Raw genomic sequence first — 72,089 nt, 5'->3', positions numbered from 1 at the left:
GATCTCACTAAGTTGCTGAGACTGGTCTTGACATCCTCCTGCCTCAACCTCCAGAATCATTGGGATTACAGACATGTGATGTGCCACCACACCTAGCTGAGGGAGGTTAAAGTTTTTAAGGGATGATATAAGTAACAAATATATGGAGGAAAAGAAGACTCAGCCAATTAAATGATGCACAAGATTGTATTTACTATTATAAAAAAATTAACTTTGGTGTGAAACAACTAGAATGGTTTCATATGGTTCAGATGTTGTGTTTTAATTAAAAATATGTAGAAAGAAAATACAAAATAACATTTATAATTATAGGGTTGATTTTCTCCACTTAAAATGATAATCTTCACAAGCATTATGGGTCATGGTCATTTTCCTTAACTTCATTGTTTTAAAAATATCTTACTGTTTCAATTTGCATTTTCCTCTCTTTTAGTGAGACTAAACAGAAAAACAAGTAAAGGAAATGAACAGGGAATTCCTATGAGAAGAAATGCAGATGGCTGGTGAATGTATGAGAAGATGTTCAATCCAATTTTAATAAGGGAACTACAACTCTAAAAACCATGATATGCAGTACATCAGTTTCCACCTATAACATAGGCAAGAGTTAACATGATTGACAACACCAAGTTCTGGTGAGGATTCAAGAAAATGAATTTTCTTATACTGTATTGTTAACAATGTAATTTTCCTTCTCAGAGGAAATGTGGTGATACCCTTTACATTTACAAGTGGGCATATTCTTTCATCAAACACTTAACTATCACCCTTTTCCTGATAAACAGTCACTTTTGGGCTACATACATAAATTGGCACCTAGGGAATTATTTACTGCAGCACCGTTTAATAATAGAAAAATAGGAAACATTTCAAAGATTCATCAAAATAGAGAAATGGTTAAATAAATTACAACATAATCAAATTATGGAATACTGCTCTATAATTTAAAAAACAAGTACTGATAAATTCCTTTCACATGAAAATTCAAGATGCAAGAGAATGCAGAGATGATCCTATATATGTAAAAATTAAACATGACATTCTTCTTCACAAAAGCCCCAAATCAAATTCTATAGTGTCCATTATGCAAAGGCACATAGAACATCTGAAAATAACCACACCTGAGGAAACAGCATTGACCTCAGAAGGAGAGAAAGATAAGATGAAGCTCTGGGAGTCTGGATTTCCCAAAGATTGCTATGCCAATGTATATTCTATCCTACATGCTCTCCTTACAGCATGACAGGATCCCTTTTTCTGAACCTGAGTGGATTTTGTAACTGCTTCATCCAATAGAATCCAGAGGAGTGATGCTTTGTGGCTGTCAGTGGAAGCTCATAAAAGATGATATGGCTTCCACTCTCTTTTGGACTCATCCACCATGTTGTGAGGAAGCTCATGTTACATGAAGAGGCCACAGGAAGGTGTTCTAAGCAACAGACCCAACTAAGATCTCAGTTAGCCACCAGAAAGTGACTCCAGATGATTCTGCCTCCAAGCTTTTGAGTTTAATCTAGGGCCCTGGACATTACAGAGTAAAGACAAGCCACCACCTCTATGCCCTGCCTGAATTTCCCCATCCACAGAAACTGCGCATAGTAAAAGGTGATTTTTAGGCACTAGATTTTGGGGCAATTTGCTTTGCAGCCAAAATAATTGAATGGCTGTTGATTGTTACTGTAATACTTAAATATGCCCTAGTAGGACAGCTCATTGACTAGCCTCTGTGTTCTGTGTGCCTCCCTTGTCCGGTCAGGGAAACTGAACGGCCAGTGAGCACTGCGGTTTTCCTAGGACAACTTGGACGATGGCTCCCACCACCACCATCCAAGTACCTTTCTGTTTAGTCTGGTGTGCATGTCCATCTACTTTAGCAGTACTAAGCCTGACCTTATGTGAAACTACTTTACCAAACAGACAACAAGGTTTACAAATGGTTGTCTTTGTCTTTAGCCTTATATTTTCTGGTCTCCGCACCATTTCCCCAAGTCCCTTGATTCAGTGAATTTTCCCCTAGAATCTCCATGTGATCTTTCTAATCCTCTCAATGTCAATGTCCCCCACCAGGTGGGCACTGTTAATCCTCCTTGTAGATAAGGAATTGGGTGGTCCAGAGGGGTTCGGTGAGGTGCAGGTGGGTGGTTGAGGATGGCTGGGCTGGGGCAGGTCTTCCAGCTCAAGCCTTGAAGGCAGGGCTGCTTGGCCAAGCTGCTCTCAAAGCTGTCCCCTAGGCTGCTCCCGGGATACAGCTGAGAGTGAAGCCCCTCTAGTGGCGTGCAGTCATCCTTCACCCTCATGTGGCCTCTGGGCTGCCTCTGCTCATGGAAAAGGCCTCTATCCCAGCCCCTCTGCTTGCTCCAGGCTACTCAGCTGAGACCACCCATCTAGGGTTCCCGCCCACCCCACCCCCCACCCCCCATCCCAGCGCCTGCAGTTTTCCAGCTGGTTCTCTGATCTTGCCAGGAATCTCCTTGCTTGGCTGCCCTAGCCAACAGGGGTGGTGTGCAAAACCCCAAAAGGACCAACGCAGCACTTTCTTGGAGCGCTGTCTGACTCCAGGCCAACTCCTTGCACACATCGCATGTGAGCCCTAAACTTCATCCAGAAGGCCTGGAGTCTTTTCCAGTCTTTACTTTTCCTTCAAATCCTGCCCTTCCCAGCCTCTGTTTTTCCTGAGAGGAAGGCAGCTAACAGGAAACCAACCAGCCACAGCCACTTCAGGAAGCAGAGACGCTGCATCTCACTCGCTTTCTTTTGCTTCTAACATGAGAAATGGGTTTGTGCCATCACCCAGGCTCCGGGAAGCATCAGACCATTCATCCCAACACCAGGGAGAGTCCAGAAATAGCCTGTTGTCCTGGCCAGGGAGACTGAGATGGCAGGCAGGACGCATGGGTCGTGCTTGTGGCATTTCTGTGGCTGAGCCCCTGTGTGACTGTTTCAAGAGGTGCAGGTTCTTCTCTTCACACTAAAAGTAGGGCTCCTTGAGTGGGTTGACTACCCTGCTGCCCTCCCCAAAGTACTGCTGGGATCAGACTTGGTACCCAGGGGAAGGAGGGAGGTGGGTAGCTGCCCCAGATGCTGTGGGGCCAGGTGTAGGCAGGAGGAGATGGGGGGGGGGGGTGTTGGCAGTGGAGGAATTCAGGATGACCTCATCCTTGTGTTCATTCTGCAGAGAAAATGCCAGAAGCCATCAGACAAGTTGAGGATTGAAATGGGGAAGTATTCTCTTTTGAGTTCATTTTCTGTTGTTTCTCGTAACTATTTTTAAAAGAAGTGAGTCAGGAGCCTGCATAAGAAATGGAATGGGAAGAACTCCTTTTCGGGTCCTGCAAGCAAATGGGGAAGGAAGCTCTGCTTTTGTTTTCCTTGAAACTTAATAACAGGCTGTTCCTTTTGCACGGTCTGTTTGTCACTGTCCTGGGGTTTTGACCTTCATTTCCAGGCACCCACACAAATAGCCTAGGATTTCTCAGTCATCAGAGATCAGGGAAGAGCAAGTCCCTGGATCTGAGCCCTCAGGAACATCGATGTCCCCACCCTGGGGTCCAGAGACCTCCTCTCTCCTGCTCAGCTCTGGCTCAGTGGGACTGTAATATTTAAGGAGGTTGCTGAAGGCAGAAGAATCTGCTTCTAACACATGCTTTCTGGTAAGGGTGATCCAAGCCAGGACATCCCACTGGACACACACATGACCAGAGCTCCAGCATCCCAGCAGCTAACCACACCCTTCGCATGTTCTTAGAGAGCCACACAGGAAGCTCCAGGGAAAGGGCTGGGCCTTTCCTTTCTCTATGTCCAAAATGATCTGGCCGGGGGCCACCTGGAAACAGCTCTCAGGCCGCAGTTGCTAAGTCTTACTGCATGAGCCTCCCAGCTGCATGGCCCAGGACTCTGACTTGGGGGATGAGAACCGAGGACCCCAAAGGCCAACAGTGAGTTATCTCAATTTCTAAGTATGCTGTGCATACCCTGGTGCAGACTGCAGCTCACATACAAAGCATATGAGTGTTAGTTGCTAGAAAATAGCATGTGCATTCACAGGTTATCCCTGAGCAGAACTGGAATGATTTATTTTTTTATCCTCACTATTAGAATAGTTATTTCAGAAACTGCCTTAAGATTGGCTTCTTCCCACGCCATCCTTCAGAGATGATGAGGTTGCTTAATGGATGGAAGAGTTGTCCCAAGGGAGGGCAGCAACTCTGTTCCTTCCCCAGCATACTACCCAAAACCTTGAGTGGATCCCAGACTCTCTAGTAATTAATAGGAATGGGGTGAGGGACTTCTGGGAAGGGTGGATCAGGCTACATGAAATTCCCACAAGAGAGTTCCCAAGAAAAGAATCTGAGGCCAAAGCATAGGGACCAGAACATGAATCAGTCCATTCAAGCCACACCTGTCAGCTGCCCGCTGTGTCCCCTCCAGTGCAGTGAGATTGCATAGACATTGACTGAGACACCAGCTTCTAGCTTCACCACATACATGCCCCAGGCCTGAGCCTTGCTCTAGTAGGAGGTCTGGTCCTAATATCCCTTCATTGCTCCAGGCACTCAGCATATTCACAAGAGGACCTCAAGGGAAAGAGAAATGGTTTCAGTGGGGGCAGAACTGGGCTCTTGAACATTCAAAGTGCAACAGGGAGTGAGTAGAAAGGACCATAGCAGCATGCCTCCCACCTCTTCTACCTCTGTCACCTGAAGCAGCCAGCATCACAGGGAGGAGAGAAGAACCCTGACAATGTTGGTGGGAAGGAGAAAGTCAATCTTGATTCACTTTATAAGAAAAAGACAGCTGTATTAGTCTGTTTTTTATTGCTATAACAAAATACCCAAGGTTCGGTATTTTATAAGGAAAAGAGGTTTATTTGGCTCATGATTCTGGTGACTGGAAAATCCAAACATTATGGTGCTGCCATCTGGTGAGGACCTACTGGCTGTATCACATCATGGTGGAGAAGTGGGAAGGGAAACAGCTGCCTGCAGAAGAGTCCAAGCACAGGGAATGGTGGCCTCACTTTTTTTTAACTTTTTTTTTTTTTTTAGTAGTAGGTGGACTCAATACCCCCATTATATTTTTATGTGATGCTGTGGATCGAACCCAGAGTCTCACGCATTCTAGGTCAGCTCCCTACTTGTGAGCCACAACCCCAGCCCTGCGGTCTCACTTTGTAACAATTAGTCCTCTTGAGAGTACAAAACCAGTCCTGTGAGAACTACAATGATTTCCTAGGGTGATGTTCCCGTGACCTGATCACTTTCTACTAGGCCCCTCCTTGTAGAGAGCCACCACCTTTAAACACCGTTACTTCGTCGCACCAAACTTCAGGTATGTGGACCTTTCAGGTCATATACAGCCCATAGCAAGAACTCTTCTCAGAAGTCAATCCCAGTTCACCCTGGCTGCCCGAAATTCAACAAAGATGGTAGAGATGGGAGGCCAGCGTATAGGAATCTTCTATTATGTACAAGACAAGACAGTAGGCGTCTGCCTATTACTCAAGGTTCAATTTCTAGTTTTAAAATTATTTACAATAAACCTGAAAATAATTCAGCAAATGTATTGTTCCTTTATTAGCCATTACACTTAATTGACCGTGTAGCACAATTTCACAGGTTATGGGACATTACAGTGACATATCACTGACCCATCTAGAAGATGATTTTTATACTACCTACCTGCCTTAGCACAATAGATGTAAATGGCTCGTACTTGAACCACAGTGGAGACACAAACATCAGCAATCGATAAGGAGAGTCACGGCAGCCTGCACCACCTAACCCACAGCAAATTAAAGAGATCACAGAAAAGCCAAACTAGAATAATTAAGAGGCAAGAATAGCAGCAATTGGAAACTGATCTCTCACGTCCTCGGGGATGAGATTCCAGAAACAAAGCTGCTCGCTCCACATCGCACTCTGTCCAGACTGAGATGTGTGCAGGCGGCTCTGTGGCCTGAGCATCAGAGGACGTAGCAGGACCCAGGCTCAGTCCTTGAAAGTCTCATACGGACTACTTTAAAATACAACTGCCAAAATAAAACTCACATGGCTAGGGTATAGCCCTTGGTCGAATGTTAGAAATGAAAGTTAGTGTCCCAGCTCAAACCATTCCTCCATAAGAAGGGAAAAAGTACTTGGCATTTGTAAGGTGTTCACAGCCCAAAAGAACATCTAGTGGTGTGCAGGGACCAGCTAGTGCTCGTCAGCTAGTGAGAACCAGGGGCTAAATCTTACAAGAACTTTGCAAGAACCAGTCAGCTAGTGAGAACCAGGGGCTAAATCTTACAAGAACTTTGCAAGCTAGTTGTTAAACATAGCCATTATCAAAATCAAAGTCATATAAACTATAAAATCATATAAGTCACATAAAATAAATGTTATTAAAGATAAAATTAATAAAATACTAAAAAAATCCACTTCTGCCACATGCAGTGGCATATGCCTATTATCCGAGCAACTCAGGAGATGGGGGCAGGAAGAGCACACATTCAAGGCCAGTTTCACCAATTTAGCAAAACCCTTAGCATCTTAGCAATAACCTGCCTCAAAATAAATTTAAAGAAGAAGAAGAAGAAGAAGAAGAAGAAGAAGAAGAAGAAGAAGAAGAAGAAGAAGAAGAGGAGGAGGAGGAGGAGGAGGAGGAGGAGGAGGAAGAAGAAGAAGGGCTGAAGGCGTAGCTCAGTGGTGGGTTCAATTTCCAGTTAAGGAAAAAAAAAGTTGCTCCAGGTGAGTGGTTCTGGTGCTGTGTGTCTGCTAGGGTTGGGTTGGTAGGGTTGGAGAATTCCTAGGTTTAATGGGTTAAAGAAAAACTGAAACAATGGAATTCCACATAGTTAATAAAGAAATGGAAAATATGTTCACAATGTCATGAGTAAAAAATGTACTATATAATCCCAGTTATGTAAAACCTAGTGCATGTGCACATATGTACACACCGACACACAGGTACAGTCTGGGATTAGACATACCTGAACCTTAATGGTGTGTATGGAAAGGGGTTTCCTCATTCTTTAGTTTATTTTCTAATTTTTCTATAATAATCATGTGTCAAGGGACAAAATTACAATAGTTTAGTTTAGATTTTTTTAATATATATATTTTTTAGTTTCTTTAGGTGGACACAATGTCTTTATTTTATTTTTATGTGGTGCTGAGAATCGAACCCAGTGCCTTACGCATGCTAGGTGAGTGCTCTACCACTTGAGCCACATCCCCAGCTCCAGTTTAGTTTAAATTTTTAATTGGCTTTATTTTTTATTCTACAATCAAGCAACAATTCATTCTATAAAATAGAATGAGTATTTAAATGGGCTGAGAAAAAGAGTTTGGTTTTAGGGACAGAAAAGGGCTGAAAAAGCAGAAAAAAAAAGTAAAATGTATGTCATTAACATACATTTTCAAAGTTAAATAACATTTTCAAAGTTATTTTTCCCTGTAAAACAGGGTCAGGCAGATAGAACAAGAGAGAAAATAACCAATTGGTTAACATTCAGCTTACATTTTTGTTTAAGGATTAAGGCAGAAAAAAAAGAAAAAACTTCATTATCATGCCAATTGAAATCTCCCTGTTTGGGAACTTTATTTGTTACCTCTGCTCCTAATTTCCTAGGCGTGGAACTTTAGCATCAATGATTCCATTTTGATTTTTCAGTCTTTTTCTGTTGGGGCCCAGGGCAGGAGCCCAGTCTCAAACAATGATTCCTGTAACTTTTATTTAATACATGTAAGAAAATAAGCAACGAATTGTTTCTAATTGTCTTTGAATGCTAATGGTACTGAGGTGGGGGGGCACATAGTCCCACAAGCAAGATACTGCAAACCCGCATGCATGCTTCGTGGCCACTTCATCCCCAGGAAAATACACCAGCCCTCAGGCAGGTCCTTTAGCCCAAAGACCCCGAATGGGCACCAGTCTCTGGGGTTGAGACCAGCACGTGGCTCGCTGCATAGAGGAAACTGGGTTAAAACCAAACAGGCGAGAAGGAGGCTCGTGGGAAAGACATGACATTTGTTTGCAAGGAAGCATAAACAAGGACAAATGAAGACAGGGAAATGTGGCTCAGGGAGGGCCTGATCAAAGCCAGCTGGGCTGCAGGGAGAGATGCCCAGGGGCGGACTTGGCAGCACGGGCCTGTGGAGGCCAGAGCAGCTTCTCTAGCCCTGGGGACTGCCAGGGAGTGTGACCTAGAACATGAACATCATTTCTGGAGATTGAGCACAATGGGCTGCAGACACCTAAGACTTGAGTAAGTTGTTCCCACTGCTGGGAGGAAGACCCACCCAGGTCTATGTTCTCGGCCCCACGGTAATGGAACAGAAGAGCATTGGTATGTACCACCAAGCACATGCCAAATAGAGCTGGGAATTTCCTTACATCAATGAGTCCCTGTGGTATTCCTGGAGGACATGAATATGACCCCCTACACCCCACCAGTTTTCCAAGGTCAAATGGCTGCTGAGTTGTGAAGCAGGCGTCAAGCTCAGGGCCCATGTCCACCTACACAGCACACGTTTTCCCCGTCCAAGCAAGCCAGATTGTCACCAGGGTCCCACCAGAGCCTTCTCAGTGCCTTCCAGTGCCCTTTTCTCCTTTGAACCTGGACCCCAATCCACAGATCTCCACTGGCCTCCATTCATCACTCTTTCTAAGCATGGGAGATCCTGAAAGAGCTAGTGTGAGGTCCAGGCTTGGGCCTTACAAACACCTCAACTTAAGATGGTTTGACTCACAATATTTTGACTTTATGCTGGGATAAAAGCAAGAGTCGTTCAGTAGAAACCATTGAAAGTTGATTTTTTTTTTTAATTTCTTATGGTGCTGGGTATCCAGCTCAGGGCCTCAAGCATCCTAGGCAAGCTACATCCCCAACCCTGGAATGTCTACCTTTTCCTGGGATCGTGATATGCATTATGGTCCTCTTGCAATGCTGAGCAGCGGAAGCAAGCCACAGCTCCCAGTCAGCCACACAATGACAAGGTGAGACACTCTCCCACAGTGTTGCTGACCTGTGACATTCAGTATATCAGGTGTAGTAAATGCAATTTTGACTTGCCGATATTTTTAATTTACAATGGGATTATTGAGACGTAACCCTGTGCAAGTCAAGAATCCCGTTTTTCCATCCCGGAAAAACTAGAGCAGCTTCACAATGTTTATTTAAAATCGTGCCAGGCAAAAGCAAAGCACAAATTGCAAATTATCATGTGATAGTTCACTGATTCAATGGACAATAGCTGATGCTTAAAAGTCACAAAACCTTTAAGATTTTCTCAACTGGTTGGACCCAAGTAGGATTTTTTGCTGTTTTTCCTCAACGCTTTTAGAGAACCGACACGGGCTCCCTGCTCAGAATGAGGAGGTGATGGAGGTGTTCCCTTCAGTCCCAGGTGCTGTCTAAGGATATGATCAGCCCTCACCTGTAGTTGCCAAGCATCTGAGTCAACTCCTGTCACTGTCCTCTGAGCAGGTCCCCTTGATCCTTCCCCTTTGATTGTCTCTTATCTTGGGTGAGGCATCACCACCCCCATTTTTTTAAATAATTATTTTTTAGTTGTCGTTGGACACAATACCTTTATTTCACTTATTTATTTTTATGTGGTGCTGAGGATCGAACCCAGGGTCTCACACATGTGAGGCGAGCGCTGTACCGCTGAGCCACAACCCCAGCCCACCACCCCCATTTTTAAAGTCCTTGAAAAATCGTAGAAGTCATGGAATGATTTTCACCTGCCTGAGGTCACATCATGGATATTTTTTTTTCCTTAATTTTTTAAAGTTGTGGAGGGACACAATACCTTTATTTTGTTTATTTATTTATTTTTATGTGTGAGGATCGAACCCAGTGCCTTACAGGTGCAAGGCAAGCACTCTACTGCTGAGCCTCACATCCATCTTTCCTTGAAGTGATCTCAAAGATTTTACATGGTAAAACTTTCCAAAAGTCCTCCGTAGGCATTATTTCCTCTCGACAAAGTGTCCCTCCTGTGGAACTTGTAAAAGACTCTTTCTGTGAAGGCAGGTTCCCTTCCTGCCATCTGGCTCTTCTACCTACCCTCTTCTCTGGGGACAGAGCCCGCCCTATGAGCCTGGGCTGTGTGGTCAGGGGAGGAGCCCCTGCAATTCACAGGCATAAAAGCCTCTGTGTGGTTCTCTACAACTTTGATCATTCTGGAAGGTCGAGCTGTTATAGATCCACAGCCACCAGGAAGAGCAGAGACTTTCTAGACCCAGAGCTTCCATGGTGCCTAGAAGTTCCCATTCTGATTGGAGGCCATTTCCTTATCTGTTCACCTAACTAGTGGGAATAAAAGACATCTGCTCCCCAGAAAGAGAAGACAAATGAATGTACTCTTGTCATCCTGTGGAGCCGAACCTGGGCTGCAAACTCGAGGAGGCCAGAGAGGAACACACGTTCTGTCCCAATGTCAGGGTACAGAAACTTTGGAGACCAGATTCCCCATGAATGCTGTTACCCAGGTCCTTCCTCACTGGCCGCGCCCCATGCAAACTGTGGTTTTAGGGGGGGAAAAAATCTACCTATCCCCAGAGAAATTTTCACATCTGCACCAAAAGAATATATGCAAGATTTTTCATTGCATGTGGTTTATATTAACAAAAAATTAGAAATGGTACATATTTAAAAAAAAACAAGTGAAACATGAGAAATTATATCAATCAGTGAAAAAAGTAGCAAAATGTTTAAGAAGCAAAAAGCATTTGTGAGTATGTGGGAAAGAGTACTGGTTGTATATTGGTAGAAACACAGTGATGAAGATTTAAGCAGTAACTACTAGAGCTTTTATTTTCAATTTTCTCCCATGATAATTAGTTTGTTTAGTTCCCCATTTCTTTTTTGAGATAAGTGTAGTCATTTAAATTTTCTGAGAAAACCATTTATTCTATCTAGATTTTCAAATTGGTTTCTCTAAAAGTATTCCTTATGTTCGCCGGTACTATTTGAAAATAGTCTGTAGTTCCTAGTAATAAACGTTTATTAAGCATCTACTTTCAGCCCAGCACTGTCCTGGGTTCTGAGGTTACAAGAAAACAAGACACACGATCTTTGTCCTGGAGAAGTTGCCATTCCTGTGAAAGACAGAAATTGATGGATAAAGACATTTGTATGTGACCTAATGTCAGTGGTGATAGATGCTCTCGTGAACATAGTAGCCTGCTGAGTGTATAAACATCTGTGGGAGCGCTTGCAGCGGGGGCCTTTCTATGATATGGGGCAGAGCACTGTGGAGAGGGAGCAATCAGCCCTTTGAGAACTGGGGAACGACTTTTCTCAGTTCCAGATGTTCTACGTGACTCTCACGTAGAGTTTCCCGTTCGTTGCCCTCTATTGTAGTTTAGATGAGCAATGTCCCCCAAAGGCTCACGTGTGGAAAACTTGGGCTCCAAATGCAGCTATGTTCAGAGGTGGGGCTTTGGGGAAGAAATTGGATCATGAGGGCTCTGATTTCATCAATCCATTAATCCATTAATAGGTTCATAATGAGAAGACTGTTGGGAGGGGATGGAAATCATAGGAGATAGGGCTCGTAAGAGGAAATAGGTCACAGGAGGCATGTCTGGAGAGATCTTGTCCCTGACCCCTTACTCACATTATCTCTGTGCTTCCCAGCTTTTCTTCACCCCACCTTTCTGCCATGATACAGTACCTCTCCACAGGTCTAGAAACAATGGTACTAGCTGACCATGCACCAAAATCTCTGAACCCAGGAGCCAAAATAAATCTTCCTCCTCTAAGTTGATTTTCTCAGGTATTTTGTCACAGTAACTGAGAGTTGACTAACATACCTACCAAGTGTTCCTCTCTGTTCACTTTTCTGTTCCAATTATAATTAGAACAGAATTATTCTAATATTCTTCTGATAATAATTTCTGTTATAGTAATTATTTCAAAGTCCTTGACTGCTAATTTCAATATATGGATTATCATAAATCCATTCTAGCATCCACTAGGTCTCATTATGAGTCACAATTTCCTGTTTCTTTGAGTGTCTTTTATTGTTCTATTGAATACAGAACATTGTGGATAGTACATTATAGAAACTCTGGACTCAGTTATCTTCCTTCAAAGAATGTTGACTTTTAGTTTTGTGTTTTCATAAATTCAGAATTTGTCCATTTTGCATCCATTCGTTACAGGGCCAAACTAAAGCTACAGTTGTTTATATCTCCCCGTCAACCAGCTGTCATAGGTTCCAGGAAAATCTTATCACAAGCCTTCTAAGCAATCCCAAGTCCATGCCCCCAAGCACCTCCCTTTATCTGACTTACACACCGAGTCAATGTTATTCTGATGAGCAAGTTCTAAACCGCTTTGCCTGTCTGGCCCTGCCTTTCACAGAAGACACAATAAAGACTTTGGGTCATGTTTTACCCCCATTCCTTCTGCCTCTTGACTAAACATGGTACTTCCACCCTGTGGGCTGGGTAACATGATGTGTCCCTTTCTCCTGGGAAATGTAAGTAATAATTTCTCTATGTTGTCACTCATACATCTTTATAAATTAAGACCCGGGCACAAATCTTTAGTCTGGCAAGTTAAATTATTTTCAATTACTTGGATTCTATAGAATCCTGGTTTTAGACTGTGTTGGTCTATATAAGTTTTTATCTCTAGTCCTAGGGCATAACCCCTAGTCTTAGTTTCAATACAAGTACACTTATGCTTGCCAAGAGTGTTTGTGTTCTTTAAAATAACAGAACAAACAGGACTTATTTATATAAAAAGATTTATTTTAAGGAATCAGCTTACCCAATTACAGAGGCTTGAAGTACTAACTCTGCCTGGTGGGTGGCAGGCTAAAGATCCAGAAAGAGCTCATATTGCAGTTCAGGTTCTACTGCATAATTTCTTCTTCATCAGGGGAGATCAGTCTTATTCTATCTGGATCTTCAACTGATTAGACCAAGCCCAGGGACATTATGGAGGGCAATGTGCTTTACTTTCAAAGTCCACTAATTTAAATAAAAATCTCATCCACAAACACTCTCATGGAAACATCCAAAATAATGCACACCAGGCACTGTGGCACAGCCATATTGACATAAAATTAATAAAATTAACTGGCATTCCAAATCCCTAATTTGGTAGAATTGGAACTCCAAGCTGTCCCTCAATTTCAGGACAATTGCTGAATTCGCTGCTCAACATTTTTTTAGCCTTCCAGCTATTTCTTCTCAATGAGTCTCTGGGAGACTTGCCCACATTAGAGAATCAGTCAAGGATGGAAGGGCGATTTTAAAGCAGATTTTGGTTTTGTTTCTAAAGATGCTTCCTTTTTTGAGATAGTTCCCCTAAATTTTTAGAATTTTATTAAATTTATTAAACTGTGATTGCTTCAAACCCCAATGTGTGTCTTCCCAGCCCAGTAAGATTGACATTTGCTGCTTAAACTCTCTCCCCCAGTGTAAACTGGCACCTGCCCTCAGGAACAAAGCTGGGTCAGTATGGAACTCACCACTTCTCCTCTTTCAATGACCAATTTCCCTCTAGCTTCTGCCAGTTTTTGGTGACTCTTCAGTGACTCTAAACAGTTGTACTGAGCTTATCCTTGTGATTGGTAGAAAGGTTAGAATTAGAACACTACTCTGTTATTACTCTAGAATTTAGAATTTCACAAATTATTTTTAAACATATTTTAGGTTTCCAAACAAAGAATGCCTTTGTATTAGCAATTGGGGGGGGGAGGGGGATTTGAACTCAGCCACATCCCCAGCCCTATTTTGTATTTTATTTAGAGACAGGGTCTCACAAAACTGCCACAGCCTTGCTGTTGCTGAGGCTGGCTTTAAACTGGCAATCCTCCTGTCTCAGCCTCCCAAGCTGCTGGGATTATAGGCATGCACACTGAGACCAGCTGTACTAGCAATTTATTAAATGTGTGTGTGTGTGTTGCTGGGGACTGAACTGGGTCTTGTGGGTCCACCAATGCTCTACCAATGAGTTACATTTTAAATTTTTAAAAAATGTTTTATTTCATTGTGGTCAGCCAATGTAGAGTACATAATTTCAATTCTTTGCCATTCATTGAGATTAATTTTTTTTGTTTCTTTTGGCCTACTTAAAGGAAATTCCACACCCAGTATGTTGATACTTTGAGAGAAATGGTTTTAAACCTCTGACAATTTCTCCCCATGTGAATGTCACATTTCATTCTATTTCTGAGCTACGCCCTTAGGTACAGAGAGCTTCATGTGCTTCTATGATGTTGGTGGGTAATCAATGTCAAACATCTTCCTCTGAACCTTGCCAAGCTTTTCACTTGAATTCAGTTTTTCTGATATTACAACTTCTACATTTGTTTTATTTTTCTGTAAGCATTTGCATATTTTTTTTCAATATTTATTTTTTAGTTGTAGTTGGACCAATATCTTTATTTTATTTATTTATTTTTATGTGGTGTTGAGGATCAAACTCAGGGCCTCACACATGCTAGGCAAGCGCTCTACCACTGAGCCACAATCCCAGACCAAGCATATGTTTTTATTTATTATTTTTAGATATATATGACAGTAGAGTATATTTTGACATATTATGTATACATGAAGTATAACTTATTCTAATGAGTTCCCCGTTCCTGTGGTTGTACATGATATGAAGTTCTATTGGTACATATTCATATATGTACATGGGAAAGTTCTGTCAGATTTTAAATTTTTAATCTATTTTCAATCACACTACAATTTTCATTTTAGTTGTGTCCTTTATAAACAGCATCTGATTGGATTTTTAAATCAAAATAAATGTTTTTTTAAAAGGTAAATTTCATTTATTTAATCAATTCCCATTTAATGTTCTGTATTAACACTTGTTTTTGCTACCCAGATTTGCTATTTATTTATGATGTTCTCTTATTTATTCCTCCTCTTCTTCCCTCTCTTCCTACTCCTTCTTCATTTCCTCCACCCTCCCCTTCTTTGGGCTACAATTATTTAAAAGTTTTCCATGCTATTTTTTAAAAAATTCTGAGTCCTCTCATGAATTTGCACTAAGCAAATTAAATACTATATTTTTCTACCAAGATGGAGAATTAATCATACCTCCACATTTTGTCACAAAAAGGTCTGCATGAGGTCCCCAACAGAATGCTTTCATTTCTCCTCCTTTTCTTTCATACAACTGCCCGTGTTGAGATCAGGTGGGATTTTAATGTATAATATTAGTGTCACTTTTTTAAAAACAATCATCACTTTCTGAAATATAAATTTTTCATACCTTTATTTTGTTTATTTTAGTTTTATGTGGTACTGGGGATCCAACCCAGGGCCTCATACATGCTAGGCAAGCACTCTTCCCCTGAGCTACAATCCCAGCCCCATGGAATATAAATTTTATGTGCATCCTTGTTTACTACCAATTACTTGATCCTAAATTTAGGATCCTCTAAATTCATTTTTCATTTTCTGAAGTTCATCTGTTAATCTCTCTGTCAGAATGGATTACCTGGACATCATTTGCATATCGTAAGGATTTTAGTGTTTGTTTTCTTTTTGTTTTCTCATTTTCTGCCTTCTAATTTGAGTGATAGTTTGGGCATGGGATATTGTGGAATGGAATCATTGCCCTGGAAAGTTTTGAAAACGTTGCTCTTTTATCATCTTTCATTCAGTTCTGCCAACAAGAAATCTAATTTCAGTAACAGTCTCATATTTTTCCAGGTAATTTTATGTTCTTTGTTCTTGGTACTCTCAAATTTTGCTTGGATTTTTCTGGATGTAGTTAGCTTTGCCCTTATCTCACTAGATCCTTCCTTTTCTGCTAAGGTCTACTGTCTCTCTCTATATACATCCTTTTTGTTTGTTTGTTTGTTTTGTTTTGTTCTATCTGCTCTCTTCTTCTAGAACATTTATTAAATGAATGTTAGAACTTCTGGATCTTTCCTCTGCATCTCTGAACTTCCATTTTATATAGTCACTCACTGTTTTTTTTTTCTGCAGTGACTTTGTGAAAGATAAAACCAATTTCACAAAGTACAAATGGCCAAGTGGCCCAACACACAGGACCTTGTCTGACCCTCGTCTTCCTGACCCTCCTTCCATGCAGCCTTACTGGGCACAGTGATTCCTTGACCTTCCTGAGCTTTGCTGTGCTGTCTTATGTTTCTGGATAATGGCACACCAGAAACCAGACGCTCTGCCCCTCCTCCCTGCCTGGAAAACTCCTTAAAACCAGAAGAGGTCACTCTGCTGGTGGTCAAGATTTTCTCCCCCCCACCCCATGCTGCAAAAGCACCCTGTTCACATCAATGCTTACTCACCTGCTTGCCTGAGATTTCCTCTGATCAGGGCCACGTCTCTGTCTTCTGTGGTTATTTTTTCCAGTGTCTCGTACTATATATCACAATAAGGAACATTTATGTAGAGTACTTACAAGTTTGAACACTATTCAAACTCGTAATTTCTTGGAAGACCCTAGCAACCCTTGTGGTCATCAACCTCATCTTACAGATTAAGAAATGGAAGATAAAGTTGAGTCACTGTGGAGGGTAACATACAGATAGTAAGAGGTAGAAACAGGAAGAAGTAGACTTCAGCCAGCGAGGTTACAGTTCAGATCCTTATCATGCCAAACGAACAGATCCTTTCTTGAAGGAGCACACTGGTAGCTATGGCAGTCTGGTATCGTAGTGAAACTCCAGTCATCTCCACGTGTCCACAGGGAGCTGTTCTAGGACCCCCTATAGTTACCCAGATCAGAATATGCTGATTATGGTTTAGACATGTGGTGTCCCCCAAGCTCATGTATGAGACAATGCAAGAACCTTCAGAGGTGAAATGATCAGATGATGAGAGTTGTGACCTAATCAGTAGATTAATCCATCTGAGTGGATTAACTGGGTGGTAAGCCAGAAGGGTGTGGCTAGAGGAGATAGATCCCTGGTGATGTGCCTTTGGGGTATATATTTTGTCCCTGGTGAGCAGAGCTCTCTTCTTCCTGATGTCCTGTCCTGAGCTGCTTTCCTCTGCCATGATGGTCTGCTTTGCCTTGGGCCCAGAACTATGGAGTCAGCCATCTATGGACTGAGACCCCTGAAACCAAGAACCAAATAAATTTTTCTTCCTCTAAGTCATTCATGTCAGGTCATAATGCTGAAAAGATGACCAAAACAATGCTCAAATCCATACAAAGGACATGATGTTTGCCTATAAACCATACTCATCCTCTCATACACTTTAAATCACCTCTCGATTACTTACAATACCAAATGTAATGTGAAGGCTATGTAAATAGTTGCTATGCTAGATTGTTTAGGGAGCATATCTATTCAACACAGGTGAAATTTTTTTCTGAATATTTTGGAACTATGATTGGTTGAATCATGGATGCACAAGTAGGGATGACTGATTGTACATTTAAAAAGTCTAGGCTTAGAGGAGCAGATGTAATTTAATTAAATGAAATATCCGCAGAGCACAATAAAAGTAGCAGGTACCTGCCACCACCCTCTGAGAAAGCTTCCTCCTTTTCTGTTGTGTATTATTTTCCTTCTGAAACCAGTTGTTTCTTTATGAATATATTTCTGTCACTATAACAAACACCTGAGATAAAGCAACTTATGAAAAGAAAAGAATATTTTGGCTTATAACTAAAGATGAAAGGTACAGTTTTTGATCAATGGGCTTGGTTGTTTGGGACCTATGGTGGTACATCACAGCAAGAGCACATGGTAAAGCAAAATCATTTTCCTCATGACTGAGATGAAGGGAAAATAAAAGAGGAAGAGAAGGGGTTCCCCATATCCTCTTCAGGGGATGCCCCTAATGACCAGAAGACTGGACCTTATAACGTTTTCCATCACCTCCCCAAAGCACCAACCTGGGGACCAAGCCTTCAACACATGGAAATTTGGGGTCCTTCTGGATCCACACCAGAGCACCATCAGTCCCACTTACACCCAGACTGGATGAACTCAGGTCAAGGTGTGATGGGGAGGTTTCAGAAGGCTGGTGAAGGCAGGACGTTCATCTTCTGCAAAGGCAGTGGTGGAGCCACCAGAATGGCGTGAGCAAGAGTCACGGAGTCTCCTCTTGGAGCGAGACCACTAGAGACAGGAGCAGAACCTTGCAGCTGCTGCCGCTGCTGACACCCTCAGAACAGGTTTGGGGTGATTCTTGGACATGGTCAGCAATTGTGTCATCTTCTGATTTAAACTCAGGGGAGGAAATAAAAAGCAGAACCACATGGTAAAGGATTCCCAAGGGGTCTTTTTTTGCTGAGAAAAATAATGGGCAACTCTGACTCCTTTCCCAGGTGAATCAACCACACCACCAAGACCTGTCCACAGAATGAAAAGAAAAAATAAAAAAAGTGGCTCAGCATCTCATCTGGCTGAGGGAGGACAGCAATGTCAAATCTACCCTGAGTGTTCCCTTGGTCCCTTCTGCTCCCTAAAGCACACGGTGGCTGTATGATGCTAAGCAGAGCAGCCTCTCCCTCATTAGAAAGACCTGTTTTACTTTATTTTATTTATTTGTTAGTTTTGATGCTGGGGATTATAACCAGGACTTCATGCTTTCTAAGTCCATACTTTAGAACTGAGCTATACCCCCAGTCCAATTTTGCTTTATTTAAACGATAAATGTTTTCCTTTTTACTTAACCTACCCAGCTCAAATGTAAGTGGGACTTGTCAGCTATCTGGTTAATTTTGTTTGTATGAGTAATAATAAAATTAGTGAAAAATTGGTTTTTGTACAGTTCCAATCAATTTTCCATGCAACTTAGCTTTAAGGAAATTTATCTTCATGAGAAATATGTCAGCCAAATCCCAGTTGAGGGACAGTATACAAAATGTCTGAACAGTGCTCCTTGAAACTATCAAGGTCATCTAAAACAAGGAAAGTGTGTGAAACCACCACAATCAAAAGGAGCCATAATCTCTAAGAAGACTTGAGGACTTAATGTCAAGTGGCAGCCTAGTTGGGGTTCTTGGCCAGAATAAAAGATATTAGATTAAAAAAACTAAGAAAAGCCAAATAATGTGTAGATCTCAAAGATTAGTAATGTATCAATTTTGGTTCATTAATTGTGACAAATGTACTGTATCAATGCACAGTGTTTCCAATAGGGAGGCTGGGGGTGGGGCATATGGGAACGTCAAATCATCCTCCCACCTGTCTGGTAAATCTGTCTAAAATAAAATTTTAAATAAATCTAAAGCTGTATAAAATAAAATTTTATTAAAAACATATAAATAAATTAGTGTCTATGAGAAACTTCCTTAATCTTATCTTCTCATCATCTCGAGTAAAAGTTGACCAAAACCAATGGTAAGTGTACTTAACGACACTCATGTTTACTGAGGGCGGACGACAGTCACTGTGCTAAGAGCTTTACATGCATTACCTTATTCAGTTCTCAGAAAGACCCCGCAGGGTAGGAACAACTATAAGCCCACTGTCCAGGTGATAAAACGGAGGAACTGCTCAGTTCTTCAGCCCTGTTCACAAAGCAGCTTTTGGTTGCAGAACCCACATATTATGACACTATTCTGCACTTCATAGAGAGTGGCCACAGATGCAAAAATTACAAGTCAGTTGAAATTAAGGACCGTGAATCTTCAGACTTAAAATATGCTGAAAATCGAGGCTGGGCTGATGGGGCTTGAGTGACAACCCCACACTCTGCACGTGCAGCCTGGGAGACGTGCCATTCGTTTGTCATCTAATGGTAACATGCTTGTGAAAATTCATATTCTTTGAAGGATGATTAATTAATCTGACAAGTCTAGATTATGACAAATGACCCAGAAGGGAAAGAATCAGTCAGCAGGCTATGCCCTGAACACAGCCCAGACCTGCACCATTTAGGCTTCCTGTCACAACCACTGCCCTCTCTGTGTGCATCTTGGGGCTTTGCTTCCTCTGCCTAAGCAACCCTGTATGCACACTCCATCCCAGGGACAAGGAGTCAGGCTGGTTCTCCCCAGAGATCTCTCATGGATCTCCAAGATGTGTTAGAGCAATCTTGAACACTGTTTTTAACCCCAATTCTCGGGCTTGAACACCTATAGAAATGTGAAGTCCATGCTCTCCAAATGCAGCCCATTTGGGTTCCCTAAGTATCAACATTAGAGACAAAAGACCCAGACGCAGACTTTTCCCCAGGCCAGCACTCCTCTGGTCCTTCCCAGTGGCTTCCAAACCTGGGGGTGAGACTCATGAGCCTCCTTCTTCTTTTCTCTCCTACCAAGACCCAACCCTCAGTGAGTCCTGGTATCTCCTCCTTGAAAGTCCACTCCAAAGCAGTCTGTCCTTTATGTCCTTGCAGACGCCCTCCAGCCCCAGCCACACTCCCCTCTTGCTTGGACTGGCCAAGGATACTGAGAGATATTGGCATGCCATGACGCATCTGAAAAGTAGAATCACCTGATATTTCCATTTCCACCTGCCTAACTTGTCGTGTCTCAGCTGTTTAAAACCTTGGATGATGAAAAAGGCTCTATATTAACTCCTCTGAACTCCGTATAATTCTTAGAATTGCATGATACATATACTTTGGGGAAGAAGAGGGTACTGGGGATTGAACTCAGGGGCACTCAACCACTGAGCCACATCACCAACCCTATCTTGTATTTAATTTAGAGACAAGGTCTCACTGAGTTGCTTAGTGCCTCACTTTTGCTGAGGCTGGCTTTGAACTCAGGATCCTCCTGTCTCAGCCTCCCAAGCCACTGGGATTACAGGTGTGTGCCACCGTGCCTGGCCCATGATACATAGACTTTTGTATTTTTATTTTTTAGTTATAGGTAGACACCATATCTCTATTATATTTTTATGTGGTGCTAAGGATCAAACCCAGCACCTCAAGCATGCTAGGCACGAACTCAATTTCTGAGCCACAACCCCAGCCCATCATGATACATATACTTTTAACACACAAAGTGGAGGACACACATATACAGACATGTTTAATTTTTATGAATTCATTTTAATTTAGAGATGTAGCATAAACATTTTTAATTTCTAGATATAAAAATCTATAAATCGATAGATGATTTTTAATTTATTGATCCTGGTCAGATAACCCTCTCCCAATTCACCTTTTCCCCAATTCACCTTTTCCCTAGGTACGAGGCCAAGAGACCCTAAACCAAAGTTACATCCTCAGACTCTGGTTGGCTGCTGCCATCTGCAGCCTGCTTCATCCACGTCTCTTTCCTCTTAATGTTTCAGAGTCATCTGTCCTTTCCTTTGAGCATGGTGTTCTCCAGACTGTGGTGAGCTGACAGGGGGACTGCATGTGCTTTGGGGGCCCCAAGGCATTCAGGGCCAGAAGGGCAAGGCTTATCCCAGCCCAGGGCTCTGCTAATATACTCAAAATCACAGGATGAAGCAACCCTGTCAGAATGTCCCTAACTGAAGACATTGCATGTACCACAGGTACAGGGACTTCCTGTGGTTGCTTCCAAATCCTTCCAAGAGCTACTACAAATTGGACACCATCTCTAGGAACTTCTCCCAGGATGAGGGGATGCCAAGAAGGGCTTCAGAGAGTTTCCAAGAGGACTGGAAGGACTTCCACAATGAAGCCATTGAGCTTGGTTTGGAGTATAAGCCAGGGAGACTTCATTGCCAAAGACTCCCACTCCATTCTGCTTCCTAGGTGACGATAGTATTTACCCCCCAAGGAAAGGACGCTGGCCTTCACATCCTGTCATGTATAGCATAATGGCCTGCAGTCAACAATGGACTGCATGTCTGACAAAGATCCTGTAATAATGTATCACCTAGTGAGGCTATAGCCAATTTAGTTCATGTCAGTGGGCTCCATGATATTCACAAAATGATGAAATTGACCAACGGTACATTCCTTGGAATGCCATTCCCATCATTAAGCAATATATGACTCTCCCTGACTTCACACAGGGACCCTTATGAGGGGCTAAAACAAAATCAGATTCCAGGTATGATTCCAGGAAATTATGTCACAAGTTGTGGCAGTGGATTGGATCCCATGGTGTTTTGTATGTGTGGAACATAAAACGGTGACTGAGAAACCAGAGGTTTTCGCCTTCAGCTCATGAGTGTTTCTGCCATTCACAAACCAGTTGTCTTAATTAAAATGCTGCTAAAAGAAGCAAATCAATTAACAGATCCCTTACAAGATGGTTTATTCTATCTTACACACAGAAAATTGCTTATGAGTACCACGTTACCACTTTAGGTTATCAGTTAACAAAGGCTGCTAATGAACAACATTGTTATCAAGTTAGATAAAAGATGCCCTGGGAATCCAGGCAAATTATTATAACACAGCACTTTTTTTTTTTAAATATAGCTCATCTTTCATCACACACAAGGAGAGTTAACCCAATTTAAGGAGAACCAGTCCACAAAGGCACCCAGATTTTTGAAGAATGGAAAGGCAAAGAGACTTCCATAAGGCATTCCTAGAAATATGGGGTTAATGATACTGGCAAGGGGAATGTTCATGGAGCCCATGCCACAGGATATTAGGCTGATGACAGTAAGAGAATGACGTGGGTTTCCTGAGCCTCTGCCAGTCTTGTCTTCCATGTGTGCACCATACAAACTATAAAATTCACCACAAAATAATTATCTGAGGGATAACAATGATAACTTATGTTTGTGTTGCTCTTCACAAGGCACACCATCTGCTTTCTCCTTTAATCCTTTGTTGGCTCCTTCATTTGGAGATCTGCACAGCCACAGGCCCAGTCCATGGCTGTCCAGGGCTCTTTCTTTCACTCCAGGCCAAGCTACCATTTCTCCCTTAGAAGGTCAGTCATGGATAGCATTGGAGACTGGCTCATGGTCTCCATGTTTCCTGGCAGCTAAGAAGTTGAGGCCAATGGTTCTGCAAGTGCCATTTAATTGTTGATAAGAGGATAGTGCTGAGGAAGCTGCGTCTTGTGTTTGGTTCCCATTTCCATGAGTCACTGCTGTGGGTAGGTTCCATTGATGTGGACATGATGACCTTGTAGAAGCATGAACAGCTCCAACAGGGTGGACCAAGCTAGATGATGTGCATTCATTGGCTTCTACCTTTTTCTGACTGTTGGATAATGTACTCACCCTGAGTAGTTAACTTCTGGTAGAAAAGGAGTAATACTTTCTCTCAGAGCAGAGACACTCTTGATGATAGTCCTCCTATTATTTTCCTTGTATATTGAGTCCACCTGAAGTTTCATAACCAGCCTTCAGTGCTCAAATTCAAAACACAATGGGATTCTATTGTCTAGACAGTTGAGTCTCTCCCAATGTAGCCACTTGTTTACAACTCAATCACCTGAGCGTCTCTGGAAAGAAAGAGAAAGATCTGGAAGATATTTAGACAAAGAGACTTGGCTTTGACTAATCACTGTGAGCTTATGCACCACATTAAGCAGCTGTGGAGGAGTTCATCAGCAATGGCAGCAAGCTGGGGCATGTGTGTGTGTGTGTGTGTGTGTGTGTGTGTGTGTGTGTGTGTAGCTCACAAAGAGGCCTGAAGGCCAGTGGCTGCCAGGTAAAGGAGAATTTTCCAGATAAAGCTCAACCTTGAGGTGGTTTTGTGCCTGCACAGCTGAAGACCACAAAACCTCATCTGCTTTGGTGAAAAGGGAAGAAGTCATCCCTAAGGTCAGAAGATATATTTGGGGACAAGTGTCACTTTTTAAAGTTGAAGAGTTTATACAGATCTGGGCAGATGCTATGAAGAACAAAGTAGATAGACCTATGTGAAGATAGGTAGAAAGTTTTGCCTTTAAGTCTGAACCATAAGCTGTTAAATGGATGAGACTTTCTCTATTTAGTCTAGCAGCCTAGACAGGAGAGAAGGGAAGCATAGATGTGCTTTAAAAAAAGAGGAAGACAGAAGAAAAGGTCAGAGCACCAAACCAGACCCTGATAAGAGTTATATAATTATATAATAATGAAAGCATGTATTTATGTTTACTTCAAATGCTGCATAATTGTATATGGTATTCATTATGGATATTCAGTCACCATCTCTTGACATCTTGACATCTCCCCAGGGGAGAGGGAAAAGCAACAGCAGAAAGAGGAGAGAGAAACATTAACCAACAAGCCAGGCAGGGGCCACAAAATGCATACCACAGGTCTGTCTAGGCTGCATGTGAGGACCAAGGAGGTCAAGGTCAAAGATACAGAGTTTTTGGCAGATGAGGCAACACTGAAGACAAGTGAGTTGCAAACAAGCCAGTCATGGTGAGGGAGAATGGAGAGAGAAATGGAGGAAGGTATTCTAAGAGAGGGCATCCAATGCTGTTTGAGGATCTACCTTAAAGAAGAGTTGATCCAGAAGAACACAGAGCTCCAATCTGCTGAGCTGGACACCCACCAGCTGAGCAGAGAGTTCATTTCTCCTATTGATTTAATAAGCCCTGAGTTAAAAGGCCCCTGCAAGTGTTGTTAAGGAGGGGATATTTAGTGTCTGGATGTCCCAGAATTTGCATTTGAAATACTGATGCCCAGAGTGGGTGAGTAACACAGAAGGGCAGGCCACTCTTGTTCCTGGCAGCTCTGAGATGAGGGAAGTGGCACCTGCTGAGCTATTTCGTGGAGGAAGTTGACCTCTGACAGGCAGGGATGATTCTGGATGGGTGTATCCTAAGTCACAACGGAGCCAGGGACAACCTGCAGTAAAAGGCAAGCTGAGCAGAAGCTAGGATGGCATCTGCTGGCTGGATGAGTCAGTGAATTAGGCCACATGACACCTTGGACTGGCACAGGGAAAGGGAAGAAGTCTGGGGATATTATGCAGTTGTAGTGGCTATTAAAGCCAATGTTTCACCACATCCTCCAAAGATCATAGAAGCCAATACGAAGAGAAGGAAAACTAAATAAACTAATATGTACCTCTATGTTCTGGCTAATGGGAATATCAGGTTATATCATTTGAGGATGAGTTAATGATTGCTAATGCTAAAAAGATTTGTTAAAAAAAAATCCAGTGGCCATTTCAGGGTAGGAAGGATAGTAGAATGAATTAGATATTATTACCCTATGTGCATATATGACTATATAACCGGTATAATTCCATATCCTATACAACCAGAAGAAGGAGAAGTTATATCCCATTTAAGTAGGATGTGTCAAAATGCATTCTGCTGTCATATATAACTAATTCGAAAAATTTTTTTAAAAACTCATTAACATAGAGTCTGATGGAAGCTTCCCTTACATCATAAAATATATGCACTTCAGCCACAGAAAATATATGCACTTTAACCAACATCTTATTTAATGGACACCACTGTTGTATTTCTCACCAAGATCAGGTGCAAGGCAAGTCTGTGCACTGTGTCCACTGTTATTTAACATGGATAGTTTTCCCCCAATACAGTCAGAAAGGAGAGAACCATTAGAGGCATAAGAATTGAGAAGGAAGATATGCAAACTAAAGGGGATAGAGGGAAAAACAAACACAATAAAAGCATTCAATAAGGAAACCACTGTGATGTTAACATACAAAAGAGGGGGTCAATATACAGTCAACAACCAGGTAGGAGACTTAATGGGAAATTATCTTTTAAAAACAACAAAAACAAAATAATGAACTTATCAAGAAACATAAGAACCTCATCAGAGTAAAATCTGAGAGCTCCTTGAAACACATGAAAATAGTCTTATACAAGAAGTATACAACAAAATGTAGCATCTATACACAGTGAAATATTATTCAGCCACAAAGAAGAAAAAAGTCCTGTAATTGGCAGCAAAATGGATGGAGCTGGAAGGCATTATGTAAGTGAAATAAACTGGATACCCAAAGACATGATTGCATGTTCTGTCTCACAGGTGAATGTTAAAAAAAAAAGTCAACCTTAATGTGGAATAGTGATAACTAGAGACTGGGACGTAGGGAAGGTGGATATGGCAGGTAAAGAGGCTGGGTTTAATCAGTGAACACTGATTATTCATGCATTAAATGTATTCATTCATTAAAATATTGCACTGACCCCCCATTAGTGTACACAATTAATGAGTGTTAATCAAAAATAAAGTAAAATAAAATATCTTTTTCATGGAAGACTACATAAAAATTTCAATAAACTTACATGTTCAAAAATGAAATTGTTAAACAATAAAAATGAAAATATTAAAATAGAATATAGTCTCAAACCAGTGTTTCTAATGCTATATCAGAAATCAATAGTATTAACCACACTGAGAAAACAATTGGATTTGAGCACAGTACTCTGCATACACAGAGAGGGCTAAATGCTAAAAGCAGAAAGTACCATAAATAAAATTTCAAGTTTATGAAGCAGTTTGTAGCTGTACGATGCTGGAATTCTGGAAGTATTTTGTGTATATTATTGGGATAGAACAAATAAGTCATATTTTTGGTTTTTTTATTTTTAATTTTTTTTAAAGAGAGAGAATTTTTAATATTTTTTTTTCTTTTAGTTTTCGGCGGACACAACATCTTTGTTTTTTTGTTTTTTTGTATGTGGTGCTGAGGATTGAACCCAGGCTGCACGCATGCCAGGTGATCATGCTACCGCTTGAGCCACATCCCCAGCCCTAAGTCATATTTTTACATGGTTGAGAACCAGGGTTTTCACTTTAAGAAGAGAGAAAATAGAAATATGGACTGGGGAACACTTCAGATGAAATCTAGGACACTGAATTATTGACTTGAATATATATTTCTTGACTGTCCATTGAAAAAAACCTAGAAACAATGACACCTTAGTGGCGATGAGAACACAATGAGTCCAGACCTTGATTTCTAAAAATCACTCTCCAGTTAAAAAAAAAAGAAAAAGAAAAATCAGGAGTCCCAGGAGAAACAGTTGACTCCAGGTGGGAGAAGTACAGGGTGAGCCTGGAGTAACTTGTAGTGTCACAAGTCTAGGAAACGCTCCAGGAAGAAGGGGTCCTGTCAAAAAGGCACCATTGCCAAGAAATACCATGTACTAGCCATTTGGGGACAATCTGAACATCAAAAAAGACTCATAATACTAATGAATTAAAATGGACTGTACTGAAGTCCATAGTGACATTACTTAGCAAGTAGGAAGAGAAGAAAAGAGGAGACAGGAAAAAGCCTTTTGGTCCCCAAAGGTAGAAAGAATATGCTCAAATGGGAAAGAGTATTTTGTAACCATAAGCTGCAATGCCTGATTCAGGCATAGATCATGAATGGATGTAAAATCAGTGGGTAAAGAAATGATGAGGGTCAGGGAATTCACATGCTCTCCAAGTAGCAGCCCTCGGATTATTTACTAATCACAGAGGGGAACATTCTAATCTCTGTAATGCAGAGAGCCAACGTTGCTTCCGTAGCCAAGCCATCAAACGAAGCCTCACCAACAGTGAGCTGGCCTGGCGTTTCGTGCCTGCAGACACAACACAATAAAAGATAAGCAATGTCACCTCCGTAGTATTCTTGACAAAAAAAAAATCAGTTTGAATCTACTCAGGAGGAAACAATCATACAAATCCAGAACATGGGACATTATACAAGATGACTGCCTTAGATATTTCAAAGTGTGCAATGCCCCCCCCCCCGGGGGGGGGGGAAGAAGAGAGAGAGAGATCCTTCAACACTGAACGACACTAAAAAGAGACAAAATCAAATACAAAGGTTTTTCTTGGGTTGGACAATAGAGGAATAAAAGATGACTTTTGAAATAATCAGAGAAGTTTGAATGTGGACTGGATAAAACATGATATTATCTTGTTAGGAGTGGTCATTGTATTGGGATTAAGTGGGAGATAAAATGGTGATGTATTTAGGGGTGAAATCTCATGATATCTACACTGATATTCAAGTGGATCCGTTAACAAGGGGAGGTTCTATATACAGAGATAAAACAAAAGCTGCAAAATGTTAGTGGATCTGGGTGCAAGAGGTATACGTTTTTAAGGTACTGTTCTTTCACTCCTTCTGTATACTTGAAGATTTTTTAAATAGACAAAGGGCAAGAGAGAAGACAGGAAAGCCCTCTGGCCTTGGATGACCACCCTGTGCACATCATACAGAGCCTGTCATATAAGCTACAGCGCATGAGCCATTCCTTAAGTGAGGAGAAGTAGGGTGGGGATTGTGGATTGTGAAAGCATCATTCAGATAAGCCAGTGGAGTGTTCTCTGTCCTAAGAGTAGGGCTTGTTCAATCAGGAGACCAAGATCCTGTCCCCCTTCCTGCTGCCCCTGTGTGGCACAAGCAGCCTTTGTTCACTCTGAGACCCCAAAGCAGTACTGAGAAGCCCGCATTCAGCCAATCAGACAGCTTGATAACAAAGAGAAATGTTTGGAATCTGTTGTTCATCAATTGAACTAAATTGACTAATGATTCGCTTGGCCACTGTCAAAGAAAAGGTCTTGATAAGTGGAGGAGAAAAAAAACTATCTTCCTGTTAAGACCCAGTTTCCTGGGCTCTGGTTCAGCAAATGGCCCACCGCTTCACTCTAAGTCTTGCCAAAGTCCCACCCCGTGAGAATGTTCCACAGCATCCAAAAAGATGCTGATTCCTGCTCTCTCAGCTGTCTTGGTGTAAGGCTTCTGGCCAGTGGCTAGCAATCCCTGCCTAGACATGCAGAAGAGCCACCATCACCATGGGGCAGTGACCACCTCCTCTCTTTGAGTAAAAATGATCATTTTTAAAACTCACCTCTTGGAGAAATTGAGGTTTAGCCTCTGTGTGTGTGTGTGTGTGTGTGTGTGTGTGTGTGTGAGAGAGAGAGAGAGAGAGAGAGAGAGAGAGAGAGAGAGAGAATATGTTCATTTACCAAGTCCTAAAGACAGAAAGCACACATGAAGCCCGACTGCAGGAGAATGGCTTCCTTGTGATTAACTGCTTTAACTGCTTCTTTGGGGCCTACTGCCTTCCTGAATCCAGCCTGACTCCATCTAGTGTTAGTTTTGGAAACTTGAACTGTGCCTCCCTTCTCTTCCAAAGTCCCTCTATTCCTTCCCTTCCTTTGCCCACCCATCTTCCTCTAGTACCTCTTCACATTCACATTCTTTTATTTGGAACTTTGCTTCAAAAGGTTTATTATTGAAACAAGGACTGTAATCTTCCCATCTGGATTACGGGAATGGCCTCCTCTAGGCTAATGCCTCATAATACTCCAGAACTTGCCCCTCCCTCATCTCCTCTGTTGCCTCCGGCCAGCTTGCTCCTCCAGCAGGGCTTTGCAGCAGGTCGTGATCTCTCCTGGGACTTCCAACATGGCTCCCTATCTCCACCTGAGCCCCCTCCCATAATGAAAAACATCCCATCTCCCCCCCGTCTTAGAATCCATCAGTGGTTGACCAGAAGTTTCAGGATAGGATTCAGACTCCTTCACCTAACACAAGACCATCGGATCCTCCAGGAGTAGAAATTTCTTCTCTCCCCAACCCCTTCTCTCTGCACCTCCATATGAAGCATTTGCTTCTGCCCTAACGTTTGCTTTTTGGCCAAATGTTTTCCATGGTACCCAAGGGAGCCTGCATGTGCCAAAGTTCCTTCTGTCTGTTTGACTTGCTCCTTCCACAGGCCAACTGAGGCTCGCCTATTCCCCCTACCTACTGCTTCCCCACCAGCTGTGCACCCCTCTGCACCTCATGCCACATGTGTGTAGCTCTGTCTCAGTTAGGTCACCTCTAACTGCCTGTGTCCTCTGTCGGGTGAGGGAGCTTGTTTTCTCTCTTCTCATGCTCATTCATTTTATTTGTTCAATTCATGCACGACTATCCACTATCCTAAGGCACTATCCTTAGTGGCAGGGCCACAGATATGAAAAGGAAAACCCCCACCCTCAAGTAGCTTGCATTTTAAGGACAACAAGCATCAGAAAGAGACAAGCTCATATTCCTATAATGTCAATTAGTAGAAAAGTTATAAAGAAAAATAAAGCCAGGTAGAACTGTGGAGGGGAGGTTTCTATTTAAAATGGGCCATCTGAAATGAAACAGTAACACTGAAGCATAGATGTGAAGGAAATGAGGGATGAGGCATATGGCTATCTGGGGAAAAGAGTATTCCCATGTTAGAAAACAGTACGTGCAAAGGCCCCAAGGTAGGACTGTCCATGGATTAAAGCAGAGTGACAAGATACCAGCAAATAAGCTAAGAAATTTGGGGCAGACTCTATATCCTCCCTACCAGGTCAGGGCAGGGGCTGCCTACCTCATTCTGAGCATGGGAGATGCACTGGAGGGCTCTGAGCACAGGGTGGGGCAGAATCTAATCCAGGGAGTTCAAAAGCAAGCCCCAGCCCCTTTGCTACTGTATCATGTGTCCCCTATTCTCATGATAACTGCCCACTGATCCAAAGCAGAGAGCAGGAGGAGGGAGGTATGGGGTGCATTCTAGTCCCCTAGAGAAGCTGGTGGATAGCAGAGAGGTAGTGGCTAAGAGAGAAGGGAAAGTGACCCCCTCACTGACCGCCTCAGCATCGACCTTACCTTGAGGGTCTCTTCTTTCGCATGATGGTGTCTAAACAGAGAAAGCAGGGCATTAGGAAGGAGGTCGGGTGGCCCCTGGGGCAGCTCTCAGCCCCATAGTGCAGATGTGAAGAGCCAGAGCCAGACAACTTGGGCAGCGCTGAGAAGCCGGCTCCTGGGCTGGGTCACTGGCTGGGAAGTATGGGACAGAGTGTTTCCTGACCTCTTCCCGCTAGGGATACGACCTCAGGGATAAGCTGGTGACCAACGGCGTCCTCGTGCACCTGGAAGCCCACGGCGCTGCACATGGCCCCGACCACCCCTTTCCACATATTTTCACAGATCATAATTGAAGTTTCTAGAAACACAGTGAGGGTCCGTCCTCCTCATCCTCAGAAATACCTCATGGAAAACTGCATCACCATCGTGTTAAGAGACTAACACGGCAGACAATATTTTGTGGGTGACACCTTGAGAGGAAGGGCTTGCACATCAAAGTTGCATTCCTCTACCGAAAGTCAGAAGCTGACTCTGTGCCGCATCAGCTTAGGAGGCCCTTTCCTGAAGGTGCCACAGGACAGGGGCAGCAACACCACGAGCCCAGCTCTGTGGGGACCATGAGGGACTTGCCCAATTGGGTCCACCTAACAATGACCACAGCACCTTCGACCACCCACTCATGCTTAGGACCACCTGATTTCCTGGGATCAATCTTATCTGACCACGTCATTTGCATAAGAGGATAGAAATCTCTTTTTGAAGCCAATTGCCCGTCTTCTTTCCACCTTTCTCCTGGAAAACTGGTTCTCAGGAAGACCAAGAGCCACTGAAAAAAGAAAAGTACAGAGAGAGAGAGATACCGAAGAGACAGAGAGACTGAGACACAAGAAGAAAGAGATAGAGACAGAAACAGAGAGGCCACTGCGCTTTTTTGCCTGAAGCCTATGGGGCTCTGGGCCTGGGGTTTTGTAGTTTCTCGGGCTGTGGTTATGGAATTGGCCTCACCATAGCCATGCTTCACGGTGGGTGGCCTCCCAGAACACTGTCAGCTACTTTTTGGATCGGGAATGTTTCCCCAGTGCCCAGGTGTTAACGGCGTCCCCAGTTCACGGTGCTGCTGGGAGAAGGTGAACCTTTAAAACCTGGGGCTTTATGGGAGGCCTTAGGTCTTGGAGGCCTCTCCAAGGAGATCATTAGATGGGGGCCTCTTCCCTCTCTTTCTCATCCTGGCCCTGAGATATAGGCACTTCTACCACCATGCACTACTGCTGTGACATACTGTGCCTCCACAGGCCCCAAAGCAAGAGGGCCCATCAATCATGGACTGAAACCTCCAAAACTGTGAGCCAGAATACACCTTTCCTCTTTTTAAGCTGATGTGCTGAAGTATTTTGTCACAGTAATGAAAAGCTGACTAATGCACTGTCCCTCCTCAGGCAGGGAAGAGCAGGGTCTGAGTGTCGCAGGCCCCTTACCATTGCAGGCCGGGTGTACACTCTTCAGGTCTGAGGAGTCGTCGTCTGTCAGGTGCTTCCTGATCAGGCAGATCTTCAGAGCCAGGAAGCTGGCGGATATGGCAAAGCCCAGAGCAGTCCCAATGATGGCGTATTTAAAATCTACAGCACAGGTAGGAATTGAACACAGGATTACTCATCACCCTGCAAAGCTCTTCCACAGCTCTGGTGAAGTCCAAAGTCATGCATCTGGACCTTCACATTCCACACTCAGACCTGCTGTGGCAGCCTCTTTTCCCCTCTCCTGAGAGCACATTAATTCTCTTCATTTCCCATCTCACTGGAAAACTTCAGCTATGGGAACAATTCTGACATTTCTAAGGTCATTCAAAGTCAGCCCTTGAGGTGACCAGTTCACCCCAGCCCAGCCCTAGGTGGTGGGCAGCTAACCTTTGTGGTCTCCTATAGCCCTTCCTCACTTATCCCTTCATTAATTGATTGATTAATTTATTGAGTGTGTTAGTCTGATGCTATATGAGAAGGCTGAAGGCAAATAAATCAGGTCCTGTCTTGTCTTTGAGGGACGTGGAATCAGCTGGAGCTCACCCTAATGCCACATGACAAAAGTGGGCTGGGCTGGCCTGGGAGTCCTAAGAGTCAGACAGATGTGGTTTTCTGGGGGATCCCAGCTACCACGTGGGGCATTGTGGGTGCTGGAGCCGAACATCAGACACAGAGAGGAGACAAAGGTGCCTTTGATGTCTCATATCTCCTTTGAGGACAGGCTTGCAGGACCTGGCCCCAGGATAAAGCTGTTGGCCACTCAGGCTGGCCTGCACGTAAACCCAGCCCAGTCCTATGTGCTGACTAGCAGGAAACGGACACCAGCAGCCCCCCACCATCGTGTGCTTTTTGGAGGGTCTCTTTCTTGACTCTCATCTGCACCCAGAATAACTTAGGAGACCACCTACCAATTTCTTCCCCAGCAGACTTGTCCGTTGCCAGCACTTGAGCTCCTCCAACATCTGCAAAGAAAGAAAACCCAGATCCTGGTTGGAAAGCCAGAGGTCGACAGGAACAGAGCTGCTGAGATCAGCCACGGGTCACAGGCCAAAACCACGTCCCCAACCACGCTCAGGAGCTCAGTGGACTTCTGATTGCCACAGAATCTTGGGGTGTTTTAGGGATGCTAGCAACCCCTCCTCAAAACCCAGACCAGGGACAAGGTTCTGCAGAGCTCAGGCAAAACAGCAGCTTAACAGTTTATAAGACCCACATGCCAACCTTAGCCTGCCTCGAGGCTAGGAAATCCGGTCACTTTCACAGGCCCCTAGTCCAGGGGATGGCAGCACTTTCAGTTCCCTAGTGCATGGATTGAGCATCTCCTGCCCTGGCCCACTCCTTCTGCTTGGCCCCATCTGTTCCCCTCTACTCCCTTGCCTGCTGTTAGTTCTGTGTCACTTTCCTGATGCTTCTTTGGGGCCCCATAGCCACCATGCATACCACCTCACTGACAATGCTCATATTTATTTAGGAACATTTACATAGCAGTACCCTGTGCCAGGCACCATCCTAAGAGTTTCTCAGCTATTAACCCCATTGAATGCCTCTTTTTCTGGTCTTCCCCTTGGGCTGCATAGTACATAGCCAGCATTTGACCCAGCATCTGACACATCAGAGGTATCAATATATGACTGCTGAATGAGTTAATGAGTGAAAGTGATAGAACATGTTATGGGGTTCTATCACTTTCTTACTTCTAGCCAGGACTTGAAACCTTAAGACAGGAAGTCCTGCTCAAACAGGTCTGGTGGTGTCACAGACAGGCTGAGCAAGACTGTGAAACGTGGAGAGGAAGTTGTGTGTTCGTTGGCCGCTTACTTTGAGACAGATATGGGGTTGCAGAACAGGCACACACAAATTTAATACAGCAATGGTTCTGTGAGATGGACACTGACTATTACCATTGAATGAATGAGGAGCCAAAGACTATAAGGACTTAATGGTGCCCAACAGCTAATACAAAAAAGTAGCAGAGCCCTTTATTGTATCAGAGGAGGAGAGTAATGATAAAATACAGTACCCCCCCATCCATAGGAATACCCTCCAAGATCCCCAGTGGATGCCTGAAACCACAGAGTGCCAAACCCTACAAACCTATGATAAAGTTTACAAATTACACACAGTAAGAGATTAGCTATAATAACTAATAATAAAGTAGAATAATTATAACAGGATACTATAAAAAGTTATTTAACATTTAAGAACTGCTTATTTTTGCCATTAATATTTTCAGGTGGCTTTTATCTATAGGTAAATAAAACCTCAGAAAGCAAAAATATAGATAAGAAGGACGGTAGCATCCAAACCATCAAAAGTCCATGGCAAAATGGGCTTGGGCTGGGGACAAATGGTTAGGTCCCAGCCTCATTCAAGTTTCCAGGCACAGGCAGAGGAGAAAGTGCCACAAGCCATTTCCCATGAAAGGAAAGAGGTGACTTGGGTGGGAAAGACCAGTTCTTCCCAGCTTAGCTTCAAGAGGTTTCGCCTTACGACCCACGTGGCAAAGACCTTCTTCACCCCCAATGACGCCCAGCATTATGTGTAAGGTTGGACCTCCACAGAGCACAATCTTGTTCTGCATGTAATTGGTGGGAAAGGAATTGTTATGGCTTGGATGTGAGGTATCCCCCAAAAGCTCACGTGTGAAACAATGCAAGAAGGTTCAGAGGAGAAATGATTGAGTTGTAAGAGTCTTAACCCAATCAGTGATTTAATCCCCTAATAGAGATTAACTGAGGGGAAACTGACATGGTAGGGTGTGGCTGGAGGAGGTGAGAATTGAGGTGTGGCTTTGGGTATATACTTGTTGCTGACAAGTGGAGACTCTCTCTGCTTTGTGATCATCACGTGAGCCACTTCCTGCCCCCACACTCTCCTGCTCAGCCTCACCTGAGACCTGAGAAATGAAGCTGGCCTTCTATGGACTAAGACTTCTGAACCCCTGAGTCCTCAAATAAACATTTTTTTTCCTGTACAATTGTGCTGGTCAGGTCCTTTAGTCACTGCAGCAAAAAAAGCTGAGTAAAACAGAAGTCATAGTAACGGGCTTCAGGATTTTCTAGAGGCTCAACTTGGTGAGTGAATAAAGCTTGGGAATTCTGAAAGAAAAGTTCCCAGCCTTGTTCTACTCACAGGCCCCTCTGGAAATCGACCAATTTCTCTCTTCAATAGAAGACAAGCATGCTCGAACCCCCACACAGCTGCACACAATGACCTTGATTTTGTCAGGCCTCTAAAGACCCTAATGAGCTTCATTATACTGTCTCTTTTTATGTCTTTAAGTGAACCCTGGGGCTCCAGCCAGCTTGAGAACTGTTCTGGAGCTGGGGCGAAACCCTGTGTTGGACAGAACGGCTGGGATGGGCGTGGGGTTTCTGGGCTGACACCCTAAACTAGGAGCTTCGCAGGCTATGACCTTACCCTGGACCAGACACCACCTGATGCCTCTGCTTCTCTCTGGCTTTTCAGGGCAGAAGGTCCCTATGGGACAGCCGCCCCTGTCCCTTCACATGTTAACATCTTGCCTGGTTCCCTCCTCTAGGACCTTCCCCTTGGTGACTGTGGCTGTCAGTAGGGAGCATCCAGTCTGAAAACTTTATTCCAGCCTGAGATGAAATTTTGACAGAAAAAGAATTAAGGGCACAGATTAGAAAGCGTGTGAGAGCCACAGAGAGAAGTGTGCACAGAGAAACACAAGTCGACACACAGGGGATCCACACAGAGGCTTTGCCTGGGCAGCTCTGACCACTGATGGAAGAGAGGAGAAAGCACTGTCCTGAACACGCGGCTCTCACTGCTCTTCCCCGCGTTCATGGCTGGCAGTCAGCTCAGCCCCGGACAGGGGCAGGCCCCTTTGACACCACCCTCAGGCTCCATCCTGTGTCCCCTCTAAGCCCTGAGGCTTGCCCTCTCCCTGGCCCTTTGGCCCTCTGGACTTCAGGCCCTCCTTGTGGTGTGGGCCTTAGGGGCTGAGTGAATGTCCTCTGTGGAGTTCGTTGCAGGAGACACCTGGATGGTGGAGCTGTGCCCTCCAGCATCCCTGTGATTCCTCCTAGCCAGCCCAACCACCACTCGCCACTCGGCGGCAGCCTTTCCCCTCCTCAGGGAGGGAGATCCCTCAATGCAGCCCTCTGTCTGCACGTGGAGCTCTGACCTGCATTCGTGAGGAGCTTGAGCGTACCTGCTTTGCCAGATAACCTCTGCTTCCTGCCAGGGTCATGAGTGGGGGCAGGGCCTCCTGGGCCACAGACCCCCCCGCAAGCCCCAAAGCTGATGTCCCCTGGCTCTACAAAGGAGCATGGATGATCCTAGCAGGGCTTGTCAGCACAGCCAGAGGATTCCAGAATATTCTGCACCTTGTTCAGACCCTAGGGAAAGCCCACACGTAGAGAACCAGCAAGACCCTCACTGCATGTTCTCTGAGGGAATTCTATAGGCTCTCACACCAAAAGGAGGAGGGAGGGAGCTTAGTACCCAGAGGATGGGCTCTCAGACCCAGGGAGAGTCTAAGAAGGGCTGGTTGCATTAGGCTAGTGTCCCTGCTATGGGAGAGGGTGTGATCAAGGACCTCCTAACCAGTAGACTTACTGGCCACATGTGGCTTGAACCCATCCACTTGCTGTCACCAGCCCTAGGAGATTAGCTGACACATCTCCTCGACTGTCCATACTAAACCAAGTGCCGGATTGGATTATGGCCCCTGCAGTTGCCTCTAGATGGGCCTGTTAAGATTCTGGAACTTTCAGGAGCCTTCCTTAGTCTATACCCATACAACCTCGATGTGTGGTCAGCTGGGGTCCTGAATACAGGTGCTCTTTTTCCCACTTGTACAAAAACACGCCATGGACTCTTGATTCTGGAGTCTCTGCCTTCTGGCTGATGCCCCATTTGGACTTGACACTCTGCCCCTTCCTGCCAAGGTGGCAGGTTCCAGTCCCCTCTCTGCAGCCCCTCCAACTTCTGGCTTACTCTGCAAAGAGCTTCCAGGAAACAAGGAGCCTCCCGCAAAAGTAAATTTTCCCAAAGCCTTTTGGCCTCCGGGAACACACTACTGCCTCCAGAGGAAGACAGCAGGGCTCTTCAAGAAAGTGGAGGCGAGCTGTTATGGAGGGAGCAGAAGGCATGGTGTGGCCTTGCCCAACTCCGTTGGAATCTGACCCACGAAGGGCCCATCCCTGGCATCCAGACCTCTGTGTGCTGTCCACCTGTTGGGTCCACCCTGACTGGGGGACTGACAGTTTTTGCCACCCTTATTTGGGCAGAATCAGGCTGTGTGACTCCCAGTTGCAGGCCAGTGGGCGTTTGAGCCCTCGGATGTCATTCTATAAGTATCTGAACTAAAAATAGAAAGAGGCTGCCCTGAGTGTTTGTCAATTGTTGCCTGCCTGTATTCATCTTGGGACTTAAATATTGCAGAATGGCTCCTAACTTTAGATCCCATGAATTCCAACCTCCTCGGCTAGAGGAAGGGGTTTCAAATGTCTAGACCAGACATCCGTTCTCTCTTCACGGAGTCTACACAAATAAACAAGGGAGCTAGAGGGTGCTGAGGGGAGATCCACGAGCAATCACAGACCCACATCCCCCATGAAGGAGCTCAAGTGTAGTGAAGGAAACAGGAGTCACACTCAAGAAAGATCCAGTGTGTCACAGTACATGCTCAGCACCTTCTTGCAAACCTTGATCTCCACCAGTGGAGGGAGTCTGAACAGGGTTTGGGGTGGTCCCTCCTCCCCTGATTCTTTACCTGCTAGTGGCACCTTGGTTTCTCTCTAGGGAATGACCTCCAGGTGATTCTCACAGGAAAGGCTCCTAGATGGACATGTGACCCATACTGGTCAATTAGCATATTTCTTACTCCTGTCAACAGGGATTGGTCAAGGGCTGGGGCAAGTGGCCCGATTCAGGCCAGTAAGATTGAACTCTGGAATTTAGGGAGAAAATATTGAAACCCAGGAGTATTTTCTGGAATCGTTTATTCTGAGGCTAAAGGAAGCCTGAGGCTGCAGAGGGTAAAGCAGAGACAAAGTCCAAATGACAATTTTTGAGCTCCTGAATCTAGGTGTGCATGAACGACCTCTCTCTCTCTGAACTTTTCAGTTGCCTCAGTAAGGAAATGCCTTCCTTTTCTTAATTTTATCTGAGCTAACTAGCTGTCATCTGCAATCTGAAGAATCCTAATGAATGAAGTGATGCAGCCCTGATGCAGCATCATTAAAAATCAGGCTGGTGAGGCAGGGAAAGGAGTGGAGAATGCTGACCACAAATGAGGAGCCACATGGGGCAGCCTCAAATATACGTGATGAGATTGTATAAACAAAGCAACACAACCCTATGTGCCTCTGGGCCTTTGTACAAGTTGTCCCCATCAATGCAATACCTTCTTCTCCTTGTCCCTGTAGAAAGTTCTCATTTAACTTTCAAGATTTTGCACAAAAACCGCCTTCTCTAAAAATCCTCCGTTGGCCTCTGTTAGTACAGGATCACCCCTGACACCTTGTCATGCCTCTCTACACTGTTTGCTGGCCTAAGGTTGTTCTGAGGTATGGAGGACACCAACAACTCAGGGTGATCTGTTTCTCCCCAGGACCAGGATGACACAGGGGACCCTTTGGAACCTGGATTCTTTTCCTTGGGAAATGGGAAAAAGGTGAAAGGAAGAATCCTAAACTGACGGAGCAGTTACCCCAAAGCTACTGAACATTAAACCAGAAGTGGTTTGAAGTGATAAGATCAAGTATCTAGCACTGAGCAATACGGGGCCTCCGGATCCAAGCCAAGTTCAACCACAGAGAAACAGACCAAGACCTAGCATGCCCGTGTGACTCTGGGACCACGAGAGCCCCCTGTGAACACCTCCATCTTTCCCAGCAAGCTATGAGTCTGCAGGGTCCAGGGTCTGGTGACACACAGCTGGCACTCAGAGCAGATGAGAAAGGTTCAGAAAGGGACTTCAACTTGCAGAGTCAAAGGGGACAGTTCAGCTAGGCTTCATGCCACTGGGCCTCACTCTCCCAACACCCTAGTGTATAAAAAGGGTCCTACTGGGATAGTTCTTTCCTCTCTGTCATTTGTCCTGTGTCTCTCTCCCTGCAAGGTCACCTTAGAGGTCAGAGCAGAACATGAAGCACAACTTTCTAATACAGCTGGTTTGGGTGGTGTGGGTTCCGGCAACCCCTTCCCTCCCTCAGAGCTCAGCAACACATGCACTGCTTAGAAAAATAGGGCCAGCTGCTGGTCTTGCCAGCTCTCCATGAGTCTGTCTGACAGCGAAGCACACCTACACTGGATTCTGTGTCACTTCAGCCCTCTCCCCAGAAAAATGCCAGGGGACAGGTGAGCAGGCTGGTTCTGAGGGTCTCCCACTCCCACCGTCTGTGTGGCTTCCAGGGTCTAGAGCCTTATTTGATACCACCATGACTTGCAGAAACTTCAGACGCCCTGTCCTAAACCCAGAAACCACCTGAACTTGCTCCTCCCGGGTCACCTTCTTCCTGTCTCATCAGAGCTTGTCTCCAGCAGCCAAACTTCAAGTAAACAGGACGTTTACACCCCCACCCCCACCCCATGGCTCTGTGTGCCCCATCCTTTCTCTGAAAGGACCTAGACTTGGGGCAGGAACCAGACCTGCCAGGCAGAGAGCTCCGTGGGTTGGAGCCAAAGGAAAACATAGGAGAGAGGGCCATGCAGAGAGGGCTGCAGGGCCTCGTGGTGGCCTGTGAATGACCCCTGGTTCCCACACACAAGCAGTCAGAGCAACCTCCTGCCTCACAAACCTAGCTGAAGACGTGCAACCCCCGGGAAGACAGGACTGAGTGAGTAATACCACACCAAGGGTGTCCTTGCTAGCACGTGTAAGTCCACACACAGCAAATAGCCATCTGGGAGGGCCAAGGGGGACACTCCATGGTGTCAGAGAAGTTCCCAGGAGTATTACTGTTTAAATTACAGCCAAGTGGACCAGTCGGAGCTAATGAAGATAAGGCAGTGGAAAGGGTGGGTGATGGGATAGGGTTAGGTGTCTAGCAAAGGAGGAGGATAGGAATAAAAAACACGAGGCTGGAGAGGGTGCCGAGGCCTTGCGAACTCAAGGAGGGGGCTCAGCAGGGTGGAGGCAGCCAGCTTTGTGGGTGAATGAGGGTCCTTGAACAAGCAGAGGAGAGAGACCCATGGCCAGCCTCCAGGGCCCACACCCAAGCTGGCCACACCATGGGGCTAGAGCATTGGCCCTCCCTCATGTTATGACTACCTCAAAGCCTCTATGTTCTTGTCCTTGAGCCACACTGCCCTGGGCATGGGTCAGCTGAGGCTGCCGGGGCTTTCCAGCATCAATGCTGGTGCAACCAGCCAGGACATGGCAGCCCTCGGCAGAAACAGGAAGCAGGAGGCCACAGAAGGCCACTGGGAAGATAGAGAGGCCGACGGGGGCCGTGAAGCATGAGTGAGTGCCGGCTTCCAGAAATAGCACCGTAATTAAGAGGAGAACAATAATGGTGGGTGACCAGACAGTATCAAAACTTGTGCCCACTTTGTTTTTCCTGAGCAATCTTTGCTAATTAATTCTTAAAGATTCACACACTGGGATTAAAACACTCAGCTCACAGAAGCCAAACTGATCAATACCTCTTCAGGCTAATGGAGAGGCGGGAGGCCGGAGCCAGCTTGGGTCCAAGGTAGAACTAGGGGTACTTCAGGGGCCAGAGCTCTTGCAAAAGGGAGTCTCCTAGGGACCCCCTCGCCAGGTCCATTCTGACCAGGAGGTGGTGACAAGTTAGCATGGGGACACTTGCCACCCTTGGCAAGGGAGCTGTGGAAATCTCAAGAAGTGCTGGGAGAAAGGGGACTGGGAAGCGCTGTTCAGGGAAGGCCAGAGCAGAGGACCACAGCCAGAACACTCCCCGTTTCCATTCTCACTGTGGAATGGGTTTGCTCCATGAGGGCTTGAAAACCTCCCTACAGCCCAGGGGAGGGGAGAGAGAGGGACATTGAAATCAAGAGATATATTCCAGGGAACTCTATTGGAAACAAGAGTCCCCATTCTGCCAGCTATTGCTTAGCCAATGGCCTTGGGCCAGACATGATATGGCTCCAAACTCAGTGACCCCCACAGAGTGTGGCTGGGTGGACTCCCTGGAGGTGTATGTGTGTGAGAGAGAGACCAAAGTGAGGCACAGGTGTTAGCCATCCTTCCATTAGCAAGCTCGCCATTCACTTGAGACAGCGTCCTCTGCTTTTCTGGGGATCATGGGAGAAGAGGGGAACAGAGTGCTTTGGGAGGTGGCTCTGGAGTTAGTGATCAGATCAGGAAAGAGTGGCCCTTGCAGCCAGAGCACAGGTCTCCACCATTCTGAGAGGTGGCTAAGCTGAACACTTCTAAAGCCAGCATAATGCTAGCAAGATGCTGGGGTTTCAGATCCGCGCAGGCCTATTTTCAAGAGTGAATCTCAGGGCCTGCCTTTGCAGAGAGAGCAAGGGAGGCTGGAAGCCATGCGGAATAACTAATTAATGATGGTAAAGTATTGTGGAAGAGGAAAGCGTTGTATAACCGCTAAGTGGTGGGGTTATTATTATTCATGCAATATTCATACGGTGCTCTTCAGCCTCTGGGAAGCTTTGCTCTGAGTCCTGAGGGACCTGGCTGAGGGGAGTGTGTGCCCAGGGAGTGGGGCTGTGGGATGACAGCTGGCCTGGTGCACAGGAAGGAGCTATGACACTGCAGAGAGAACAGCAGCATGCAGAACTCCTTGGCAATACTGGAACCCCTCGGCAAAGCCAGGAAGGCCAAGCAGAGACATCTGCCTCCATTGACCAGGAGAGCCTCTTCAATAAGCCCTGCTATGCACTGGGCACCTCCACTTTAATGTCCTTTTAAAGGACACTCTTGACATTTGCAGAGCCCAGGGCATGCCACCCAACGAGATATTTAAGCTATAAATCAAGTCCCTTAAACATCCCAGCACAGAATGCCCCACTCAGGGCCCTTCCGTCTACTCCCCTGGGGGTCTTCTTCTGGAGTGGGAGGTTCAGCTCTGCCAAATGCTTCAACTTGTGCCAGGGTCTTATAGGTAGAGCAGGAAGAAACCAGGCTTGGCCCCTGTCACCTGGAACTCCCGTGACCTCCAGAACTGGGGATGAGGCCTGCCCCAATTGGACTCCCTGTGGAGTTCAATGCAACCACTGGATTTCCCCCAACCTCTGAGTCATGTCAAGTTTGCCCCACCAAAGAAGACCTCCAAGTGCAGGGAGGAAGGAAGCACGGCTACCTGAGTGTCTGGTCTACTGGTGACTTCAATAAAAGCATTTCCTCTCTCCCTCTCTAGTCCCCAGAGCCACTACTAGCCTGGGGTTTCCCCTGCCCCAACATGTGGCCTCCTGCTCCACTGGCCCTTGCTCACCTCTGAGTCTCATCCCTCACATGTCCCCAGCCTCAGCAGGAGCTGTCCTCTCAACTTTATGTCTCAGGAGTGAATTCCAATCAGATTCATTCCTGCACACAGTTCCTACAGATCAGCCTTCTGAAGCTGACATCGCACTTCATGGACTAATTAGCTCACAAACAAGTGCCAGTTAATGGACAGGTGCTGGAGCAGCAGCTCAGTAAGAACAGATCCCTGCCCTAACCCAGGGGACAGTACAGCAGGAAACAGGAGCATCTCCATGGCTCTGCAGAGGGAGCAGGTCTGTGAGGAGGGCTTGAGGTTGAACGGGAGCAGGATGGGTGTTCTGTGTGGCAGAGCCTGGGCTGGGGCTGGGAACCCTGTGGACGCAGCAAACACTTTGGTCACTGCTAACAACAGAGAGAAGCTACTAGAGGACTTCAGCTAGGAGGAGCGTAAGCAGTTCACACTCAATAGGATTCATCCTCAGGAAGCCCTCCTGGACACATCAGTTTGGATCAGTTGCTTTTCCTCCATTTCCTGTGAGCCTCCCTCATCTCAGCAGTTAACACACTGCATTGCAACTGTCCTTCCCACAAACTGTCAACTCCTCACTATTTTTACGTCCCAGTCAAGTCTGGTGCAAACCAGTGTTTGCTTTCTCAAAGAGAAAGCTCTGGATGTGTAAGTGTCCCAGTCTTCTGGGATAGCCTGTGGGCCCCGTCCCAAGCCCTTCACCTCTTCCCCTGGACAGCAACTTCTTGATAGCGTGGAAGTTCACAAGGGTTTGACCAGGTCTGTGAGGTGGGCACAGCTGGGCTCCAGGCAGGAATTCCCTAGCTGCTCATCTGTTTTGTGCAGACAAGCAGGAGAGAGCCAGCCCAGTTTGTCGTACTGAGAACCATTAGCCTGTTACTTAATGGAATCAAGTTTAATAAAAGGAATGGTTCAGGTAGTGCTGGTGGATAAATGAGGGTCTGGGTGTGACACAGATGCTTATAGTGACTTTAAAGAAAAAAACACAGATGATTTAATTTGGGAGCTAGTGGAAAAGTCTGTTGATAGTGTATCAGGCAGTCTGGCTCAGCCTTTTGGGCTCAGCCATTTGGGCTTAGCTGTCACTCTCTTAGGGGGCTGAGAACCCGGGGCTTTCCTAGCAGCCACTCTGCCTGTGTGGCTCCTCACTCTCTTACCTCATGGAATATTTCCTCCCCTTGAGGAGCCTCTAGGATCAGAAATGTGTATCTACGAGATGTGTCATTGTTTAGGCCCCCTCCCCAAAGAGCATGACTCCAAATCATCCACCCTCCAAGGGCTTAGAAACTCATTTCAGACTTCCATTTCTGGGAAGATGAAATAGGCTTACTCTCCCCTATTCCTCTCACTAAATATAGCTAAAAACCCTCCATACTATATTTATAAACAGATATAAGTAGAACCTAAAAGGTAGAAGAAGGCAGACTGGCTAGGGACCTTGGGATCCCAGAAATAACAGGAAAGTGAATTTATTTGAATTTGTTTTTGTATATATCCCAGATGGGGTACAGGAAAGAGCTGCCAACCCAGATATGCAAAGGGTCATAGATAGAGACACACACACACCCCTCAAAAAAAAAAAAAAAAAAAAAAGAAAGGTCAGTCCTCACTAACCAGGACCAGGTGAGGGATGGCCTAGAAGGCCAAGAGAACACACCACGGCCCCACCCCCAACCCCACCTTCACTGATAAAGCCCAGGAGTGACCTAGATTTCCATCCTCACTAGATGTAACAAGGAGCCACAATTGCCCCACAAGGGTGCTCCCACAGAGTCAAGGACTTTTGTCCCTAACAGATAAAAAAAAAAGTTCCTACCCCCAGGTATGTCAGCGGAGACCACATAGAGAACCTGGACGCCTGTCCCCAGCTGGCTGTGACTCACTCTCTTTGTAGAAGAAGACTACCAGTGGAGACTCAGGATACCCGCCACTTCCCAGCAGTCGGGGGTCGCCCCACCCCACTGTCAGAGAAGAACATCTGGTAAGGAGTAGTGGGTCGCCCCTGTGCCTCCCAGCAAGGGCCTAGGGAGGAGCCTGGACTCCCACCTGACCCAACTGGGTCAGGAGCCTCACTGCCATCAGGTCCCAACAAAGGCGAGGAGAGGAGTCTGTACTTCTAACCATCTAACAGCAATGAGGAAATATTCCTTTTCTTCAATTAAAATGATGTCTGAGGATGGCTGTTACAACAGAAAATCTAAATTGGATTTAGTTTCCTAACATAATACCCCAAATGAAAACCAACTGTCAAAGAAAGAATCAGGAAACTATCTATTTGAAAGAAAAAAGATCACCAAAAGATACTAATGACAAAGTGACACAGATATCAAAGTTATCTGACAAAGATGTACCGTAGCTATTATAAAGATGTTTCCAAGAGCAATTATGAAAATGCTTGAAATAGGAAAACAGAAAGTCTCAGCAAAGAAATTTATGAAAAAGCTTGAAATAGGAAAACAGAAAGTCTCAGCAAAGAAATAGAAAACCTAATCAAACAAACAAAAAAAGATTAGAAGATATAGAGAACTGAATGAAATCTTAGAACTGAAATATAATAACTGAAATAAAAACTCAATCAATGGATGCTATAGCGGAATAAAGAGAACAAAAGAAAGAATCTGGGAACTTGAAGACTATATATGTGTATCTCCAACCTGAGCAACTAAGAGAAATAGGATTTTAAAATACACAGAGCTTCAAGAACTTTGGGATTATAACAACCTAACATACTGCCATTAGAGTCCTAGGACCAAAGAAAGAGAGTGGAATGGAAAGGATTTGAAGAAATAATGGCTGAAAACTTTCCAAACCTGGCAGAAGACACATAGAAATTTTAGAAACTGACCAAACTCTAACAGGATAAACTCAAATAAAACCACGCTAAGATATTTCACAGTCAAACTTATTAAAATGACAAACAAAATAAAATTCTTGAAAACAGTTTTAAAAACTACCTTATATATAGAAGGAGAAGAACTTGATTTAAAGATGGATTTCTCACTAGAAAATACAGAGACCAAGAGGAAGTGAAGGAAAAAAGGATGACCTTCCAAATCCCATGTCCAGTGAAAATGTCCTTCAGGAAAGAAGGAGAGAGCAAGACCTCCTCAGATAAAGAACACCCAGAAAGTTGGCCATCAGCAAACCTAACCTGCAAGGATGACTAAAGGGAGTTCTCCAAACAGAAATGAAAAGATACAACAAGGAATTCTAGAAGTGAGAAAAAAACACAGGAAAGTGTAAAAATACGAGGAAATAAAATAGACTCTCATTCTCCTTTTAATGTTGTTGAATCATGCTTCATGCTTGAAGCTTAAAAAATGATAATGCTATCTAACACAGTTCTCAAAGGTAAAGAAAATATTTAAGACAACTAAAAATGAGAGAAGGCAAAGGAACAAAGTGGCACAGTTTCTACATTTCACTGAACCGTCAAAATGACAGCAGTAGACTGTGGTGTTATGTGTACATAGTGTAAAACCTAGAGTGACCACTAGAAAATCAATATACAGTTAAACACACACACACACACACACACACACACACACACACACACACACACAAGATCAAGACAACAAGTGCCCTGGGCCAAGCCTCAACAAATTTAAAAGAACTGAAATCATACAGATTTGAATTCTTTGATCACAATGGAATCAACTTGAAATCAATAAAAGAAAGACGACGGCAAACTTGAAAGCTAATAATACCTACAAATAATCCACCATCAAAGAGGAAGTCCTGAGGAAATCCTGAGGACCCTTTTATTTATTAAGCAAATGAAAAGAAAACACATCAATTTTTGTGGAACATCACTAAAGCAGTCCTGAGAGGGAAATTTATGGCACTAAATGCTCTCATCTGAAAAGACTTAAATCACCCAACTAAGATGCCACTTTAAGAAATTAGGGAAAGAACAGCAATATAAACCCAAAACAAGCAGAAAAAAGTAAATAATAAAGAAAGAGCAAAATCAATAAAATCCAGCAGAGAAAACCAGTGAAACAATTATTTTGTCCGAAAAGATAATCAAATTGAAAAACTTCTGATAAGACTGACCAAAAAAAAAAAAAAGATGTCAGTTATCAATATCAGGAATGAAATGAGACTGATGTTCCAGATCCTGCGGACAGCAAAATAGTAACAATGATGACGATGACCATGACTATCGATGATGGAAGAATGCTGTCGACAAACTATTCACAAAACCTCAACGACTTAGAAAAATGGACCAATTTTTCAGAAAGTACTAATTACCAAGAGTGACTCAATATGAAACAGATACTTTAGGTAGCCCTATAATTATAAAGGAAATTGAATTCATAATTTAATAATTCCCCCAAAAAACAGTTTGCAGGCCCAGACCATTTCAAGAGAGAATTCTAGAGAGAGCTTAAAGAATTATTAACAATTCTACACAATTCTTTCCAGAAAGGAGAACAGAGGGAAACACTTCCTAATTCATTTTTGAAACTAGCATTACCCTGCTATTCAGTCCATACAAAGACAATACAAAAAAGAAAAACACTAGACAGTCGACTTCATGAATATAGTTACAAAAACCCTTAACAAATTATCCGCAAGCAGAATTCAGCAATATAGGAAGCTGTGCACAGTGGCATGTGCCTGTAGTCCCAGCATTTGGGAGGTTGAGGTGGAAAGATGACTTGAGTCCTTGAGTTTGAGAATTCAGCAATATATTGAAAGAATTAAACATCATGACCAACTGGAGTTTTTCAGGATACCAAGCTGGTTGGATGTTTGAAAATCAATCTCCATTGTCTACCACACAAACAGGTGAAAGAAGAAAAGTCACATCATCAGACAACACAGGAAACACATTTGACAAGATTCTACATTCATGATAAAAAAAACTCTCCAAAAAAAAAATAGAGGAAAACTTCTTCACATTTATGAAGACCATTTACCCTCCCCCCCCCAAAAAAAAATATCTGCACCTAATTTAATGTGAGAAACAAAGTACTTTTCCAGTAAGATCAGGAACAAGGTGAGGGTATCTGCTGTCGGAGAATTCTTGCTCTGTTGAGAAATTTCCTCTGCTTACCTGAGGTCCCAGCCTCTTCCCTTACCTTCTGCTGATTTGCTAAGAGACCCCAGTGTATTCTCTTTCTTTTGTTATATTTGTGATGATTTATTATGCAGCAAAGGAAAACGAATGCACCAAGAATTCTTTTTCACTAACATCCTTGCACCACACAATTCTAAACCATCGTCTTGGCAGGAAATTGGAACAGGGGAAAAGCTGTCAGGAAAGATTTTTACAAAGATCTCAGGGACTAAGAGCCAAGGAATAAAGTGATGACTTTGACTTGTAAGATAAAAACGAATTTAATTCTCTTTACCCCGGCCTCTGCCATCTTTTCATTATAAATTAAGGCAGAAGAAAAAAACCTCTGCTCACTTCAATAACTCTGGCTCCTTCCATGAAGAATGTTTTAGGCCCTGGAACATAATTAAAGTGATATTGTACTTCTTTTATTATCATGATTATAATAATACATACATTTCAATGGATGCTTTCCAACAACATTGAAACAAAGACAGATGGCTGACATTCAGGTTGGAATTAGAGTCCAAAGGAATATTTTATATGGCAGCTTTTTTAGAAGGGAGCTATAGACCTCTAATAAAATGCCTAGAAATTTTACTAGATATTTTCAATAACTATTCTTAGGTCCATATTTTGGCAAAACTGAAAAATACTAATGGGTTAGTAACAAACCATTTATTTAGAACTAGAACAACCATAATCTGAAACCTATTATTATGTCCAGAGGACATCAGTCTTTGTCACACACCCTTTTCCTCCAGACTTGAACCCTGAGAATGACAGAATGAGCTATAGAATCTTCTACATGAGCTGTGGATCTTCTGCTAGGAATGTATAAACTGGATTTAATCATTAGAGAATATCAGGCAAACCCCCAATGAAGACAGTTCTCTGGAGGAGAAGAGGTTGACAGGAAACTATGTGTTTCAGAAAATATCACTGTCATGAAAGACACACACACAGGCTAAAGAGATGTTCCAGACTACAGAAGGCTCAAGCAGCATGGTTACCCTGGGCAACACAGTCCCTGTGTCTGTCCTGGAGGCATACCATTGAAAATATTGAAATTTGATCAGTACAAAAGTGTCTTGTCAATGTTAATTTCCTAAAGTGGGTGACTGCACTATGGTTATATAAGATAATTTCTCTATTATTTTTTTCTAATTTACACATAATATTTGTGCATCTTTGTGGTATATGTATAATAATTTGATACATATATAGATGTATAATAATCAAATCAGGATAGTTAACATTCTATCTCGTCAAACACTTATTGTTTCCCTGTGTTGGGAAACTTGGGGGCTCTGTAATTATAAAATAGGTCATAAATTGTTGCAGACTGCAGTTACCCTACTGTGCTATAGAACACCAGAGTTCATTCCTCTCACCCGAATGTATTCTAGGAACTGTTGTCTAACTTCTCTCCATCCTCTCCGCCCCCCTCACTCTTCTCAGTTCCCATTGGCCACTTTTCTACTCTCTTCTATAAGATTTTAGCTTGGTTGATTTTTTTTTTAGCTCCCCAAAATGAGTGAAAACCTGCAGCATTTGTCTTTTTTCACCCAGCTTATTTCACTTAACACGAGGTCCTCCAGTTCCTTCCAGGTTGCCACGCTCTTAAGAAATACACACAGAGAAAGAGAAACACAGGATAAAGCAAATAAGGTAAATTATTTTCAATAGACAAATCATACGAGTATCTTTGTACATCTCTTATTCTTGCAACTTTTCTTATGGTTGAAATTAAAATTTGGGGGAAAAACAGTTCAAAAAGTCATGTAAGTTTTTCATAATGGCACCTCTTTCCCTTCTCAACAGAGAGGCAGTTTGGTGTTTCAATTAAAAATGTAGCTTTGGGCATCAAAATACCTCATTTTGAAGCCAAGCTCTTCATACCTCAGTTTCCTCATCTGTCAAAATAGTCATGATTATAATAAGAACATTTCCTTTTGTTCATGATAAATGAGTGAGTCCCACATGGAAGTTCTGGGAGGAGAAACAGAGCTGGGGTCAGCTGGGGTCAGCTCTCAGGAAGTGGGATTTTACCATGTTTTAAAGGAAAGAGCTCCACCATGGAGAGTAAGGTAAATTCAGAGCAGAGGCGATTCTAACAATGACAGATTGACTGCACATGATGGTGCACACCTGTAATCCCAGCAACTGAGCAGCCTGAGACAGGAGCATCGAAAGTGCGAGGCCATTCTTGTCAACCTAGCAAGACCCTATCTCAAAACAAAAAATACAAAAGGCTGGGATGTTGCTCAGTAGTAAAGCACCATGGATTCAATCCCCAAATCTATTTTTAAAAAGCCCAAAGGAGGTAAACTTTTCTAGAAGTTAGCAAGATTAATAAACTATCATAAATAAAATGGCATGACCTTATTCAAATTTAGACAGGTATAAAAAGTGTCACAGAATGCAAAGCCCACAAACAGTTCAAACTTCTGTTAATTGGATAGAATAGAGGAAACATCCCAAAGCAGGAGAGAAAGGACAGATTATTAAACAAGTGATATTAGGACAAAAATCAATCATGTACAAAAATCAATCTTAGATCTTTAAGCCATTTACAAAAATACATTTCAAATAAATGAAAGACCTAATCATAAAGAAAGCAATCATTTTAAGGTAAAAAAATATGTTTAAAAATGTTTTTAGACAAGATAGAAAAGGTAAACACACAAAAAAGAAAAGAACATTATCAGAGGACTATGACTCCATTTCTAATGTTCTGTTTCTTCCATGGTTGATTTAGCTACTTACCTTTAAATACATATGTCTTTTAAAACCCACAAAATTTTAATATTTATTAATTCAGGGTGTTGGCTTTATAAATGTTTGCTACATTAAGCTCTGTATTTTTTTTAAAAAAAATTGTTTTAGAATATTAAACAAATTGTTTCAAAAACTCTAGCTACCCTGGGAGGAAAAAATAGTGTGCCTGAGTCCTCAAGCCCAGCTTACACCTGTAACCTTGGTATCTCAGGGTAACTGGATAGAGATTGCCCCCATGTACCCTCAAGCCTCCCAGGTACAGTTCACATCTACTTGAGTGACTTTGCAGTTCTTACTAGATACTCCACTAGGTATCTAGTAAGATTAAGGTAAAACCCAAATTTTTCTTAACTTGCTTTCAACAGACTTTTATTTTTTCTCTTTGTCAATATAAATTTATTTATTGGAAATTTGGAATACATAGATCATTATGAAAAATTTCAACACAGGGAAATTAAAATATGCCCCTTAATCTTACTTCCCAAAGAGAGTAAAGACTACTGATAAACCACATGCTGTGTTTTCTCTAGGTAAGCAAACCCGTAAAACTACACCCACATAACTCTAGCTCTGTGATTACCACTTTGTCGCTCTTCACTGTTCATGTTGGTCTATAGAAAGTCATGTCTTTCATCTAATCACATTGGACACTGCAACATTAGAGGACTATTGATTTAGCCAGATTCCCACTGATGGCCAGTCATTTTTGGTTTTCACTATGGTTTCAGTCTACAACTACAGTCTACAAGTCCTAAATAACACCCAATAGAATATTTGGGGAACTTTTATCTTTTTCATTACAAAAAAAAAAAATTCTTCAAATGGAATTCCTAGGTAAAAGGTTGTGATCGGCTTCCTTTTTGCAACATATGGTCAAAATGCCTTCCGTAAAGACCAGCTCAAATTAGTCGCCTAATATCCAGTAGTGTCACCACATGCAAGGCACTGTGCTGAGTGCTTTGAATGTGGTAACGAATTTAATTCTCTCAACAGCCCTATAAGAGAATAGGTAGGATCATTATCCCCAATTTTCAGATGAGAAAACTGAGCAGAGAGAGGATGAAAAACTTGCCTGATTTCTCTGAAGCCTGTCATATAGCAAGCAGAGCAAGTCTTGAGACTTGGGAAGTTCAGAACTAGCCTGTACTCCTGACCACTATCTATGTCTACTCTGAAGGACCAGCAAGCAGAGATGCCTTGGACAAGACGTTCAAACCCCATCCCTGAAACACAAGTAACAGTGGTACCTTCACAGAGAGGTGTCATGGGGACCAGATGATAAAATATAAATTTAGCAGTGTACTAGGCACATCAGAAACACTAGAAAATCTTAGATGTTGTGCTATTATTTTTTTTTAATTTGAGCATTTTAAAAGTTTATTGCCTGTAGTTCTTCAAGGAATTGCCTGTTTATAAAATTTGCATAGTTTTGAGTTTCTTAAATTCAAATTCCCTTCCTCCCCACACGACAGACTGGTTTGTCTATCTTCCTAGGTCAAAGAGCACTTAAAACTTCTGTTACCTTCTGTCACTTCACCGGAGCAGCCAGGCTCTGAGTCTGCTCCTCTGCACACCTTTAATTTCTGCTTTCTGGTTCCTGTCATCCTGCCGTTGCCGCTGTCAGGGACCTGATAGATGTCTGTCTGACATTCTAACTCCCAGAAGCCAATGTCTTTGTTATCCCTGCTTAGTTCAGGCTTCCGATGGAGTCCCCTGCCCTGGGAATAATTTTGTCCATGTCCAGGATGCATGCTACTGCCAGCAGATGGAAGTTTATATCTGGAGACAGCTTGCTTGCCTTTGAATGTTGTTCAATCCAAGTTCTGGGAAAGTTGATCTTTGTGCATGTCTGCTGCCTTTTAAAGAAAGGGGATTTTGCAAAGTAGCGTGTATCTCTGTGTCTCTGTTTATCTCCATCTATAAATATTTTGAACCATCTCACTGAAATGCTGTCTCCACATCTCTGTGTCTCTTCCTTTCTGTCTACTTCTTTGATTTTATCTCTCTCACTTTCTATCTCACCCTACTTTTCTGTTAGCCTCTGCCTCTCCCCCTTCTTCCTTCTTTCAATGCACTGCATTGCAGGTGATTTTTAAAGACAAAGATAGTTCTGAATAACAGGTCCACTCTACTGCCTAATAATGATAGGGAATAGACAGATGCTAGTGGTGGGAACATGAGGTGAAGGGAATAATTCTACAAAATGGACCCACTGTGCTGAACCCCACATGCCTCCTTATCTAAGAAACAACTGACCAGCAGCCCTACCTAGCTTAAGTGGACAGGATATGTCACATTCCTCAGCAAACTACCTATTATCTGCAGAAGAAATGAAGATCCAAAATAATGTTGATAAAAAAATCCCAAGTAACCATATAGGCAGAGACTTTTGTGACCCTTTTCACAGACCAGATCCCAAGATTCGGAGAGATAAAGCTAATTCCTCCTAGTCATAAAATATGTAAGGATTTAGGATTAAGAATCCAGTTAAAACTGGTCAGCAGAACCTGGGCCAAAGTGACCTGGAGTTGCGATGGCAGTGGAGACTTGAAAGTCTGATGTCATCCTGCTGCTAGTCAAAAGCCAAGAGGTGAACCTGGGTGGAACTCTCGGGAGACTTCTCTGGGATTCCCAATAAAACTGGTGTGCAGAAGAGCACTGTCCCACTCACCATCTCCCTTGAGAGTATCTCCCTTTTCTCCTTTCCCATCCCCTCTAATAAGTTCACTGCCTATGACTCTAAGCGACATGTCTGAAATATTTCTGACTTCATCTCAAGAACAGGGGTTTGAAGGGTGGCCTTTGTGCTACCTCCGTTTCCAAAAGGCCCAGACACAGGACCATAACACGGATTCCCCCGCCAACCTACAGCAGCGCCCCCCTCTGTATGTCTTCTCTTTCTATGAAATCATCTTGACTGGACTCATTCAGATTTAACATGATTGTCTGACCATCCCGAAAAGTAAACATTATTATTTCCCATTTCATTAGTGCAGAGACGAGTAGTAGCAGAGTCTCAGAAGTCTCTTCTAGTTGGTCAGCAGTGGAGTCACAGTTGAAACTGATTTTTCTAGATCCCAAGCCTGAAGCTCCTTCTGCCACATGACCTTTCCTTCTCCCTTAGCCCAGGAACATTTGTAAGTCACAACTGAAACGAAATAACCCAGGGGACTGCTCCCTGCCGGGTCCGTCAGAAAACCCCTCTGTCCAGAAGGACACAGCCCTGTGTTAGGGATGGAGTCCTGATGGGCCGAGGGTCCCAGTTTCCTGTTCACTCGCCACCTGCCCCCCAGCCAGAGAAGAATAATATCTGCTCCCTTTAACGCTCTCCACTTACCCAGGAGGAAAAGGAAGGCTGTCAGCATGCTGACCCCCGAACTCATGCTGGCTCTTTGCTCCAGGCTCCTAGCAGGTCAGGCACAGTGAGCTGTGTGACCTGAGGCTCCAGGGGCAGGAGCCACGTCCCACGTGACTGACAAGGAAGGAAGCCACAGCCACAGCCGGGAGGCGGGTCAGTTCCTCTCAGCCTTCTCTGAAGGCAGTGGTTAGGGAAGCCCCTATCATCAGCCTCTGCCAAGCAGTGGAAGGGAGTGGGCATGTGATGGGAACTGCATTCGACAGTCTGCGGGGTCCTGCAGCCTCTGTGATCCACTGCCCACAGAGCAAGGGAACTGCACCGTGGTTGAGGGCAGTTTCTCACCCAGAGACACAGGCCAGTCAGTCTCCGAGGAGAAGGTAGGCAAAGCTGGTCTGCCCTGGAGCCCAGCCCTTGAGGGTACCACCCCTGCCCCCAGTCCACCACTAAATGCTGGGATGGCGCAGCAGTGTTTGTGTGCCACGATCTCTCTGAATCTGGGGGGGGGGGAGGGGGCAACTGCTCTCTTCTCAGAGTAACTGTTGTAGATGCCCAAACTAAAGTAAACTGGCATTCTGAAAGACGTCAGAAGCACTGAAATACAGTCATGAAAAAATATCCAGGGGTATGCTTCCACTGAACTAATCCTCAGCCCCCAACTTCTTAAAACTTTTTAGACATGTTCTCCCGAAATTACCAAGGTGAGCCTCAAACTTGTGATCCTCTTGCCTCAGCCTCCTGAGTCACTGGGATTGCAGGTGTGTGCTATCATGCCCAGCTGAAGACATTCTTAAAAAATAAACTTGTGATGTAGAGGTACATATGCTTCTTCATCCACATAGCAAATAGCAAGACCTAGTAGCCGATGAAATGACAGCCACCACCTCAATATAGTGATACATGTGAATATTTAGAGATAGCTGTAAAAGCTGGAATGTGGAGGAAAATACTCGTGATTCTACTCTTAATAAAGTCACCCTTGTGGTCATGTCATTGAGCTGCAATCAGACCAGGCCCAGGGCCTCCAGATGCACCAAGTGATTCCATTCTTTTGTAAAACCACTCACTTTTCAATGTCTACAACTAATTTTCAAATGTTTTCTCCTGGGTGCGTGAACACAAACAGCATGAACTTATGCACACCCTTCAAAACTTCCTCTTCTAAGGGTTCAACCTGTTGTCTGTATAACCAGGAAAGGAAGAGCCTGCAGCAACTTCTGCTTTATAACCTGCCACAACCTTCTAAGTCCAGAAAATACATTTTGTTGCCTGCTTAAATGGAGCAGAGGGAATACAGAGACTTAAGATACCCGCTAAGGTAGACTCTCACAAGATGACCTGGTACCTGGCAGTCACATGTGAGAGTGATTTGTCTTCATGGTGTGGCATGATAATCCCAGCACCAATGGGTACCTACCGCATGCTTCTGTAAGGAATGCTGACTTCTGACCTTTAGGATGCCTCTGTCACAGGAATTGAAATGACTCCCACTGGATAGGGATCCTGAGGGCCAGGGCCAGAGCACCTTTACCAGAGCCTGACTCAATCCAGGTCCCAGAAGTATTTGTTAAATGAAGGAGTGTATTCACTTCCTGAGGTCATACCCACACCCAGCCAGCCCAGCCTGCCACCCACAGGCAGGAATGCCATGGGGCTGACCTGTGACTGAGGAGATCATCTGTACTGCCAATCAGCAGAGAACGAGCCCTGCTCCAGCAGCTCTGATACTCTGCTCTGCCAGCAGGACACTGTGCCCAGCTCTAGCACTGTCCTCTTGGGGAGTCCTCTCTCTTCCCTCAGCACCAAGCACAGAACCTCTGGATTGATACCTCATGTAGAAGCCATTAGTGCAAGGCAAGAGGAGCCATTAAACCACAACCATTACGGGAGATTAAATTAAAGAGAGAGAAGATTTGACACACAATTGATTTATTGTACTTACAAAAAACTCTGCACATAGCAATTAAAAATTAGCCATTCTTCTGAAGCATGCATGCAACACTTACTCCCCATCTCAAAAAACAAAAATGCCAAAGATTGGGCTTTGATATAAATCAAAATTTCAAAGAATGTGTGACATACAGAACACATTTTCTTACCACAATGCAACTGTATCAGATGACAGTGAAAAAAGGCATGGCTAAATTTCCATAGATTTGGAAATTTACAAACATTTCTAAGTAATTCCTAGGTCAAAAAAAAACTTACGATGAAAATTAAAAATAACCAGAATTGAATCATAATGAAAATGTTATATATGTTGTAGAATACCAGAAAAGTAATTATTAGAAGGAAATGGGCAGGTGTAAATACTCTAAAGAAAGACTAAAAAGGAAACAAGCTAAGCAGCCAGTTTCAAAAGTTTGAAATAGAATAAACCCACACACGAAAAGGGTAAAAAAAAAGAAAAAGAAATAAAGTAGAAAAAATATGAGAACAAAAATGAATGAAACAGAAAACAAATATACAATAAGAAGGATCAATGAACCTTCAAAATTTCTCTTTAAAAACAACCTATAATATGACAAACTTCTTACAAAATGGGTTAAGAAAAAGAGAAGACAAAAATATGTAGTATCAAGAATAAAGAGTGTGTCTGGGGAAATAGCTCAGTGGAGCTCTCGTCTAGTATGTGCAAGGATCTGGGTTCAATGACTAGCATCAAAAAAAAAACAGAAAGAAATAAAAACAGCACACTACAGGAACACAGCCACATCAATGTTTATAGCAGCACAATTCACAGTAGCTAAATTGTGGATCCAACCTAAATACCCTCCAGTAGATGAATGGATAAAGAAAATGTGGTACATATACAGAATGGAATATTCTGTTATTGTTATTGAATATTCTTAATATTCAATATTAAAAGGAAATAAAATCATGACATTTGCGGTAAGTGAAAAAAGTTAGAGAATACAATGCTAAGTGAAATAAGCCAATCCCCCCCAAAACCAAATGACAAATGTCTTCTCTGATCTAAGAATGCTGATTCATAATGGGGATGGGGGTGAAGCATAGGAGGAATAGACAAACTTTAGACAGGGCAAAGGAGAGGGAGGAGAAGTGAGGGGCATGGGAGTAGGAAAGATGGTGGAATGAGATGGACATCATTACCCTAAGTGCCTATACGAAGACATGAATGGTGTGACTCTACTTTGTGTTCAACCAGAGACTTGAAAAATTGTGCTCTATTTGTGTGCTATAAATTGAATTGCATTCTGCTGTCATATAGAACTCATTAGAATAAATAAAATTTAAAACTTTAAGAAAAAAACAGAAAGAAAGGAAGGAAGGAAGGAAGGAAGGAAGGAAAAGGGGAACCTGAGTAGAGAAAAGGTTAATAATGCAATAATAACTACATTAAAAACCTTGGGCCATACTATCATTTATAACTAAAATGAACAAATAAAAAAAACTTGGGCCAATAAATTAGAAAACTTTGAGGAAGTTCACACAATCTCAGGAAAATAGAGCTTCCTGAAACAGACTTAAGAAAAACAGAAAGCTGGAAGAGTCCTAACACCTTTCGAAATCTGAATCGAAGAGTTAAAAATCTTGTCACAAAGAGCACACCAGACCAAGCCGCTTTACAACATTTTATGAAAATATTAGAATTTTTAAGAAGAAAATTCTAAAATTAACAAACTAGTTTGCATCACGGGAAAATAAAAATAAAAATAATTATTTCCTGACTTATACTATGAGGCTAGCCTAAACTTGTTACCAAAATCAGACCAAAAAAAGAAAAAAGAGAAGTACAGCTCAACCTCACTTAGGAACTAGAAGACAGAAAATCTAAAAAACTTAGCAAGTCAATTCAATGTGGTGTGTGTGTGTGTGTGTGTGTGTGTACATATATATTCTTTAGAAAAAATGTAGAAAATATTTATAATACTTACATTCTTGAGACTATACATAGAATATATATTATATATGTTCTTTACATGTATATATAAAGAATAAATTTTCATAGTAATATCAGTTACCACCTTAATTAAAATAGAAAAACATTATCTCAAAAGATAATAAAAGCATCTGATAAATTCATCACCCATTTAGAACATGAACTCCTAATAAATTAGGAAGGGTTCAAAACTTCTCAAATCTGATATAAAGGCTTTTTATCAAAAATATTGACAGCAAAGATCATTATTATGGTGAACTACATAGATACAATCTCTTTAAAATTAAGAAAAAGCAAGGTGTTTTATCTCATTATTTCTATTCAATATTGTCTAGAGTCCTAGCTAGTGTATATTTTTTCTTTAAAAAAAAAGGAAAATATTTACCATACATATATCAGATAGAGCACTAATCTCCAGGATGTATAAAAAACTCAAAACCCAACACCAAAAACAAATAATCCAATCAAAAAATGAGCTAAGAAAGTGAATATACACTTCACAGAAGAAGAAATATAACTGATCAACAAACATATGAAAAAATGTTCATCATCTCTACAATTAGAGAAATGCAAATCAAAACTACTCTAAAATTTCATCTCACTACAGTCAGAATGGCAATTGTCAATAATACAAGCAATAATAATCCTTCTTGGTAAGGATGTCGGGGAAAAGGTACACTTGTACATCCCTGGTAGGACTGCAAATTTGTGCAACCACTCTGAAAAGCAGTATGGAGATTCCTCAGAAAATCTGGAATGGAACCACCATTTGAGCCAGCTATCCCACTCCTCAGTGTATATTCAAAGGATTTAAAATCAGTATCCTACAGTGACACAGCCACATCAATGTTTACAGCAGTTCAATTCACAATAGCTAACCTATGGAACCAACCTAGATGCCCTTTAACAGATGAATGGATAAAGAAAATGTGATACACATACACAATGGAATATTACTCAGCCTCAAAGAAGAATAAAATTATGGCATTTGCAGGTCAATGGAAGGAACTAAAGACTATCATCCTAGTGAAAAAGGCCAATCCCCCAAAACCAAAGGCCAAATGTTTTCTCTGATAAGTGGATGCTGATCTATAATGGTGATGGGGGGTAGGAAAGAATGAAGGAACTTTGGACTGTGCAGAGGGAGTAAGGTAAAGGGTCGGGCTGTGGGGACGGAAAGGATGGTAGAATAAAACAGACATTATTACCCTATATACATGTATGATTATGCTACTGGTGATAATCTGCACTATGTAGAGTCAGAAGAATGAGAAGTTGTGCTCCATTTGTGTACAATGTATCAAAATGCATTCAACTGTCATGTATAACTAATTAGAACAAATTAAAAAAATTAACAAGGAATATATAAAAAATCGAGAAGGAAGAAAAAAGAGGGGAAACACTAGATTCTCAGTTGATATGTGTGTCTATATAGAAAGCCTCTAATTCTCAAAGACTAATTGTAAAAAATAATAATATCACTGAATATAGGGTCAATAGTTTTTAAATTTTTTATTGGGACATCATACTTTATGCAATAATGGGATTCATTGTGACATATTCATACATGCGTATAACATAATTTTATCATTTTCATTCCCCAGTACTTCCCCTTTCCTTTCCCTACTCTCTCCACAGTCAATATTTTTAAAAAATCAGTTGAATTGCTATATACCTGTAACAAACAGGTATATAGAAAACATGTTTTTTAAAAGATTGTGATTATACAACTACAATTCCACAACCGTTCTTTATTAATGTTGAGGATTAGCATATTCTGTGATCCAACAGCTCTCCTCCTGGAAATATACCCAAGGACCCCCTTAGCCATGTCATTCAGAGATTTAGGAAGGAATATAGAGCATGATATGTAACAGCAAAGGGCCTTGAAAGAATGATTGAAAACCATCAGTGGGAAAATGGATAGATCATTTATGATAAATGTTTAACATAGAATAATATACACTATAATAAATGAATAAATAATAACAACAAAGAACAGTTAGACAAAGCTACATAAATTGTGTGAGAATTCAAACTGTGAAATATGACAAACAGAAGAATCCCATTTCACAGCAGAGAAAATGACAGAGAAAGAGTTCAGGAAATACATGGTTAAAATGTTCTGTGAACTCAAGGAAGATATAAGAGAGCAAATACAAGCAGTGAAAGATCACTTCCACAAGGAGCTACATAAAACAAATACAGGAAATAAAAGATGACCTCAACAGGGAGATAGAGTTCTAAAAAAAAAAAAAACAACAGAAATCCTTAAAATGAAATAGACAATAAACCAAATTAAAAACTCAAATGAAAACATCACCAACAGAATAGACCACTTGGAAGATAGGATATCAGACAATTAAGATAAAATATATCATCTTGAAAAGAACATAGACCACACAGTGATAATGGTAAGAAACCACGAGCAGAACATTCAAGAAACATGGGATAGCATAAAAAGATCAAATTTAAGAGTTACTGGAATAGAGGAAGGCATAGAGATCCAAACTAAAGGAATGAACACTCTATTCAATGAAATAATATCCATACATGAAGAATGAATTGGAAATCCAAATTCAAGAAGCCTACAGGACACCGAATGTACAAAATCACAAGCGATCCACATATTATAATAAAAATGCCCACCATATAGAATAAGGAAAGAATTTTAAAAGCCACAAGGGAAAGAAATCAGATTATATATAGGGGAAAACCAATTAGGATAACAGCAGATTTTTCAACACACACCCTGAAAGCTAGAAGATCTGGAACAACATATATCAAGTTCTGAAAGAAAACAAGTGCCAACCAAGAATCTGGTATCCAGCAAAATTAAGCTTTAGATTTGAAGATGAAATAAAAACCTTCCACAATAAACAGAAGTTAAAAGAATTTATAGCTGGAAAACCGGTACTATAAAACATCCTTGGCAAAATATTCCATGAAGAGGAAACAGTAAACAACAATGAAAATCAGCAGAGGGAATTAGTGCCCTAAAGGAAAAACTAATCAAAGAAGAAAATCAAGTCAAGTTAAACAACAAAAATAAATAAATATGGCTGGGAATACAAACCATGTCTCAATAATAACCTTGAATGTTAATGGCTTAAACTCACCAATCAAAAAACATAGGCTAGCACACTGGATTTAAAAAAAAAAGACCCAATAATATGCTGCCTCTAGGAGACTCATCTGATAAGAAAAGACATACATAGACTGAAGGTGAAAGGCTGGGAAAAATCATACCACTCACATGGACTGCGGAAGCAAGCATGGGTTTCCATCCTCATAGCAAATATACTTCAAGCCAAAGTTAATCAAAAGGGATAAAGATGGACACTACATACTGCTCAAGGGAACCATATACCAATAAGACATAACAATCATAAATATATATGCCCCAAACAATGGTGCAGCTATGTTCATCAAACAAACCTTTCTCAAGTTCAAGAGTCAAATTGACCACAACACAATAATCTTGGGTGACTTTAACACACCTCTTTCACCACTGGATAGATCTTCCAAACAAAAGTTGAATAAAGAAACTATATAACTCAATAATACAATCAATAACCTAGACTTAACTGACATATGTAGAATATTTCAATCAGCATCAAGAGGATACACTTTCTTCTCAGCAGCACATGGATCATTTTCTAAAATAGACCATATAATATGCCACAAAGCAACTCTTAGCAAATACAGAAAAAGTAGAGATACTATCATGCATTTTATCAGATCATAATGGAATGAAATTGGAAATCAACAACAAAATAAAATATAAAAATTTCTCATCTCTAGCAATTAGAGAAATGCAAATCAAAACTACTCTAACATATTATCTCATTTCAGTCAAAATGGCAGCTATTATGAAGATAAACAACAATAAGTGTTGGCGAGGATGTGGGGAAAAAGGTACACTCATACATTGCTGGTGGGACTGAAAATTGGTGCAGCCAATATGGAAAGCAGGATGAAGATTCCTTGGAAATCTGGGAATGGAACCATCATTTGACCCAGCTATCTCTCTCCTTGGTCTATACCCAAAGGACTTAAAAACAGCATACTACAGGGACACAGCCACATCAATGTTTATAGCAGCACAATTCACAATAGTTAAACTGTGGAGCCAACCTAGATGCCCTTCAGTGGATGAATGGATTAAAAAATATGACTTTTATACACAAAGGACTTTTACTCAGCAATAAAAGAAAATAAAATCATGGCATTTGCAGGTAAATAGATGGTGTTGGAGAAGATAATGCTAAGTGAAGTTAGCCAATCCCCAAAATACAAATGCCGCATGTTTTCTCTGATATAAGGAGGCTGATTCATAGTTGAGTAGAGAAGGGGAACATGGGAGGAATAGACAAACTCTAGATAGGGCAAAGGGGTAAAAGGGAAAGGAGGGGGCAGGGGGTTAGCAAGGATGGTGGAATGTGATAGACATCATTATCCAAAGTACATGTATGAAGTCAAGAATTGGTGCCAACACACTTTATATACAGGCAGAGATATGAAAAATTGTGCTGTATATGTTTAATAAGAATTGTAATGCATTTGGCTGTCATTTATTTTTTTTAAAAATCAATAAAATAAAATAAAGAAAAAATCCCATTTCCATGAAATACAGAAAAAAAGCAAAGCTAAACAATTAAGAGTCTAGTGATATACATCTTATTTTTATTAAATAGTATTTATTTAAAATCTAGGGAATGATAAACACAAATTTGGGAAAGGGTTATCTCTCAGAGCAAGGCAGAGAGGGGAGAAAGAGTGAAAAAATAGTGTTTTAATTCTTCAGCTGTGAAGTGGGTATATGGATATTTTTTATCATTATGCTTGGCTAATAGGAGGATCATATGTTGTTTCCCAGATAACTCCTGGTTTGTGCTCACAATCTTAGTGCAATTACCATAACATCTTATTTAACTCCCAAAAGTATGAGGAAGATTCTGTTTGGGGTAATAAATTATATAGTCACAATCCTTATAATCCCCATATGTCATGAAGAAGTTGACATTTATTAAAGATTACATAATTAACATGAAATTAAAACAAATTTTAATACCACAAAGGTTTTGTTGATAGAAATTTAAATTTTTTTTATCCATTCTAGCCATAAGCATAAGTAGCTTTAGAAGTTTCCACAAGGAGCTTTGCAATATGGCCTAGTGGTAGAGTAAAAGCTTAGCATTCATGAGACCCTGGGTTCAATTCCCAGCACCAAAAAAAAAATAAATTTACACCTGATTTGGCCCATCAGTTGCATTTGAAGGAACAAATTTTAAGGAAGTAATTGAAAAATGTATATGGCTGGATATAAGGATGCTTATCATGGAATTATTATAAATTAAAAATCAAACAAGAAAAAGACAAGACCCAATGGGCACATCTAATGAGAATTAGGCAGACTGAGGGCATACACTTGAAATGACAGTACCTTTTGCTCCACTACTTTGCATGAGTTTCAGTAAGCAAATTGGTGGAAGTACCTGTTTCCAGGGGAAAAAACAAAGTTGGCAGTGGTTGCAGCTCCCTTGTCTAAAACCTTTTACAATTAAAGAACATTGTGACCTTGGAGCATGGTTAGCAGGAGTAATAAGTTAAAATAAGAACATGCATGCTTTTAGAAGCAGTCTAGAGGGAATCGTATACACAAATATGATCCAATTTTACCATAAATACATATATATTTTTTTAATATTACTTCCTGTTTATAAAAATTATATTTATGCCTGTACACACTTATGGCTTAAATTATTTCCCTAGTTCTGAATGGCTGTGCCCACTTCTGTTGCTGGCCTAAGAATAATATTGTGATTCTAAATTTTCTCAAATATGGCTAGGTCATGATAAAAAGTATAAAGTCCATTAAGGTATTAATGCAAATTTCATTATTAAAGTGATCAATCTTGAAATAATGAAACCACCAAAACCCAAAAGTAACTTTCACCCTCAATTTTTTTTTTTTTTTTTTGCAGTGTCCCGTGAGACTAAATAATTGATCATCCACTATGCGACTTTGGGGAAACCATGGACCAAACTCACATTCATGGATACAAAGGGCCAAATCCTAGGAGACATGACTCAGGTTACTGGCCAAAGAAGCAGAGGCAGGGCTTTGTTCCCAGTTTAGAGGGATTTCAGAAAAAACAGAGCAGCTTTCCCAGGCTCAACTTCACCCATACTTGGTCCTCAGAGGTGTGTGAGAATTATGACACTGGAATTCACTGTTGAAAAGAGTGAATTTTTTCTTTCTTTTTCTGGATTCCCAACTCACATCTCTTAGAAGTTTGAAAAAAAATTAGCATTTATCAAATATGTAGACCAGCAAATGGAAACCATCCAGATACCTTAAGTAAAGGATTTCCTGCTATTTGGTCCTAGTGGGTAATGCAGGAGGCTTCTCAGCAAACACAACCAAATGTTGGGGGCCTCACATTCCTCCCTTGTTTTCTCAGGAGCAATTAACAGTTTTCTGACTTATATGACCAAGAAGTGAGAGAGTCATCTACAAATTCTAAATTAGAATATTGGCTTCTGCCCTGAAATCATAAGAGTTAAGTAAAACTAGCAATTTCCTTTGTACAGCTGTCCCTATGAATATCCCTAGAGACCGGCTCAAGGATCCTCTGCAGCTCCTAAAATCCTAGGTGTTCAAGTCCCTTATATAAAATGGCATAGTATTTGCATATAACCTATGTACATCCTCCCATATACTTTCAATCGTTTCTAGATGGCTTTTAATACCTAATACAATGTAAATTCTATATAAATAGTTGTTATACTGTATTGCTTAGGGAATAATTATAAGGTCAAAGTATGCACATTTCAGTACAGATGAAAAATTTTTCCAAATATTTTTGATCCACAACTAGTCAAATCCACGGATGGAGAACCTATTCACATAGAGGGTCCACTTATTATAAACATCATAGAGATAAAGATTCTGAAAATGTATTTACATTTATAAAAACACTTCTTCTTACTTATATAAACCAAAAGAACTAACCAATTGAGTAACATTCTCACCAGGATATGATGCTTACTAATCAGTAAGATAGATTGGAATCTCCAGTTCAACCTCACCTTTACCTGATACCTTCAAACCCTGGAAATACTTTTTAAAAGCCCATCATAGGGATTAATATAAAGGAGGGAAATTCGAGTGGAAAAGAGCAGTGTTAATCAATGATAGTCAAAATATCTTACCTGCAAGTTTTGTAAAAACCTGTAAAATGTAAACAGAAACCTCAGAAGGGTCATATCTAAGTGAGACATCCTGAAATTTGAGCTCCATACATTACAAAATCACCTCTGACTGTCTATATGTTGCTCTTTGAAAGATTTTTTTTTCTTTCTTTTTCTGGCTGCCACCAAACTTTGCCTTTGCCTTTCATTCTCACCAGTTTTCCTCTGAGGAACCTAAGTGTGACTTTTTTAAAAAATTTATTCTGAAAGGTATTTTAGGACTTCTTGAATGTGTAGCTTGATGTTTTTCATTTGTCTTAGAAAATTCTCAGCCATTATCTCTTAAAATATTGTTTCTGTTTCACTCTCTCTAGGACCCTAATTGCACAGATGTTCAAATTTCTCTCTGTATTTTCTATGTCTTTTACATTATCTTCTGTGTTTTTCATCCTCTTATCTTACCATGCTTCAGTCTATAGATTTCTCTCAATCTTCCAGTCATTAATTCTCTCTTTACTTGTATGTAATCTGTTTAACCATCTATTGTGATATTAATTTGAGTTATTGCAATTTCTAGTTCTAGAATTTTCATTTGAATGACTCAAAAAATCATTTAGTTAATCTTTTTTATATTGTCCAGTTCTCTATCAAACTTCACAATCTTCTTTTTTATTTCCTTGATCAGAGTAAGCATATTTTTCCAACATCAATATCCAGGAAATACTGGTTACATTTCCTGGATTAACTATGGGTCTGTTTCTTATTGTCTATTATGTTTCCCTTTTGAGTGTGGAATTCATTGTTTTGTTATGTGCCTAGTGACTATTTTTGAATGAGTTCCTGACATGATAAAGGAAAAAAGTTATAGAAGTAAAACAGTTCTAAGTTTTGGATAATGTTATCTTCTCCCAAATGAGTTTATGTTGCTTTTGATAGTCTTCCACCTTTTCCTAGCAAAACCCCAACATCTAAATGCAATTTCAGAGATTATAATGAATTAAATTGGATTCTAGTCCTTTTGAAGGACTTCTGGTGGTTCCTCGTTTCTCCTAGAGATTAGCTCTTAGTGAAGTCTACCAAGCTAGTTCTGAATTCTAGCCCCTCAAAGCTACTCACATGTTTTCTCACTTATCAGCTTCTTAGCATCTCTTCTGGGATTTGAAAATACCTCTGGGAAAAAAAACTTTTTAAATTTAGGGATCTTCTTTGGGTTTACTCTTGCAAATCTTATTCTCATCATTCTTCACTGCCTTGGCAGCTCTCTGATATCCCCCAAACAGATGTTTAAAATATACATACGTATTTTAGCCATCATCTCTAGTCATTATGAATAGGAATAAAGGTACAAATGAGTGAGTCAGTGTTCCTGGAAATTGAAGTTCCCCAAAACCAGACTCTGTAGTGCATTACAACATTTGTAAGTATGATAGTACCTTCAAAATTATTCACAGAGAGAGAAGATTGTAAGCAGAAGAATTTTAGGAAATTGCTAAGATGCTAAATACCAAAATCTGATTATTTATATTGGTCTGGATATGTCCAGTCATTGCACCTTTTTAAAAAAGAAATTGTACCCTTTGCCTATCCCTAGGCAATCTGATAATGTTTTTCTCAAAGCTATAGAAAATAAACTAAGCTTCTCAAAGCCCAAAAGAGCTTAAAATGAATATTTATACCTGATCTTTCTTCTATTCTTCCCATACACAATTCTTCTGATTCCAAGAGACCCACACTTGGAGCATCTGCCCTGTTAGAAGGAATCCAGTGTTAGTTTGTATTCACTCATCCCAGACTTTCTTGTATCAGGAGATCTCAGCCCTTATACTTCCTTCTTCCCCTTGAACTCCCTTCCCACCTATCTCTTGCAACTCAGGATATATACATTTAATTAATTCAGCTTTACCTCCAACCTGTAAGTAGTGGGAGAACTGTCAGATTTATATGGTGGATAAATAACAAGAGTTTTCCCAGGAGGTTCCATCCCGGTGAAAGAGGGTAACTGTAATTTTCAGCCGTGAGTAATTGTACATAATATAATCCTAAATGATTTTTCTTCTGTAATTTCATTAGAGTTTAGAAATTTAATTAGATTTTGAATCACTCTGAAATAAAGTAGCAAAATACCGAGAGACAGAGAGCAGTGGTTATTTTGTCCTTGGAGGCCACATTCTTGGTCTCAAATTGGCATGTCTTCATTAGGAGGAAGTTTGCAGAACTTCTTGATATATTATTGTCTTTCAGAATGGACTCTGAATAGGTCTTTGGAGAGCATTAGAAGAGTACACAATTATTATGCACACTCTTCTTGAGGTTTAAGATCATCTGCCTTGCATATACTTAATAAAAATATGTCTCTAAAGTTGTTTAAGAAACTGTGGAGATAGGAAAGATGTTCCTTGAATGCCCCAATGCTGTTCCTGGATTATTAGCAACTACCTGTATGTTATGATGCAGTGTGGGGCTGTTTGCTTAACTTTAATGATTATGTAAGGTTTATGGTTATTTTTATTGCTGCAACATATGAACTGTCATGGTGGCTGTAATTAGAGGCAAGCTAAAGTGTTACTGTTACGGTCCTCTGGGACTGGGGAGAAGCTACTTCCTTCTTATCAACTTTGCCTCTGTGCTAGAGTTGGAGTTAAAAAAAAAAAAAGGAATCAAACTGAATGAACAGTCCCTACCTCAAACTTGATTATGACAGAAAAACTGAAAATATTAAAACTTCAGGCCAACAACTTACATCTAATGAAGCTGTATGGAAATGATCTTCTGTACCCCTAGATATTCACATTTGTTTAATTCTCTGAAAAGCCAATGACCATGTCTTCTCCCCAAGACCACCCATGTGGTAGAGTGCTTCCAGGAGCATCTCCCACACTTCTCCTTTCTGCAGAAAGGATCTATGGAATACAAAGATGTATGGAATCCCCTTAGAGATTCCATCTCACTACTAAAATCTCTACTCAGACAGCCATTATATATCCCACCCTGGAAACTAAGAAATTCAGGACTGGATGAGATGTATAGAGATGGGACCTCAGGGCTCTGGGAGCCCATGCCATGGTACCAGGACCACAGAGAAAGAAGAAGTTCCAAAAGATAAGATGGGTGAGACCATCTGACTGCACAGCTAGTCTGAAGAAGCTGGGATGTTTGGATTGGAAGCTATGGACATGGTGATGGACTCAGGAGAGCTGAGAACTCTTGGAGTGCAAATGAGGATCCACAACAAGAAGGAAGTTAGAAGAGAGCATTTCTGCAGAAAGAAGTGTGGGAGATGCTCCTGGAAGCACAGGGATTAGGGAATGGAAATCTGTTCCTGGGAGAGCAGAGCTGCAGCTGTGTTCACAAGAGCTGCCCAGAAAAACATGGCATCTGGCTGCTCCTCCACCCCCACACAAGCCCCACTGTTCCATCATCTGCCTTCTGTTCCAGAGTGGGAGTTCTCTGGAGAGCAGGAAAGTGTCTGATTCCTTTCTGTTCCCACTGAGCACACAGCAGTGCCTCGTATACAACAGGAGCTTAATGACTGCTGAATGAATTGATGAATGAATGAGAAAATAACAAAGAGAAGCCATAGCCTAGGCTGCAGTGACATGCAGTGACACCAAACTGGGGCTCTCTCCAGGGAGGCTAGTTTGTCACTATTAACAAATGTGTTCAAAATAGGTACACTTTTTACTGCTGGGGGTCTTTTCCAAGAAAATAACCTCAAATATGGCAAATAAGCCTACGTACAAACATAAGAGTGAAAAATTAGAAATAATCCAAGTGTTCAAAGAACAACACCCCAACACAGAATGGATGGACACACACACACACACACACACACACACACACACAATAGGACACAGTGCAGCTAATAAAATAATTTTAACAAACTACTAACATGGAGAAGCCCTTTTGGTGGGAAAACAGTGTAGAAAGTTTGCTGACAGAGCATGATCTCAAAAGTCAATGGAGAAAAAAAGACTTCTGAAATATAATAAAATGATGATGATTGTTTCATCAGGGCTGTATACCTATGGCAGAATCCAAGCCTCTTCCTCCCAATTTTTCTGTATTCTTCGGGCTTTTAAGAATGTCACAGACGTGATTACACTGCTAAAAGAGCCCTGAGCCCAATCCATCTCAGTCCCCACCCAGAGCTGCCACCTGCAAGTCCTGTCACTCAGAGGAGCCAGCTGGCCCCTGGGGATGTCTTTCCACAACAATCTCCATAGTTGGCCCCTTGGTGACTTCTGCCTACAGGAGCCCAAATCCAACCTTATTGAAAACAGGTACCAACTTTAAGTCATAGAGCTAAACTGAGTTCTGTGTATTCGTCCCTTGCTTTTGAGATTTTATCCCATTTTATTTTATGCAAGTCGCCGAGGCTCCATTTGTATCAAACTTCTGCCTTAGGTCCCCACTGGGACAATCATCTTCCGCTGATCTGCATCCTGCTGTCGTTTCCACTGGAATTGAGTCCTTTCATCATACCCTGCTCTGAGCTTTGCCTGCGCCGAGCAGTTGGGAAGAGCTTTCTTTAATGTCAAACATTACTATCTGGCATGGCCTTTGTGGTTCTGGGTGTGGCATTATCCTTTCCTCTCTGCCCAGAGGTTCATCTCACCAATTACCTGAGCTCTAAACCAGGGGCCCTCTCCTCGGTCATCTCCTCTAGGAGGAACTGAGAGATGTGAGCCGTCCGTGCCGAGGGAGCTGGTACACAGAATGAGCTCATGAGTTGATCATGAGTGCTAATTAAAGTTGGGGGTGGGGGATGCTGAGGGAGAATGCAAAGCTCAGGATCAAAAATAAACAGGCAAGAGAAAGTGAGCAGCATTGGGTTGGAGGCGCAGCTCTCAGGAAAAAAAAAAAAAATAGTGGAAGCCGAGCTTTGTCCTAAGCTTCTGAAGCTGACACCCTTGGAATCCAAGCATTTCTTGAGGACTACAGAGAGGTCCTGGGCTTTGGATCCATAAAGAGCTGGCTTTGAGTCCTGGCTCCATCCCTTACCAGCTGTGTCTAGGAGCAGGGCTCACTGTGAAGCAGGATGAGATGTGGTTGTCTCACAGCATTGTCATGAGGCTGTGCCAGCCCAAGAAGGAGGGAGTGTGCAGTGTGTGAGAGCCAGGCTGCCTGGGTCCCAGTCTGTTTCCACTTAAACACACGGTCATTTAGTTCCCTGGGCCTCAGTTTCCTCATCTATAGAATCAGGATGATGTTAGTAAGATCTACCTGGCCCTGACTGAGCTGACACCTGCCAGGTGAAGGGGCCCCTATGTGCCACAAACAGACTCTTCACTCTGTGACTCAGTGCAGTGTCTGATGCATGGTAGGGATGCCTGACACTGATTCTCCCAGGCCTAGGTCCTCCCTGACTTCCTAGCCATCTGTGAAGCACAGCATATTGGTGGATCTCTGCTCCTGGATTTCCCTGGCTCAAATCCAGCTGTCTGGTTTGACTTAGTCACAAACTCCCAGCTTCCCGAGCTAGGGGACTCTAGCTCTTGATGGCCCACCAGGAGCTTCCTGGCCTAGTTCTCATCTCCTATCCTCCTTCAACTTTGGGCAAAAAATATGGGTCCATGGAGGCCCTTGCACCAGGTTGGTTAAAGCCTCAGCACTCATAACCTTCTCTCCAGAAATGGGTTCCAACTACTTCACACTTCTCTCTCCCCCAACTCCTGGGACCTACAGTCAGGGCACGCATGAAGCTTGTATCTGGCTTTCCACAGTCACTTCCACCCCAGATCTCACACAAGCAGAGTTCCCCACGGGCCCTTCCCCTGATCCCTCAGGTCAGTGGAAAAGTAGGGACTCCATCTCACCCATCCTTGCTTCTAGGGCCAGCACTGGTTCCAGCACACAGCAGGGCCAGCACACATCATGTCCACCGTGTTCTGCCATGCAGGAACGGAAGCAGGTGTGGCACATGATCCCAGTATCATAGACAGACCCTCCCTGCAAAGAGGAGCTATGAGGAAGCCATGGTCCACCTGTGGGAATCTGCCACAGAGAAAGTCTGGGTAAGCAAACATTCTAGAAAGACTTCCCTCTCAAGCCTTTGTCTCCTTCCTGAGGCAAATGATCCTCCATTCCTTGGGGCCTTCTTCTGGGGGTCCCACACTCTCATGGGCTTTGCTATTCCCCCAAAACATCATGGATATTTGTAGCTACCATAAATATGTTGAGCACAGAGTGGTTGGGCTCTTCGACCCCTTCTTCAGACAAGGAAACTGAATTTCAAAGGGATGAGTAGATGGTCCGTGCTCACGAGTGCTAGGTGACTCCCAAGGCCATGGTCTTCTCACTACAGAAACCCCAAACAGTGCTCAAGGGGAGCTTGGAGGTCATTCATGAAATTGGATTCAGGAATAATAAGAGCCTTTCAGCCCATCTTGGTCACTTTGGTTATAGCATGGTATCAAGGTACTATTTTGAGGACAGGAGAAAAGTCCTCAGTTTGCTCGGCCACTGTCAACCCCCTCATTACTAAGCGGAAACAACTGAAGAGCCAAATAATTTTCTTCCTAGCCTGCAGCCACACCCTAAGTGGCCTCTCCTCTGCACAGAAAAAAATCTGGATTTCCCTAGTATTGTATCCTTCTCCTCCCCCCCCCACTGTTGAAAATCTAAGAAAGAAATGATTTTCTGACAGTATGGATTAAAAACTTCATTCACTTGTCCTTTATGAGGATGTTCCTCCTGGGAAGATTTGAAGGAAATCCCCCTGATGAGGCAGACATATAATATATATTTTTAAATGTATATAGTATATGTGTATATAATATTATATACATATGAGATATATATATATATATATTAAAATATTCACTGAAGCTAGAAGATACTATATGTCTATTGTCACCAACCAGGGAAGATCCTGGGACACATATTCACATCCTCCATATAGTTCTCATGGAAAAAAAGTCTCCTTTAATTGTTTCAACCTGAGCCCAAGAGCCAGACCCTCAGTAATGGGGACTGCCTGGAAGAGACAGTACTAAAAGGCAGAACTCCTACAGCAATTCCTCAGATCACCTGTGCACCCCACAGGGCCTGAAGCCATTCACCCACTGTCTAGATCTTGTGTAGGAAGTTCTCCACGTGGACTTCACCTTGCCTTTCTTCCTGAAATGGAATGGTAAAGAAGCAATGGCTGTGAATCTGATAACCAATGGGTAGGAGTAGTCACTGGCTTAATTTAGATCCATAATTGTCTCAGCTATCATTTTCCCCAATAGCCATTGAGTCAGCTTTACAAGAACTGCTTTACACTTCAAAGGCAGGAGATATCCTAGTCTTTGGTTAATTTGAAATCAGCCATCTAAGTCTAGTCAGTTAGTTGGCTGAATAAGAAAACTAAAGACTTGAACTCAGTTCTTAGCACGAAAAGCAGATGTTGGTAATAGCCCTCCTCACCCTTCCTGAAAATCAATTTTACTCATTAAAAAGGAAATTAATAACAATTCCAGGATGAACCTAATATAAACCATTTGATCAT

At 42.4% G+C, this 72,089-nt stretch overlaps 1 protein-coding gene across 2 annotated transcripts; it reads right to left on the bottom strand.

Annotated features, from left to right (window-relative positions):
- Positions 1-20,925: 20,925 nt before the first annotated feature.
- Positions 20,926-53,603, bottom strand: Tmem273 (transmembrane protein 273). Of its 2 annotated transcripts, XM_040273056.2 has the most exons (5): positions 53,479-53,603; positions 32,792-32,845; positions 31,842-31,982; positions 30,388-30,418; positions 20,926-23,278 (listed from the first exon to the last, which is right to left on the bottom strand). In XM_040273056.2, the coding sequence occupies exons 1-5, from the start codon at positions 53,522-53,524 to the stop codon at positions 23,254-23,256; spliced, it is 297 nt and encodes a 98-aa protein (XP_040128990.1). In that variant the 5' UTR covers positions 53,525-53,603; the 3' UTR covers positions 20,926-23,253. The 2 variants fall into 2 exon arrangements, with proteins under 2 accessions (XP_040128990.1, XP_040128991.1); XM_040273057.2 differs by lacking the exon at positions 30,388-30,418.
- Between the last annotated feature and the right edge of the window lie 18,486 nt (positions 53,604-72,089).

The sequence above is a fragment of the Ictidomys tridecemlineatus genome, chromosome 1 (assembly GCF_052094955.1).
Source record: "Ictidomys tridecemlineatus isolate mIctTri1 chromosome 1, mIctTri1.hap1, whole genome shotgun sequence".
NCBI classification, from domain to species: Eukaryota; Metazoa; Chordata; class Mammalia; order Rodentia; family Sciuridae; genus Ictidomys; species Ictidomys tridecemlineatus.
The sequence above is the reverse complement of the archived record's forward strand: the minus strand, read 5'-3'. Positions and strand labels throughout refer to the sequence as shown.

Excerpts from the sequence above, each read along its gene's own strand:
- Tmem273 (XM_040273056.2), bottom strand. The coding sequence starts at position 53,524 with ATGAGTTCGGGGGTCAGCATGCTGACAGCCTTCCTTTTCCTCCTGG. Across the intron at positions 32,846-53,478 it reads AGCCTTCCTTTTCCTCCTGG|ATGTTGGAGGAGCTCAAGTG; the intron begins GTAAGTGGAGAG and ends CTTTCTTTGCAG. Across the intron at positions 31,983-32,791 it reads GTCTGCTGGGGAAGAAATTG|ATTTTAAATACGCCATCATT; the intron begins GTAGGTGGTCTC and ends CCTGTGCTGTAG.